Source organism: Oreochromis aureus, linkage group 3 (genome assembly GCF_013358895.1).
Source record: "Oreochromis aureus strain Israel breed Guangdong linkage group 3, ZZ_aureus, whole genome shotgun sequence".
NCBI lineage: Eukaryota > Metazoa > Chordata > Actinopteri > Cichliformes > Cichlidae > Oreochromis > Oreochromis aureus.
This window is the reverse complement of record NC_052944.1, coordinates 26,973,740-27,044,185: the sequence shown is the minus strand read 5'-3', so window position 1 is coordinate 27,044,185 and position 70,446 is coordinate 26,973,740. Positions and strand designations below refer to the sequence as shown.

Sequence of the window (70,446 nt, the reverse complement as noted above, 5' to 3'; positions counted from 1 at the left end):
AACACGCACCTTTCTATATATACTTTTAGTATGACTCCAGTGTGGTGTGCAGGGGATGAGAGGCATCATCCACACTACTAAGTGCTTTCCTCTGTATCCAGGACTGAATCATCATCCCTGATGAGCTCATTGAGTGTGGCTCATTGAGTGTGTTTGCATCAGCTGCTCCACCGCACAGTAGCGTAAAAGCTGACACGGAAATCACCAAGTCTACTGAGGGGTGGAAAAAAAACAGGCTGTTACTGAATGACCTTTCCTGTACAGAGCCCCTTTGTTTTTAGATTACAGTATCTTATTGTAATCTAATTCACTCTGGGTGACTATATCAAACAGAAGGCTTGGTGTTTGGTGGTAGGGCTCTGTTTTGGACATAACCTGTATAAAAGATGGATGTAACTTTTGGCCAGGAAAAATGAAGCTAATGCCTTAAACCTGCATTCTTCCTAATGACCAGCAGGGGGCAACTCCTCTGATTACAGAAGACTTCTGGCCTGACAGTGTTTACAGAGGTCACTTCTGTAAACACCTTATTTCCTGATAATTTTCTTTGGTCTCAGTTACTAGTTTCAGAAAAACAAATAAAACATAAAATCCATTTTTTAGTTTATGGTTATTGTAAGAGTGGTAATGCTAACAGCTTGTCAATCAAAATTGTTAGCCAATAAGTGTGGAGTGTCACTGGCACATCCGCTGCTCACTCATAAAAAAACATGTTGATGTTAAGCGCTCAGCTACAGACTTCAATGACACATCACTGTAGCTTTCCTCCTTTTTTTTTTTTTTAATAGCGTCTGTGATTCTGGTAGAGCAGCACGCACCAGTGACAGGAGACGTAGCAGGAACAACTTGAAAGGAGGAACTGTGGGTTGCAAAGCGGCTTGCAGATGTACAGCAGCTGTAGAGAAGCTGAAGCAGCTTTTATAATCCACTCTAAAGACACAGAAGTCAAAACCTTATTTCCTTTTTTAAAAAAATTTTTTTTCTTAAGGACAAATCAGATTCAAGTTTCACCCTCAGTTTGACTTGTTCTCCTGTTCTGTGACATTCTTTCTGTAATGAACCATAACGTGTCCTTACGTGGTCTAAATGTTGTGTCCCTGCAGGTGTCCAGCGTGGAGGTGGTGCAGGCTTACATTGACAGGATCCAGGAAGTTAACCCTTTCGTAAATGCTGTTGTGAAAGACAGGCAAGAAACGATCATCTCTATTTCCCTGATGCCTAATAGTGTGCTCTTGAGCTGCAGTGATTGATTATTTTATTGACAGGAAGGCAGAAATAAACATTTTCCTGGCCCAGCACAGGGTATGATGATGTGAGGCTTTTTTTTTTTGCTTTAACTCAGAAATGAAACAAAAATGTATCAATATATCGGCCTTGAAGAATGCCATCAGACTATTGGGAGAAAATATGATGTTTACCCTTGGCAGTGTGTATCTGTTGTGTCACATCACGTTAGCTCTGGGTAAATGTGCAAAGGTAGTGTGAGGAAAATATAAAAAAGATTTAAGTGTTGAAGTTTTCTCAGCAAAAGAAAACATGTAATTTATAGTGACAATACAATGCACAGTTTGCACTGCTGTAATTTGATATTTTACAATTTTATTTTGAGCCTTTGAACTGGGCCTCTTGAGTCAATATTTATCAATGGGCCAACATTATCGTCTGATATTAGCTATTTGTCCGTCTATCTGGATCAGTTGTTACATAAGATGATAAATGAAAATTTAAAATTTAAACAAAGACAGGAGAAACACCCTTCATCCATGTGACGAGTGCTGAGGTTGCATGTTTTTTCCACCGGGGGCATTCTGTAACGTCCCTTTTAGCAACATGCGCTTTTGGAAGACCGAAACAATAACCAGCTAATCTGAGGAGAGTTGGGCGGAGCATAACAAGTAATAACAAGTTTGTTTTACATGTCCTAAAGAAAAAAACGGCCAACATATCAGAATATACAAAATAATGGTCTTAAAAATCTCGCATTTGTCAGGCTCTACTCCCGACTGCGGTGATTGTGTTTGTGTATTTTTAATGCAGTTATCTCATAAATAATGAGGATTTCTAAATGGCTAATTGTGCTAACGGACCATTCAAGAAGTTTATGCTCCTGGTTAGGAGATTTACTAATTAATTAGCTGATTAATTAACTAATTAGCAGGTTTCTACAATGCACCCATACGGTTAATGGATGCACCTGTTATCAATGGCTAATAAAAGAACAGTACAGTGCAAATATGGTCAAAAAGCATGGCAAGGCACATGTTCCCTGCATAATGGACTCTACAGGGAGTACAGAATTATTAGGCAAGTTGTATTTTTGAGGAATAATTTTATTATTGAACAACAACCATGTTCTCAATGAACCCAAAAACTCATTAATATCAAAGCTGAATGTTTTTGGAAGTAGTTTTAGTTTGATTTTAGTTTTAGCTATTTTAGGGGATATCTGTGTGTGCAGGTGACTATTACTGTGCATAATTATTAGGCAACTTAACAAAAACAAATATATACCCATTTCAATTATTTATTTTTACCAGTGAAACCAATATAACATCTCCACATTCACAAATATACATTTCTGACATTCAAAAGAAAACAAAAACAAATCAGCGACCAATATAGCCACCTTTCTTTGCAAGGACACTCAAAAGCCTGCCATCCATGGATTCTGTCAGTGTTTTGATCTGTTCACCATCAACATTGCGTGCAGCAGCAACCACAGCCTCCCAGACACTGTTCAGAGAGGTGTACTGTTTTCCCTCCTTGTAAATCTCACATTTGATGATGGACCACAGGTTCTCAATGGGGTTCAGATCAGGTGAACAAGGAGGCCATGTCATTAGTTTTTCTTCTTTTATACCCTTTCTTGCCAGCCACGCTGTGGAGTACTTGGACGCGTGTGATGGAGCATTGTCCTGCATGAAAATCATGTTTTTCTTGAAGGATGCAGACTTCTTCCTGTACCACTGCTTGAAGAAGGTGTCTTCCAGAAACTGGCAGTAGGACTGGGAGTTGAGCTTGACTCCATCCTCAACCCGAAAAGGCCCCACAAGCTCATCTTTGATGATACCAGCCCAAACCAGTACTCCACCTCCACCTTGCTGGCGCCTGAGTGGGACTGGAGCTCTCTGCCCTTTACCAATCCAGCCACGGGCCCATCCATCTGGCCCATCAAGACTCACTCTCATTTCATCAGTCCATAAAACCTTAGAAAAATCAGTCTTGAGATATTTCTTGGCCCAGTCTTGACGTTTCAGCTTGTGTGTCTTGTTCAGTGGTGGTCGTCTTTCAGCCTTTCTTACCTTGGCGATGTCTCTGAGTATTGCACACCTTGTGCTTTTGGGCACTCCAGTGATGTTGCCGCTCTGAAATACAGCCAAACTGGTGGCAAGTGGCATCTTGGCAGCTGCACGCTTGACTTTTCTCAGTTCATGGGCAGTTATTTTGCACCTTGGTTTTTCCACACGCTTCTTGTGACCCTGTTGACTATTTTGAATGAAACGCTTGATTGTTCGATGATCACGCTTCAGAAGCTTTGCAATTTTAAGACTGCTGCATCCCTCTGCAAGATATCTCACTATTTTTGACTTTTCTGAGCCTGTCAAGTCCTTCTTTTGACCCATTTTGCCAAAGGAAAGGAAGTTGCCTAATAATTATGCACACCTGATATAGGGTGTTGATGTCATTAGACCACACCCCTTCTCATTACAGAGATGCACATCACCTAATATGCTTAATTGGTAGTAGGCGTTCGAGCCTATACAGCTTGGAGTAAGACAACATGCATGAAGAGGATGATGTGGACAAAATACTCATTTGCCTAATAATTCTGCACTCCCTGTATAATCAGCTTGGTGAATCTCTCATTTTCATACTATACTAGCATCAGGTCAAAACCTTTTGCCTCTAAATTTGTCAGGACGTCAGTAAAAGTAAACTGCATTTCCTTCTGTCCAGGTTTGCTGCTGCCCTTCAGGAGGCGGCTCAGGTCGATAAGCTGATTGAGGAGGAGACTGGAGGAGAGGAGGTGCTGGAGGACCGGCTGCCTTTATTAGGAGTCCCACTTTCCGTGAAAGAGTCTTATGCCCTCCAGGGTAACTTCCAGAAATTTAATCTCCCGTCAGCCGCGTGAAACCTGACACTTTACTGTGGTTACCTGCGTCAGCTGACCTGAGTTTTACTCAGTATTTGATACTGTTAACATGTCTCAGTCCACACACACTCATTGGGAACATACAGCACTTTGGACTATGTATGCAAGTATGCATTTAAGCGCTGTAAATCCTCTTAGAAGGTTTTACTGTGGTAGTTAGTTTTCAGACTTCAGGTCTGGTTTTTTACTTGCTGTTCACTGAAGGAGAAAACTAGAAGACAGAAACGTTTTCCATCAGATAAAAATGATGCTGAGGGAAAAGCAGAGCTGTTAGTCTTTAGTTTTAGTTAGTCACTGTGAATCCACTCTGCACATGTGACACATCTCCCTTCTGCAGGCATGCCTTTCACTACAGGCCTGGTCTCCAGGCGAGGAATCGTGGCCACGGTCGACGCTCCACCTGTGGCCCTGCTGAAGAGAGCGGGTGCCATCCCGCTGGGTGTCACCAACACAAGCGAGCTCTGCATGTGGTATGAATCGCACAACCACATCTACGGCATCACCAACAACCCGTACGACCTGGAGAGGATACCGGGAGGAAGCTCAGGTTAACAACTGGTGTTGAGACAAAGTTGAAATTATTGTTTTGCTGGCGTCTGTGTTTTTGTTCCCAGGAGTCGTCCTGGTTTTAATCATATTACTGAGGCTCTGGCTGTGGTGCTCTCATTTATTTGTGGGGTTTTTTTCACCTTTCCCTGCTTTCAGGTCTGGTTGAATGCTATTTTATGTGGAAAATGTTCAATGCCGTCTTGTGTGTCTGCAGACAGAGCTGTGCAAAATCTAAAAACCTCGTGATGTCTCTTTCTGTGTCTTTGTGTGCGAAGACTACACTAAACCTCTGTGACCTGCTTTTTTTTAAAGGCAATTTTAACCATAAAATCTCCAACCAAACCATTTTTAGTCGAGTTGCTTTATGCATACACAAGGATGTGTATGTGCCTAACACTGCAACACTAAATCAGTAGAGTTTTAATAGTAACACTGCTTATTTCAAACATTTAATGAACAAATACAGTTTATGTTGCCATTTTTCTCAAAACAAAAATGTTCGTATCTGGAGGTAAACGTACTTTGTTGGCTCTGTGAGGACTTTTATTGACAGTAATGGTGCAGATAAAGTCCACTTCCACTGACTTATCTCTGCTCTCTCACTGTTTATCACCTGTTGCTCTGGGCTCAGGGGGAGAGGGCAGCATACTGGGAGCGGCAGGTTCAGTCATCGGTGTGGGCTCAGACATCGGCGGCAGCATTCGCATGCCCTGTTTCTTCAATGGAATATTTGGCCATAAAACTACTCCAGGTAAAAGACACTGGCTGTGAATCTGATAACCCCAACACATAAGCTAATGTTGTAGCTCTGTTTTTTTTTTGGGGGGGGGGGACAATGTGACAGGGGTCGCTCATAGACATGAACCTCCAGAGGATTATCATGTGTGCCTGCAGCTCCCCTCTGCTTCTTTTTCAGCTTTACAACTTTACAGCTAACTGCTCACATAGCACAGTGACACAGTTAGAGCCCAGCTGAGGACACAGTGGAGCATTTAGCAGCTAAACAGGCAGGTTTGTCTCAGGAGATTTCTGTTCAGCGCTGTTAAAATGTACATTAAAGCTTTCTAGTTTGGGTTTGGGTTTTACATTTATCGGGTGGACAGAAACTGCTACCCACTGCACCAAATCAAATTGAAATCTTCGTGTATGTCAGCGTTTTGCTTACAGATTGTTTGTAATAGCAAAAAAAATATTTTTTCTTTTAGGTGTCGTGTCCTGTGAGAACCAGTACCCTCCTTTCTCTGGCAGGCAGGAGGAGTACCTCAGCTCTGGTCCCATGTGTCGCTACGCTGAGGACCTGCTGCCTATGCTCAAGATCATGGCCGGACCCAGAGTTAACATGTAAGGCCCTGCTGCTGTTGCTGCATCTGAGTGTAATTTGGGGCTAATGTGTTAATTCTTTTATTTATTTGCATGAATTTATCTACACTTTATCTACATGTACAACTGACACAGTGCGCAGTCTGTGGTTGTGCACAAATACAGTTCTTATGGTGCCAAGGTAAGAACTGGGGCTTACTTAGAAGAGGCTGCAGGCAGGGAAATGCTATAACATTTTAGAGTGTGTGTGTGTGTGTGTGTGTGATCAAATTATGGAAATGGAAATATGGCAAACTGGACACACCCACATTGATAAATTTATATCAGATGTTTCATATCCCTAATCTGCACAATAAAATGCACTCTGCTATCTCAGTCCTAATCTTTTTTTAGTGCTTCATTGATGTGATAACGATCCACACACAGTAACATTTTATACTCTCCTAAACTTCTTACATTTTATGTGGCTGACGATTGCTCGCACATAAGAGGATTTTGGATATTGGCTTAAATGTTACATCCTGGCCACGATGATAAACTAACCACATCATGTCTTGTCTTCTTCGTCCCCATCACCCCCAACCATATCCTGTTAAAAGGGAGTTTTTTTTCTTCTCACTGCCTCAGATTGCTTCCTCATATGGGGTTTTGTGATTGTCAGGGTTTCTTTCTAATATAGTCAATTCTTTATTCTTATATCTTTCTAATATTTTAGGCTTAGGGAGTGGCTGCAGGTCATCCACTAAGTGGAACGGTGGTGGTTTGAACCCTGGCTGTTCTAGTTTGCATGCAAAGTATTCTTGGGAAAGATACTGAACCCTAAGTTGCTCACCGATGCATCCATTGGAGTGTGAATGTTAGAAATAGACAGCACTTAAAAAAGTGCTTATATGATTACGTGTGAATGAGTGAATAATGCATCTTGTATAAAGCGCTTTGAGTGCTCTACTAGAAACCCACTACGTAAGAACCAACCCATTTACTTTTTACCCTACAATATAAAGCAACTTAATGTCACTGTTATGATTTTTATTAATTTAATTTAAAGAATATTGAAGTTTTCTTTGTTTTTGTGAAGCCAAAAGCAGGAGATGCCAGACATAATCCAGGCATTTAACTACAGAGAGGTATTTTGGGCAGCCTGTAAACAGGGTTTTACCAGGGCTATAATAACGTTAGCGCTTGATGTTGAGGTTTCATTTACATCAGCATAATGGACACATTTGTTTATCAAATGGTCTAAAATTACAAGGAATTGTATAGATTTCTGTCACAAAAAAGCTAACATATGCGTTTTCTTCACCGTTGTGTTTGAACCACTGAAGGCTCATTGTTAGCCAGGGAAAACCCTGCATTCCTGCCAGTGGTTTCATGTTATTCCACTGATCAATGGTGGCTGCAGTGTGCCAAGGTAAGCAGGGACGTGCCAGCAAAGGCAGAGAAGAAGACTCAGAGCAATGCCAAAATGGATATAATCAATGCACGTTTGAAAATGCACAAAGTCTTGTTTGCTGGAGTTCTGTGATGGGGTAAATGCTTTTATTTTGCCCATCGGGCTGAAAGACGCACAGTACTCAGTCATCCTTTGAAACAAACAAAAGGTTTTCTTCAGGAAGGAGACTTGACTTGGGCTCTGGGTCTCTGGGGGTTACAAGGGTCAGGATTGTTTGCATGGACTTTAACCGATTCTGACTCAACACAGCTACAGTGGTTCAGCAGTGCTCTTGCTTGTTTCCACTTGTGCTCACAGGTTGTCCTTAAACACAAAGGTCGACCTAAAGAAGCTGCGGTTCTTCACCATCCCTCATGACGGCGGCTCTCCTCTCATAACCCCCGTCAGCAAAGAGCTCGTAGACATTCAGAGGAAGGTGCGTTTCTTCTGTCCGTCGCAGAACTCTTACACACTTAGGAGGAATCGTTTCACACTTTAAACCCTCGTGTGGTCTTCCACAGGTAGCCGAGCGCCTGGAGGCAGACCTCGGAGTGAAAGTCCAAGAAGTGCATTTCCCTGAGCTCCACTACAGCTTCCAGATCTGGGACACCTACATGGTCCTTCCTGACAAGGAGGGCAAAGTAGGTCCAGAACATTAACTTTACAGCAGACAGAGTCAGCGGGTGAATGATGAAGACAAGGGAGAGAAACAGGCATTGGTTTCTGGCCGTTGCCAGGACTTTCCAGCTAATAAGGCACGTCTCACTAAAAGAGAAAGCAGGCTGAGTCTTAGTCACAGCACCTATTGTAGTCTGCTGCCCAGAAATGGTCCCCTAATCTGTTTAGCTGCCTGTGCACGCACACACACACACGCGCACACACACAGAGTAATGTTTCTGCCACTTCAGAGGACAATACCCGCATCTAGATTTCCTGCAGACGCCTAGCATTAAACCAGGTCTCCTCATTAAAATGTAAAGCTTTACAATGTGATCAGTTTTTGTTACTAACTCAGAGTTATGTGCTTGGGAAGAGATTTATGTGCCCACACAGTTACATCCATGCAGTTCTTATCAGCTAATCTGAGAAGTTTCTGTTACCAGGCTGTGAGTTAGTCACAATCAGTTTACTGCTACTTTCTACTTTAATGCACCAGTTGTAGAAAGTTTGACTTAAAGAGGACCTACTATACTTTTCCTTATTTTATGTCTTATACTGTCACAGTGCTGGATGCTCATACTGAACATGGCCATGGAGTTTCTTCTTTTCCTACTATTGGCTCTGTGTGATGTAAGAGAGAGGGGATGTCCTTATGTGGTCTTCTCAGGCACCGTATAAGAGCATTCAGTGATTGATCGCATGTAGTTGCAGCGACCATCTGGTCATCCAGAGGTTGAGCCTCGTCTTTAAGTTGTATTCCTATATAAAAGCAAGGTTGCTGTATTGAAGTTAAATCACCGTTCTGTAGCAACTACGTCAAATATCAGTGGAGGTATTTGTTTCAGATCTGAGCTTCTGGACTCTGTAACTAGTTAGTGTGAATTGTATTTAGAGAGCAACAGATTTGCAATTCCTTCCGATTTATCACAGTTAGTTGACATATTGCTACACAGATTGAATTGAAGACAGCAGCTGATGAGTGATCGCAGACCCGGTCCCTGTCTTTGAAGCAACAATTTCAAAGGCAACATTGCAACTTCAGTGGACATGGTGGCAGTAATTTTGGTTTTGCTCTGGTCTCCAAGTACTGTAGCATAAAAGGGTTCTGGTAGAGTCCAAGAACAAAAATATGGGTTGGAAATGGGTAAACTTATCTAGGTATATATGGCAAGGTAAAAGACCAAGGGTTCGCCTCAAAACATTACAGCTGGCTAAGCAAAAGGGAGGATGGGGCTTGCCTTATTTCAGATATTACTATTTTGCAGTGCAGATGAGAGCAGTGATATGCTGGTGTAACCCGTCATACACTGCCCAATGGAAAAACCTTGAGGAAAAAATGTTGTCCATTCCCATTCAGGCAATTTTAGCTGATAATAATTTACAAACTTACTTAAGTAACATTGATAACCCATGGGTGAAACGGACCCTTGAAACATGGAAAACTGTTATAAAGGAACATAAACTAGAGGCCAACATTATAGCTCTTAAATGGTGTGCTTACGACTCAGAGTTCATACCTAATAAATTGGATTCTAGATTCAAGGATTGGATAGCAAAGGGTATAACAGACCTATGTAGTATAATGAAAGATGGAAAATTGCTCAGTTTTGAAACGCTTAAAAGGACATATTTATTAGAAAAACAAGACTTCTATCGATATCTGCAGCTACGGCATTATGTTGATGATACGAAGACGAAAAATGCAACAAAGACAGGCACACGTTTGATTGATTTGTTTATAAAAAGCTATAATTCAGAAACTATTGATAGAATTGTTTCATGTCTGTATAAGGGTCTTTTGGACTTGACATCACATTCAACTTCATATATTAAAATAAAATGGGAGAAGGAAGGAGGGATAAATATATCTGAGGAAGAATGGACGGCGATATGGAGGTATCAATGGATGTGTACAAGCTCCCAAAAATGGAGGGAATTCGGCTGGAAGAGTCTAATTAGGTATTTTATAACACCCTCCCAGAAGTCTCACTATGATAATAACCCCCCTGTCTGCTGGAGAAACTGTGGAAATCAAAGTGCAAACCACTACCATATTTTTGGGACTGCTCTGTTTTGAGGGACTATTGAGAGAAAATACAACGCTCTACAGTATATCTTCAAATGTGAAATACCCTTGAGAGTAAGACTATGTTTTTGGACACGTACCTCAGGAATGGCCGAAAAGTGATAAACATTTAGTAAATATTTTGCTGGTGGCCTGTAAAAAGGGTATTACCAGAAAATGGTTATCACCGGAGAGCCCAACTATAAATATATGGATGGACATTACAATGGACATCTATAAAATGGAAAAGATAACAGCTTTTGTTAATCACAAATTGGATAAATTTACATCCTATTGGGAAAACTGGGTCAAATATGTCACGCCTCATAGGCCAGATTTTATTTTCACAAACCAGTAGTTATGATGTCTGAGAGTATGCAAGAGTCAGATCACCCCCTATCAGTACATAGTTGTTTTTTTTGTTTTTTTTTTTGCCTGTTTGTTTCAACTGTTGCTATGGCTGTAAGTTTTTTTCTTCTTATTACCTGGATATAAACTAAAATACTATTTCGGCAATAAGGGCAGACAACAGATGCAAGAAGTATCCTCATGTGATGTATATGCTGTGAATGTCTGTTTCTGAATGTCAATGGAAAAATAAAAAATTATAAAAAAAAAAAAAAAAAAGGAAATGGGTAAACTAGGTATTCTTTAAACCAAATCAATATCATTCAGGCATCTAAATGTACCAAGTTACAGAGAGCTAAATCAAAATGCCCAGTATAGGAGTTCAGTATTGAACCACTGGTTTCCAGTCTTTGTTGTTTCTGCATTTTTCCAAAAATTAAGTTTCTGCACTTTTTCTCAGATCAGATTTGTATCTTGTCTGTATTTTGAATCACATAAGACCCAGTGAGGTAAACTTCGCAACCAAAAACCAAAATTCATGTGGCTGTACTTTTTTTTTTATTTTTTTTATTTTTATTTTTTTATTTTTTATTTTTTTTTCTTCTTTCCTTGACCCATGAATCATTTCACACCCACCTGTTCGGTTGTTATCGTCTTTACAAAGTGGGCAGTAAAGTGGCATCACTGCAGTGCAGGGAGCCCAAAAAGATGTTAGAGCTGGCACTCAAAGATTAGTGACGCAGCCACTCTGCTCTACTCTCTACTCCTGACATCCATATTTGTTATATTTGACTGAAGTGGTTTCATGACGGGAACATTTCGTGGCCTGTGGGCTTCTGCTGTTTTCAGGTGCTCAGTGACTAATAAATCATTACTAACTTTAAACCTGAGCCTGGTGTAGTGATGCCACACAGGCGCAGGTTACTGGCACGATAATGATGACAACTTGGACAGTCTGTCAGCAGAAAATAGCAAGCATGCTTGAAAGGAAGCAATAAAGAACATGGAGAGATAATACACAGTCTGTGTCCTTTCTATGACCTTTAAAAGAACTGAAATGTTTCTTTTTTTTTTTTTTTTTCTCCCAGCCTCCTCAGACGTTTGCTGAGTTGATGGGAGAACCAGGACGACCAGCTTGGCCTCTGTGGGAGCTGCTGAAGTGGATGATAGGAAAATCAGATCACACCCTCGCTGCTATCGGTAAAGGCTGCAGTAATACAGACTTCCAAAGTGTTCAATAGTAGCTCTAAATTAAAAAAAACAAACACTGTTATAAAAATGATAAAGTAATAAATGAATAAACAGCATTTAAAGTTTCTGTGAACTGACGTCTTCAGTTGTGGGCCTGGTGGAGATGACTCGCATGTCCAAAAAGTCGTCCTCCATCATCCAGATAAAGGAGAAGCTGCAGAAGGAGGTGGACGAGCTGCTGGGTGCTGACGGTGTTTTCCTTTACCCCTCTCACCCCAGAGTGGCCCCCAAACACCACCACCCACTCCTAAGACCCTTCGACTTCTCATACACCGGTCAGTGACGTTCCACTTCTCACCTGATCTTATTTTAACAGCCCACAGCCGCACAGCAGCATCACGATTAATATCACAGCCATTAAAATCCAGAAACAGCTGATCTGCTGGGACTTTCCCACACAGTCATTTACAAAGAAACGTCTGAAAAAGAGAGAATGCCTCGATGTCAAAGGAGAATGCTGCTTCAAATTGATGGGTTGGCAGTAGTTTGAATAACTTTGGGCCCCTTAGTATCAGCTGGTTTTAAACCCCACAGCCTGCCTGAGTATTGTTGCTGATCATGTCCCTTTATGACCACAGTGCACCATCTCACACCATGTCACAAAGCACAAATCACCTCAGACTTGTTTCTTGACCATAACAGTGAGTTCCCTGTACTCACATGGTCTCCACTCACCAGTAGAGCAACTTTGCGTTTTTTTTGGAACGGGAGATTCACGTCATGGATGTGCAGCAGCTGTGTGTTTTCAGTCACATCACTTTGCAAAATAACCTTTAAAGCTCAGTTGAAAAGAACAGTGGGAGCCTTCAAAACCTTTTTACATCCTGGACACTGTCTGTGATTCATCTTATGTCTGACAGTCATTTTCAAAGTTGCTGTTTCTGGATTATGGCTGTTAAAAAGATTAATTCCACTTATTAAGACATTTGGCTGGCTGGGGTCTTTACTAAGATCTTCAACACTTCACTGTCCCAGTCCTGCATCCCACCGTGCCTAAAGTCAGCCACAATTGTCCCACTGCCAAAGCGTACTAACATTAGCAGCCTCAACGACTACCGACCAGTTGCTCTAACACCTGTTATAATGAAGTGCTTTGAGAAACTGGTCCGACGTCACATCATGTCCTGCTTGCCACCCACACTCGACCCGCTCCAGTTTGCATACAGAGCTAACAGATCAACTGAAGACGCCATTATTACAACGCTCCACACCACCATCTCTCACCTGGAAGTGCAGGGCCGTTATGCCAGGCTGCTCTTTGTTGACTTTAGCTCTGCTTTCAATACGATACTCCCGGACAGACTAATAGTTAAACTGCTGGAAATCGGACTTCCTTCTACCACCTGCCGCTGGATCAGAGACTTCCTCTCAGACCGTGTACAGAGAGTTAGAGTGGGGCCTCATCTTTCCTCAGCCCTCAGCCTTAACACCGGCTCCCCACAAGGCTGTGTACTGAGTCCCCTACTGTACACTCTGTACACACATGACTGTGTTAGTACCCACCCAGACAACGCAGTCATCAAGTTTGCAGATGATACCACCGTGGTGGGGCTCATCTCTGGGGAGATGAGACGGGCGTACAGAGCTGAAGTTCAGAGGCTGTCAGATTGGTGTGTAGATAACAACCTGGACCTCAATACCAACAAGACAAAAGAACTTGTTGTTGATTTCAGAAGGAGGAAGTCTGAGCTGCAGCCTGTCAGCATCAACGGGAGTGTGTGGAAAGGGTCTCCAGTTTCAAGTTTCTGGGTGTGCACATAGACACAGACCTCCAATGGAGCTCTAACACCTCTGCGGTTTTAAAGAAGGCCCAACAGCGTCTCCACTTTCTGAGAATCCTCAGAAAAATGGACCTGAAGAAGGAGCTGCTGACCGTCTTCTACCGCTGCTCCATTGAAAGTGTGCTGACATATTGCATCAGTGTGTGGTTCTCCAGCTGCACCGCAGCACACACAAAAAGGCACCCAGAGGGTCATCAACATGGCCCAAAAATCATTGGACATCCTCTTCCCTCCCTGAAGGACCTGTACAGCACTCGCTGTCTCAAGAGGGCACGCAGCATCCTACGGGACTGCACACACCCAGGACACGGGTGTTTAAGCTGCTGCCGTCTGGCAGGAGGTTCAGGCTGCTGAGGTCCCGAACGAATAGACTCAAGGACAGCTTTTACAACAGGGCAATAGCCCTAGTCAATGCAAATAGCTAAACTTGACTGGCTACCTACCTGGACTTACCGTTAACAACGGTAAAAACAGTAATAATAATAATAATATTTATATTTATAGCAAGGTGCAATAATAATTAATGTGCAATAATAACAGTAATACAAATACACTTCTTCTTCTTCTTCTTTTTAACTAAGTTATTATACTGTGTTGTGTTGTTTGTGTTGCGTTGTGATGTGTCGTATCGTGTCATGTTGTGTTGTGTTACATGGTTGGTTGTTGCCGACGTAGGACAGTTTTCCAATTTCATTGTACTAGTGTACTATGTATGACTGTGCAATGACAATAAAGAGTTATCTTATCTTATCTTATCTTATTTGCTCTTTTTTCCCCATACACAGGTATAATTAACATGCTGGGGCTGCCGGTGACTCAGTGTCCTCTGGGTGTGGGTGAAGAGGGTCTGCCTCTGGGCGTGCAGGTCGTTGCGGGGAAGCTGCAGGACCACCTGACCCTCGCTGTGGCCCTCCACCTGGAGAAGACGTTCGGAGGCTGGAAGGACCCCGGAGCAAACTAAAAGCACATGCTCGCACACTAGCAGTCATCACCAAGCCTGCAGAGCAGGTCTGGTTTGGCTGAGGTAGCGGTACTGCCTGATGTAGTACACAGAGAGGGGTAGAGTCGTCGTTTTGGATGTTGTAGTAGGAAAGATTTAACTTTTGCACTAATAAGAATTCAGTCATGATTTTGTCATCTACTCTTTTCACAGACTGCCATGAACCTGAGCTTTAACAAACTGAAAAGCTATCAGCTCTCTATGAGCATTCACTGTATGACATAGGACAGGGTGTTTGTGGAGACAGGCCTCGCACTTCCCTTGTTTTTCCACCTGCTTCACTCATGTATGTGCAGACTCATTGTTACTGTTTTGACTTTCAAAAGGTCACTTACATGACAGGTTTGATTGTTTATGTCCACAATCGCAGCCACCCAGGTTGTTACTGTTGCTCTGACTGATTGGACCTCTGCAAACACTCAGCGTGAACCTGAGCAGAAGTCTCCTGAATACATTAAAGAATGATTTGTGCCGCAATTACAGAGGCAAACAGACAGAGCTGACAATCAGGTACGGGCTAGACATGATCATGCATTAAACACTGGAAATAAAGTGTTAACCAAAGTGCTTTATAGAGATGACATTAGATGGTCCAATAAGCCAGAAGAACAGAATGGCAGGCGCCAGTGGAATAGAGATTAAAAAGGAATACTTATCTGACATCGGTAGAGGAAAACAGCCTTAATTTAATGATAATATGAATGTTGCAGATCAGTGCAGCGACTGAGGCGCATGCTTTATGTTGCAACTCATTTTAATTAATAAAAAAGTATTGTTTCCTACTACAGCTGTTTTTCTTTTAAAAACCCTGCTTGACTTATTCCAATGAAGAATTCAAGGTGATTGTTATGCACACACAGGCCAGAACACCAAATGTGTAAGGACCAATGGGCAACACTTTAGCTGAAATGGATGGTTGTTTTTTTTCTTTAAATAGCTCATCCACCCAGATAACTGTATTCAGAGCACAATGATCAGCAATTGGCTAAACAACATGACTGACATAGACAATCCCATAAAATAGGATTTCAATTTTTCTGAGTGAAATTCTCCTTGGCAACAGGGAGGAAAAACCTCTTTAACAGGAATAAACCTGAAGCCAAATCAGGCTCAGGACAGGACAGCAATCTGCCTTTTAATACAGTATCACTGTTAAGTTCCAGACATGAATCACAATCAGTAAAGAATTAAGTTGGTTAATTAAAAACAATGAAAGTGAACAGATTTTATATTTTCATTTCACTGCAACAAGATTTACAGAAACTTTGTTGAGCTCTTGGTGTATTAGATCACTTATGGGATATTGATCCCTACGTGGTGACCTGTGCTCACATATTAAAAAAAAGTGCATTCACACTATTCTGAAGCAGTTTAGAGTCGCGGTCGGTTCCTCTCTCAGCATGACTTTTAAGCTTGGACTAGTTGGCAGGTGTTTTTAGGTCCAGGTTATGATCGAGTTTTGAGGTGGAAGGACACATGCTGCCTAATTCATGCTGTACTAAGACTTTGAGAAATGCTCATGCCACACACAAAGACGACTATACTTGTTTCAAATGGAGATCTCTGCTATGTGTTGGTAAATTAACTGTATTTTTGACTGAAGCCACATCAAGGTACTCATGAGCAGGGCAGGACGCAGACTAAATGTTGAAACAAAACCACACTGGAGACACACTGGCTCATTGGAGATATCTTAATAAGCATGTGTTTAAAAGTGTAAGATAAGTTAAACACAAAATAAACCCCCACTGGTCAAAGTGAGTAAGAAAGAGAGACACCTGCTGGAGTCTATCACTTTATTTTCTTCCCTTCTTTTGAAAAAAAAAAAAAAAAAGGATAAAATTATTAAACATCTACCAGAAGGCTCCAAAACAGAAGTGGACAGCATTAAGAACTAGTTCTTTTTCTTTATTTCCTCTCATCTTTACAATGACCGTCTTCGTTAATTTCTGTTTCATCACAAAACATGGTTTGGTTCTGAAAGGTAGAAGAATAAGCTGCAAACGTCACATTTGCACAGAAAAATACAGACGGCTCGTCGTCTTTCTAAACACGTGACATGCTTGTACCTCAGTACAAATATTCAAAGGTGCCTGCCGTGAGAATAACTCGTATCTCTCTCCTGTCAACAGCATCATTCAGAAATCGGAAGTGACATAAAAACAATAAAAGGGTAAGGGAGACAACCCCCCAAAAAAACAAGTCTTCAAAGAGTCCCACATTTTGGAGGTGCAGCAAAAGGGAGAACCTTTCTCTCCTTGACAATCTTTCACCCTCCCCGTGCTCGATTTGGCCCAAATGTGTATGCAAATACTTTGTAACTGTGCGTAAACACGTCTGAAGTGGGGTTTCCTGAGCGAGCGCAGCGCCTCAGGAGGTGTTGGTGATGGGTTTGTATTTCTTGAGGCGGGTCCACTGTCCTGTGGAGTAGTTCATTTCGAAGACTGTGTCCACCAGCATGGTGGTGCTGCCGGTGCCGTCTGCTTTGGGCAAAACCTCTGTGTGCTCGCTCAGCTTGATCTGGATGATGTCCCCCTGCTCCGGGCACGGGTTCTCTGCAGGGAATGGGTGGGGTGTAGGCTGGTTAGTTTTTGCCCTGCCAGATGTGCATAAATGCTGAGAAATCATCAGGGACATCTACTGTAGTTAAAACTGCATTTAAACTGAAATATATTCTGTGAAAACCTGCAGCAAATGTAGGGAAACTATGGATGACTACAAGGAATTCAGATTTACACAGGCCTTGAGACCAGTCAGTGACCTTATCGACCTTCATTCGTTGGGAAAAATGTTGCTGGCAGGTGCTGGGTGAATTCAACGCAAACTGGAAATTGAGACTGTTCAAACACATTCATAGTAGAAGTTGTGCCTCACTGCTACAAACATGTTTAACTTTTATTTAGAAGGTGCACAATCTCCGAGTTTTACTGCACTTTGAGAGTTTGCAGACAAGTTTGCATCTTCCATCCAAACATGCATCTGCAGCAATCTGCTAGTGACCAAAGTCACTATGTGTTAAAGCTAATTTGCAAACCCCCCCCCCCCCCAAAAAAAAAAAAAAAAAAAAAAAAGGGGTGAAGCAAACGAAACGGGTCTGACAGGAAATACAACTGGTAAAATGGTAAACTAGATAAATAATCTGTACTTTTGGATACAGGCTCTGTGAGGAAGTAATGGGCATTTATGAAAAAGCTGTTTTTTATATTTGCATCAAGCAGCTAAAAACTCTCATACCTCTGGATCCAGCCATGAAGCCCAGGATGAGGGCCTTCTCTGGCCTCGTGACCTTGTTGGCGGTCTTGAACATCTCCTGGGCGGCGTACATCTGGTCTCTCTGAGGGTCGGAAACAGTGCGGGCAGATAATTTAGCTGGCGTTTTAATATCCTCTGACTTTTAAAGTCTTGAAATGGTGTTTATTTACCGTAAGTGAGAGGTTCTTTTTGGGCTGTGGCTGTGGTGGCGTAGGGGCTGCTGTCGGGGTGGGGGTCTGAGGTGTGCTGGGAGGCTGAGTGGGGGTCTCTGGCTGGCTGGCTGTCGCAGCTGCTGGTGGTCCATTGCTGGCGGGGGTGGATACCGGTGTGCTGGGGGATGTGGGAGTTGCAGGGTTTGCCGTGGTACCCGCGTTGTACATAGGCGGCCTCTGCTTGTACTGGCCCGGTAAGGTGGCGTTGGCACCTGTGGTTGCTGTCGCCGACTCCTCTGGCTGGCGGGCCGCCTGCAGCGTGTCCCGTCCCGAACCACCAGCATTGGCTTTGGAGGAGGAGGACATGGAGGAAACACATGAGCAGGGAATTTTACTTTACTTGTTTGAGTGAGAAAGCGCTGAGCCCTGGGAGCTAGGCGGCTAACCTGGCTGTGCCTCGGAGCTGGGAATGTAAGACGAGGAGGGAACCATGCTGGGTGTGGCTGGTAGGTAGCTGGTTGACGGCAGAGGATTCTCGTTCAGCGACCCCAGTTTCTGAGAAATGACACAAAGGAGTGAACCTACGATGGCAGAGAGGCAAACAGGGGCTGGTGTGACAGAGAACAGTAGATATATATTGGGTTAAATACCTGTGCGGAGACGAGGCCAGCAGCGTAGTCGGGTGTGGTGTTTTCCACCACAGCTTCTTCTTTGGCTGCTTTCTCTCCAGCCTCTGATTCTATATCATAAAAAGAAGCACAGGTTAAGCACCGACACAGTCACACCTTATTGCTCAAGAGAATCTAACTAAGGCTGTAAATTTACTTACCCAAAGTCTTTCGCCTCCTCTTAGCTTCTCTTCCACCTCCAACCATATCCAGCTCTGAAATATCTAACAGCTGAATAATAGGAGGAAAAAAAACCCTCTGTCACTCAAATCCTGCAGGAGCTCAATGAAAGCTAAGAACAAAGATGAAAGAACAAAAGCGGTAAGAAAAACGATACACTGGGTACGATTTACCTTGACCCCCCTCTCCTTACGCAGGGGTGTCCGTGCGGGAGCAATAGGTGTGCGGTTACTGGGAGGGCTGAACATACTGGGGGTGGTGGGGCTGCGGAACGGGGCTTTGGGAATCCCCTTGAGAGGAGCTGTAATGCAAACGTGGATGCAGTGAAATAATTTAAATCTTTTTTTAGTATGACTCTTTTTTTTTTTCTTGTTAACTTACTTGTGGTGTCAATCTTTTTGACCAATCCTCTCCCTTTGGCATGAAAAGGCACTCCGGCTGTCTTCTTCAGCTGCTGGGCTGTCTCTGTAGCTATAAAACAAATGGATTTAAAACATGTTAAGTTGGACAATAAATTCTTGAAGAACACCAGACACTGACAATCTGTCAGGCACAGTAAAATGAACACAAATGCACATCTTTTACCCCACCCCACCGTCTCTCCCCCCATAGCTGTGGGACGTCGTGTGTATTGGCCTTATTAAATGAACTTACATTTCTGCAGCAGCTCTGCTCTCAGGGTTGCACTCTTGGGCTTCCTCTTCAGCTGGAAATGTTTGACGGGAGGTGTGAGGGGTCCCACCAGAGTAGTCAATGCACTTTTATTCAGGTACTGGCACTCCAGAGGAAGCATGGCCGACGCCTCGCACTCGCTCACTGAGAAGGAAGAGAAAGGGGGGGGACGTTAACTACAGCACTGACCACTGTGCTCCTCTGTCTGTGGCTGGTCAGCATTATAAAACACGACTCTGCTCACTGACCTGATGAGTGTTTTTCATTAACGGATACTTTATCCCTTTGTTACTGCTGCCAAAAATTTAATTCAACATATAAGACAGCTCGCATAAGTTAAATAGAGCTCAAGTAGTAAAAACTTAAAGTTAGTATAAAATCAAGGAACTAAATCTAAATGAAATACAAGTAAATATTTAAGTAAAATATCAAAACATGACATAATTTAAATAAAAGCTTAAGTGTGGAGTTATGTTTCTGCAATCAACACTAATCTAAATACAGCAACAGAATTACTTCCACTTTAAACCTTTTGAGTCTGGCTTGTGGTCATCTTGCCTTCCGGTTTACAGATAAAACAACATGAACATGAGGGGAAACCACTGTACTACATGAGATCTGTCTACACCTGAAGCCTCCTGGGTAGTTTCCATGGCTCAGAATGGCTCTGCAAGTGATCTGCATATAGTTAAAGCAAAGACACTGTAGCTATGCATTTACATTTATTTAAATGTTTAAGACATCAGCGCTCACCTGAGGGAAATGATGCAAATTAATATAAAACTACCTTTCTCCCTGAGCTCTCCAAGAATATCCTGCACATTTGGATTCTGCTCCTCCAAGTCCAGATTCAGAGAGCCGGTCTCTGGGAAGGACTTGAGGATGTCTGCAACCATCAGCACCCAGGGCTCTGAGTCCACCGTAGCCAGCTGGATTATCTCCGACAGGGCCTCCTTCATCTGGCAAGAAAGGTGGTGTTAGTGAAACCTACAGTCAGTGCAGTTACTTTAACATTAAAATTGTAGTATGACAGGTTAACAGCACACAACTGAGTCTGTGAATCAATTTTTTGGTCTGCACTCATGGTTCAGAAAACACTGGTTGCTTATATGAAGAAACACATTGCATCATATCCTCCCAGACAGCTTGAATACGAGTGTGTGTAATCACTTTAACTTTTCAGACACACACTTTTCCTTTAAAAAAGGTACAGACCACAAACCAAACTATTAAGTGTGCAGTAATGTTTCCAAACAACCGTCTTAAGCGCGTATGCCACTTACCGCTGTACGCTAAACAATCCAAACTTGTTGTTACATTTATTGAAGTTGCATTCATAAGATCTTTAATGTCAGCATTTCAGCTTTTGAATACACACATTAAAAAGAGACAAGGGGAAATTACAGTTTTTAAGACAATTTCTTTTATAGTTTCCTCAAACCTGATGACTTTAGGCACTTCTAGCTCACACCTGACACACATCACCTCGACATTTTACAAATTGTATGATAAATCATCACTCTTTTACAGACAAAAAAAGTCCAGATTAAACAAACCCTCAGAGCGTGACTGAAATAATATAAAAGTATTCTGAATACTAGTTATTATCCCAGAGTATTTTCCATTTTTCCATCTTTTGAATTCAAACCTCCTCCATCTCTGGAAATCCAGCATGAATCAACATTTACATAACTGCAATTTCAAGACTTTAACTACTGGATACAAAGAAACCTGATTTTGTGCAGTGATGTTTATCAAAGAGAAGCGATTGAACATGTAACACGAGGAGGACGCCAGCTTCAACCAACCATTAAATGCAGTCCGGTTAATAGCCACATGACAGAGTTAAGGCTATAGACTCTGTCCACCTCCCTGCACTTATGGGTTCAGTGTTGCCAAAATAAACCCTGTTCCAAAATACTTTGCAAATGATATTTGTCACTGACTTCCCTCCATAGTCGATGCAAATGACAGTCAGTATAATTCAAGTCATCACCCATTAGAGCAACCTCACAATGATAACTATGTTTTTGCAAAAATAAACTCAAAATGCACTGTTCCAAATGATTATGCCGTTTCAAAACCTTTTATTGGTTGTAAAGAAATGAAAATTGGTCATTTGCTCAATATGCAGCATTCTGAGGTCATATTTACTGAAATCAAAAGCTGTTTCACTCAAAAACATCTTAACAGGCCAAGTTATATGTTAACATGGGACCCCTTCTTTGAAAGAACCTTCGCAGTTCTTGCATCCATTGAACTTGAGTTCATAGATCTTTTCCTTTAGGATGCTCTAAGGTTCTCAATAGGGTCGAGGTCAGGGGGGGATGAGAACCACGCCATGAGTTTCTCCCCTTTTATGACCATAGCAACCAAAGCCACAGAGATATTGTTTCCAGCATGAGACACATTGTCATGTACCCTAGCCCTAACATCCTCTTCTGTCACACCAACCCTGTGCATAACCAAACACCCCACGATGCAATATCATAATTTTTAACATTTTTCAATTTGTTGAGTATTGCATCAAAATATATTGTGATTTAGCACATTTCTTTAACTGCAAATTTTATCCTCAAATTTAAACTTTCATTATCAGTTGTATCCTACAAACAGCTGGCAGCAAGTAGCATTGCGCTCATTGACAAAGAGTCATTCAGACTGATGGCAGCATGTTGGCAATCTGTCTGTGTTTATAAGCTAGGCAGCACTTATTTGCAAACCTTCATCAGTCTCTGTCAGAGTGACTGGAGTCAGTCCAAGCAAGATTGGGACTGTCTGCAGAAAGGTGGCCTCCTATCAGGGGACCTGTGCAATCTCCTTGTGATCAAAAGTGGTCATGAGTGCAAGATCCTCAAGCTGTGAGCAACCACAAGTTATAATCTGTTGCATGCAATCACCAGGAAGACATCAATTATTTTTAAGCTGTAAGGAGGTAGCTCTCCTATTTTTACTCCTGTGACTGAGCCATTAGCTTGCTCTCAAACAGGACGCAGGATGCAGGCTGAATGTATCCAGTGTTGGATGTTTTTTCAGTTGGACCAATTTAATGGAAGTTTGCTCAGCTAACGTTATCTCAGGATGGTGGTTAAAAAGAGCTGAAGGCATTTAACTACAAAATATTAATATTTGGTGGCCCTGTGTCTATGAAGTATCGCCTTTTTCTCCCTCCACACCTACTACATGTCCTCCTTCACTACATCCATGAATCTCGTCTGAGGTGTTTTCTTTTTCCTCTTGTCTGGCAGCTCCATTTTCAACATCCTTTGTCCAATAGATCCACTCTCCCTCCTCTGCACATGTCCAAACCATCTCAGCCTTGAACTCAATCGATTTCTTTACATTTCTGTCTAAATATTAACATTTTCAGCTCGGTCTTGTGTGTTTTTGTCAGAGCCACCTTTCTAAAACATTCATCATAGCAAGACTCGCTACCATCTAGTAAACCTTCCCTTTCACACTTGCTGCTCTTCTTCAAAACCACTTAATTAAAATAAATATTTGCATTAAAACAGCCAAGAGCTTCCGTTGTTTGCATACGGGAAATTACTCCTGAGCTTAGCCGCCAATTTTACTTAAACAACACACTTGAATGCTTGTTTTAAGAAATCCCATTAATAATTAGCTTAAAAATTTTGCATTTGTTAATGAACAGTCTGGCTATATAAGCCGCACAGATGACGGCTGTGTATCGTTTCCTGCGGGAGGAACAGGTGATCAGTGGGTCCGGGAGCTAGTACCGCCCTTCAGCCTAACGCCAGCTCTCAGCCGCCCATCCCACCACAATGTCCGTGCGAGCTCCGCTAGGCTAGTGTTGCCCGCTGTAGCCGGTAAATAACCGCTGGAAAAACAAATATGCGCAGGGGTAAAGTCAGCTCGGGAGCATCCTGTCGTTAGAGGGTAAAAGTGTAAATGTGTTTCGTGCATTGAAGCTTGGGTTTAAAAAAAAGAAAAAAAATGGGGAGCATGTAGAGGAAATAACGAGTTTGCCGCTTCTTCGGTTAGCCTTCGGATAAACATGGTAGCATAATGTTAGCTGGAAAGGTTTATTAACATTGTTAGGCTTTTGAAAATGCCACTAAACCGTCACAGTGACCTCGGTATTTTTTAAAATCTAGCGCAATTATCGGCTCGTTTCTCAGCCGTGAAACCGAGGTAACAACTTATCGTACCCTCCAGGCTAACAGCGAGCTAACCCACCTCGTCAACGGTCCTCCGCGGAAGGTGCAGCATCCCGAGCAGGAGTTTCAGCTTCACCGGCGGCGACAAGCTCGAAAAACACAGCCGTATGTTGTCGATAACCGACACGGTGAGGAGCGAAGCGATGCTCGGAGGCGTCCAGAGCTCGTCCGTGGATCCTAGTTTGTTGTGAAGCCACAGGCCGGTGTCGCTGTCCTTCATCGACGCCATCTTGGAAAAAGAAGTGTTTTGAGTTCGGGCATTTTAACAGGCTACCTAAGAAAACAGCAGTCAGGACCCCGCCCATAACCCGGGGTTGGGGGGGCAATTGTCACCGCAGAGCCGCGAGGAGAGCGGGTGAAATCCACCTTTAAGTGTGGAACTGTTACACACTGTGTGGTTAATAAAGTTTTAAGAAGGAAGGTGTAAACAAGGGCAGATGCGGGAAGTCTTTGTTACCTCATGTAATACAGTGCTACACATCTGCCGAGCAGAGAAACATCTGTATTGTCATAGTAACAGGTTATTTCTACACTACACTGGCAGCCACACTTCTCACGGGTCCCCGATATTTGCTATGCTGTTTTTACTGCATTTAAGCAGTCTGTTATTTTAAATCACAGCACATCCTACCCATTTAATCGATGTCATAAGTTTGTTGTGCTTCACTTTCCCACCTATAGGATGAATAAAGTATATTATTATTATTATTATGTCCTCTTAAAATATGTCTTCTTCGGGCTGCGACCTTTAGGAGTCGCCACAGCAGTTCACCTGCCACCGTATCCCTGATATCTTCCCCTGTCACCCCAGTCCTCCCTCACTACATCCATGAATCTTCTCTGGGGCTTTCCTCTTCAACATCCTTTGTCTAATATATCTACTATGCCTCCTCTGCACATGTATAAACCATCTCAACCTTGTTTCTCTAACTTTGTCTCCAAACTGCTGAACCTGAGCCATCCCTCTGATGGATTCATTTCATCATGAGTCCATCTTTTTGTCAGTGCCACTGTTCAAACCACACATCGTAGCAGGTCTCACAACCATCTTGTAAACTTTCTCATTCACTCTTGCTGCTATCCTTTCACTTGTCTCCACCCACTCCATCACGCCTGCATTCTCTTCTTCACCCCTCTCGTGCACTTGTCTTTAGCTTTAGGTGGTTGACTCCAGGTATTTAAACTCATCCACCTTCAATTTCTATAAATGTTCAGCTCTCCACATATTTCCCTCTCATTCACACACATGTATTCCTCTTCTCCCCTGTGCATACTTCCACCTGCTCCACACTCTCTCCATGGATCACAATGTTATCTGCAAACATCATAGTCCACAGAGACTCCTGCCTGACCTCATCTGTCAGCCCGGTAGTCACCACTGCAAACAAGAGGGGGCTCAGAGTCCATCCCTCATGTAATCCCACTCCCACCTTGAACTCATCCGTCACTCCTACTCCACACCCACCACTCTGTCATCATTCATGTCCTGTACACTTTCTTTAGATCCACAAAGACATCTTAAATGAGCTTGCTTCACTAATTCGTGCTGTGTACAAGAATTATATAGTCAATCATTATTTGCTCTTACTTATTACCTGGGATATTAATTGGATATGTATCTATATCTTTACACTGTATAGTCGCCTCATTTAATGCCAGACTATAAACATGTAAGTGTCAAAAACATGAAGATTCAGTGTGCTGCAGTCTGACTAACTGTTTCAGTTTAGATTTATATTAATGTAAAAATAGGTCAATGGAAATACACAATTTTAAATATTGGAATTATAGCTGAAACTGTGCATGTATGTATATACTGCACTCAATTAACGGGATAAAATGCAGTATTGATCTCTAAAATTTAGGTAATCAAATGAGGTATCTTTAATAATAATAACTATACTGCTTTTTACATTGCGTTTTTAAGTAAATATTGCTCTGGCTCTCTCTCTCTCTCTGTTATCCTGATAATAAATGCATGACCTATCCATCAATAAACTCTACGGGTAAACTGCCCATCAAGGCTTTTATTTCTTTAAGTGCTGTCACCGGAAGTCTCGTTTTCGAGGCCCCTAAAGAAAATTTCAGCCAACCAACACGCATGCGCACTAATTTAATCTACATACAACAGTGCTCGGTGGGCATCTTGCGCTCATCTGGTGATCTGCAAACCATCATCGGCCGATTGACGGTAGGTTACCTTGCAGGTGGTCAGATAAGCGGTAATTACTCTGTGCGGGCTGAGCTTTTAAACACATACAAACATTTACTGGTTGGAAACTGGAGCATTATCTGAACAAAGCCCATCATTTTCCCCCCTCATTTGATTGGCTGACGGCCGTGTAGGACATTTTCTGCCCTTTAATTTATTCATTTTGCCTAATTGTACTCTCCAGATCAGAGGTGAGTAAGTGATCGCACCGTCGCCATGACATCCAGCGGGTATGTGCAGGCAGTGGTGCTGCTGCTGGCGCTGCAGCTCGTCTGTGTCGGGGCAGCTGATGCGGATCATGAGACGGGGACTGTCATCCCTGCCGAAAGTAGGTGGATTTAAAAATTAGATTAATTTTTTTCCTCCGCCTGTTGAGTGCAAGTTTTGAGATGTTTAGCGAGAATGTGTCCGCCACGGTGATCTTTCCACAGTCTAATGACTGCAGGTCTCAAAGGGGTGCTGTTGAGGGAATTGTAGGTCATCTTAATTAATGTATGCTTGGATCATGAAACTGGGCCTCCACTGCTGCTTAAAGGCACACATACCGAGCAGGTTAGAAGGAAAATATCCATAAGTTTATTTATTGTGTGACTTCATGAATGCTCAGGTAGAAAAGCTTGATTATGTTATTTGTAAATTAAAAGCTAGATGAGAAAAACATCTAGATGAACACTTACACAAAGCTAAATTCTGTATATTTGTTTAAAAGAAATCACACATTTTCTTCAAATAAATTATCAATTCAAAGATGACAAATCACAGCACTCAGTGGCTTTCTGCTAGAGACTAATCAGTCTCATTAATATGGTTTATGGTGCCTTTATGTAAATGATGACTCTGGGTCAGATCAAGGATTCTCTACTTCTACTCAATACATTGTATAGTTTATGTCTGCAGCCACAAGAAGACGCCAAATCAGCGTTAAATTGGAGTCTAATTCGATGCTTTTCAGTCATGCACATTTACAAAAAAAATCCAGACTCAAAATGTGAAAATCCGTGAGCGTGTGTGTTCTGTTGTGAAAAAAAGCAAAATTCACAGTCATTTAGAGGTCATTGAATTGCATTCACATTAATCGTATGAGTGATACATTCACCTCATAAATCACGGCATGCTCCTCCCCCCTACATAATCTGCATTTATAAGTATCGGTGATACTGGCTCTGTACTAACTTGGTATCTCACACCGCTGATCTAAACCCATGTCTTTGTTTCTGAACTCATTTCTGCTGTTTCCAGGTCGCCCATGTGTGGACTGTCATGCCTTTGAGTTTATGCAGAGGGCGCTGCAAGATCTAAAGAAGACCGCTTTCAACCTAGATGCCCGGGTAAGTGGAAGCTCTCCTTTCTAGTTTCCTTTTCATTCTAGAGACTACTGCAGAGATTCATGCACCAGCTGTTGTATTTCATAAAATAACTGATCTTCATGAGCCTTTTTGGGGGGGTGGCGACTGCTTCTATCAGTTTCCATATTGTAATATACTAAATGTGACATTATGTGGTATGCTTTAGTATATGTTAATGTCTACGTCTGCATTTTAGCGCAGGGTTAGTCATTTTTCATTTACTTCCTGGTTTTTAGATATGAAAATTGTGGAGCGCAGCTTTTAGAGATCGCTGTGCTTCATTTTCCAAACGACCTCAGACACCCACACACTCCCATCACTGTGCCAAAGAGCAGTCATAATACCTGTGCCTATAAATTCCTGTGCTGCAAAGAATAGGGATTTTTTTTTGTCGCTACAGTTTTGATTGTTGTGAAATATTTTTGGAATTTGTACATTTTACACTTTAACTCCAAGCACCCCGAGCTTACGTATGAATTGTAGTGCTGATTTCAGTTCAGGGCACACATACCTGCTTTTGGATCAGCTGATATGACTTTTATTCTCTGTTTATATAGTTTGACCCAAGAAATGAAGGTTAATGCAACTGAGAACAATCGCTGCACCCCTCGATTACTCTGACAGACAAGGAGATAAGTTAGATCCAGCTACTGTGACCCAAACAGCATGGCCAATTGCCAGGAAGGGGGGGTAAATGGATTGTTCCAAATGGAAATGAAGGGAAAGGTCTAGGAGGAGAGCCTAAAGCTGAGTTGAAGGTGGAGGAAGGTAGAGGCTGGAGACAGAGAGGAGGTGTAAGATGTGCAGAGCTGTGCTCAACTTAGTGAACAGTCTACAATCAGGCAGCGTGCTGGAGCTGGTACGATTTATTTATGGCAGGAAGTGCTGAGCGGCAGCTGGTGACCCGACATCCCACGCACCTCACTCCGCTCCTGTAGTCAAACACAGGCGGACAGAGAGGCTGGAGGAAACGGAGGGAGAGAAAGTGGCATGAGACTTTACACTGTGCACATGTTGCTGTAGGAGAACATATCCTAATATGACTAATATTAATATGACTGTGGATTAAACAGCATCCATTATGATATTTTCAGCTGTGTTCTTAGAACTAGAGTAGCTCTGTATCTGATTGGCTGCCCATCGCAAACAAAAAGTTTAAACAGCAGGTGGGCGGGGCTGCTGTGTGCCTGAGAGGACCACATCAGGAGTAATCCCTTTTTTGATATCATACAGAGCCAAGAGTAAAAATGTGGATGAAGATGAAAGTTTAGAGCAGTCTGAAGCATGAACTGTTAGCTCACAGGGATTATCTGTCTACACGCTGACACATTACTCCTGACCATGAAACTCCCCGTACTGTCAGTATAAAGAAGTTTAACCACACATTTAGAAAAGGATAACAAAGGGCAAGTTCAACAGTATTTCTTAGTTTTCTACATGATAAAGAAATGCTGCTGTAGTAATGAAAGAAATGTGTCAGGATGATTTAAACTGTAAGATATAAATGTAAAATTAAAGAAAAACGTTCGGTTACTAATGTAACCCCAGTTCTCTGAAAACCGAGTGAGGTATCTCAAAAGTTTCTGTTACTTCACTGAAAATGGCATTTTGTTTTTTATTGTAGACACATTGTAGAAAACAGAAATCTGTAGAGTTGATCGCAAAACGAAAAACTTTTCTGTCATTCAGTTTTTTATAGTACTTAATTACTTTGGTGTAGTATCAGGAGAAGCTGCAAAACCTATTAAAATATAATTGAAAGTTCCAAAACTTATGCTCTCCTCCTCGGATTGGAGTCCTTGCCGGGCTGATTATGTTTGACACCCCGTAGATTCTTCTGTGTACCATGATGAGATTGAACAACTTCATCAAAATGGTGTGAAACTAATCATCTGATTCCAAGCATCACTAAATCAGAGAAAATAGTTATTGATCACGAACCAGTGCTCATCAGAATCCACTCAATAACTGTCAGCCATCCTCGTATAAATATTTAGCTGTTGGCAGATACACATCAATAAACTGTGTATAAGCCTGCAGCAGTGATTCAGAGCTTGTTGATGCTAGAGAGCGTCCTTATTAAATATGGAATTGCAATGGTTTGGCAACTTAACAGCAGGCTTGCATAAAACAACCATGAAGGTCATGGGAATAAGAGTACGGGCCCTTACAGAGCCCGTGTGAGCATGCTGTTACAGAACAAGCAACAAAGCACACTGCACATCTTTCCTCTGAAGGCAAACCTCTGCCATCAGGAAGAAGACTCAGGAGGGCCAAAGTGCAAAACAAACTGCCTGAAGCTATTGTTTCTTCCAGCCTCCAATAAGCTACTGAACTGCAGAGTTACAGACTAGCAGAATAAAAAACAATGTGCAAGACATGGACAGTAAGCACTTTGTAAACCTTAGAAATTCTTTGTAATTCGGTTAAACCTCTTTATTCAGTTTTCTTTTATGTCGATTTTTATGTTTTATTTGCATTCGTGATGTTATGGCTTATATTTGTTTAAATCTACGAGGCTTGAATAAGCTGTTATGTAATAAAAATGATGTGACAGCATCTATGGTTAAACTCTTAGAATAGCATCCAGATAAATGGTAAAAATATATTTTTAAAATTGTAATTGTATCAAAATATCAGGGATACTGTGCAATTATTCACAGTAGAACATAGAAACATATCAAATGTTTTAAATCAAACGTTTTAATATTTCACTTTTTAGAACATTTTGCAGGTGATGAGGGCAACTGGTCAGAAAATTGGTATTTAATGTAGTAAAATGTTGTGGTTTTTTTTGTTTGTTTGTTTCCTTCCTGCTGCAGACAGAGACGCTGGTGCTGAGGGCGGAGAGGAGGGCTCTGTGCGACTGTATGCCCACCAACTCACTGCGCTGAGCTCCCGAGGACACGTCCCGCTCTAACGACGCCCCGACACACTTCAAAAACAACTCTGTCCAGAACCTCTGCTCATGTACAGCAGCTCTCATCTTTGCATATTCACACAATAGGCACTTTATTTTGTTTTCTCTCATGTCGCTGTTCAGTGAAGCTCTGATATGAAGTCACGGGGCATGCTTTCATTCTGCCTTATCTGGGATGACTTTTGTACCACTGACGTTTTACATGGTGTGTCACACGCCTGTGAACTTAGATTGTTTTCACTGACAGCCGCTCTCATGTGTCTCCTATAAAGCGTAAACATTTTTGTACTTTTTCGACTGTATAATGTGGATAGGATGTGGTACGTATCTGTAAACTTGTTGAATGTCTTGTACGAGGTTAAGGTTTACACACATCGAACTGTAGCATCACACAGAGTTCATTTAACGGCTCAACATTAGATTTCGGTTAGTTAAATTATTATTAGGAATCTGACAGTAATTGACTGATTCAAAGGAAATGTTTGGGAGGTTTACAAATGAAACATTTGTAAAGAAATGAAGTTTTACCTCTTTACAAAAGGGGACTCGTAGGTCTTGATTTAGCACAGCACTGTAGCATGAATTTTTAGCACTTTTATTTAACCTGTTGTTAATATCGATTGTATGTATAGATTATGTACGTGTAGACGGGTATGTGGAACGGAGGAGTCATTAGCAGGGGAGGGAGGGGTGAACAGACCTGCAGCAGGGAACATGGAAGTAGAAATAATAACTGTCTTACTGTTGCTTGTTAATAAACAGCGTATTTATGTCACAAGGAGCCCCATTCACTGTCTTAATGTTGCACCTTTAAATAAAAACAATGAATGACCTTTACTGCTTGTATTCTAATGAATTACATCCATTCAGTTATTTTCATTGCTACTTGATCATGCAGCTCACCAGTCAGGCATTAACAGTATAACTGCTGACAGCTAATAACATTCATCATCTCGTCATCATACCACCTGTTGGTGACAAGCAGACATTATTTCCTCAAAGTTGAGGTGTTAGAAGGAAAAATGTGCAAGTGTAAGAATTTGACCAAACTGTGCAGTGAATGCAGCTCTTGCGGGGTGTTTGGACAATGTTCTGCTGGGAAACCTTGGGTCCTGTTTCTTTGACATATACCACCTTTTGTTGTCCCTTTTGCTTAACATTGGCCATCCAAAGAGAGAGATGGTTTGAAAATCAACCAACACAGTGGATGTAGAGAATCACCTCTGTGTTCTCCATCAAATGGCCCAATGGGTAGCTAGAATGCTGTTTGGTTGAAATTTTGGTTGGAATGGGAAAGCAAATGACAACAGAGTTCAACACAGAGGAAGAATCCCCCCCCAAAATCACCAAAGATAAAAAAGACACTAAAATGTACCTTTAGGTCCCAAGCCATCAGCCCACATGTCCAGCAGTCATCAGCTACACAGATGTCATAATAAGCTAACCAAAGGAGGAGATATACAGATGTGAAAATTCCTTTCAGTGCATGGAGGCTTTCATCCAAATCCAGGACCCTGCAGCTCTGTGAGCAACAAAAAAGTGGAGTGCCAGAGTCATGATCCAGGATGTAACGACCAGCATGAATACATCGGGAAGAGTGTCCCTGAGACGAGCTGCTGCAAGAGTGCTTCAGGCAGCTGATGGCAGACAGGGATGATGGTAAGGATGAAGAAGTATTGTGCAAGATCAAGCCTTGCCATGTGATGTACAAGTGACAGACTGAAGAAACCCTACCAGTGGCTTGACCCTGACAGTACATAAACAAGCCCCAAGAGGGCTCCAGATCCACAGAGGCCACCACACAGCTATCACAGCCGACCCAAGTTACAGACTGTGCAAAGATGCCATAGAGACAGTCCAGCATATAGTAGCAGCAGTGTTTATTGGATGACATAACCAAGTGGCTACAATAGTGTACCCGAACATCTGTGCCACGTATTTACCTGGCTGAGATCAACACGGCTAAGGTCTTCAGGTACTTCAACTTCCAGACAGACAAGTAGCTGTTGGCCAACCAACCAGACATAGTGGTGGTTGACAAGGAGCAGAAGCAGTTGTGATAGTTGTGGCAAACCCAGGGGACAGCAAGATCTGAACGAAGGTGTGTGAGAAAACAGAGACGTACCAGAGGCAGATAGCTCAAAGCATTCTCAATCATCCAAGTAAAAAAGCCCCAGAAAGGTTATTTTGTTCATCTGGATGAAGTTGAAATGTCGTGTCACTTCAGTCTTTGGGCCCTCACCTCAGTATTTTATTTGGCTGAGTGACAAAACATTTCTATTACTGAAAATGTTTCATCCAGATGAACAGAATCAACTTTCTGAGAACTGGAGCAGACGTGGAAGTTACAGTCCAAAGTGGTTCCAGTGGTCAAAGGAGCATTAAAGGAGCTGTAACTCAAAACTACAAGGGTGGATCCAGCAGACCCAGCACAACATCAGAGGTCTCCGTCAAGAGGAGTGCAGTCTCTACGATACTGTGCAGAACCCTCAAACTCCCAGGCCTCTGCTAGAGGACTTGAGCTTGGGGATCACACATATCCCTGTAAAATGTATTAGATGTTGTCTAGACTTTGTCAAATGATCTTTTCCTCAACAGAAGATCGATAAAAGATTAAATACGGAATGACCTGATATGCAGCTCTCAAAGATGCCAAAGGTCTTGCTTTTTTAGCTGACTTCATCTCCTCCTACATTACTAACATTTTTTTTTAATCTATCAGCAACAGGGATGTTGTAGGTGCCGCATCTCTACCAGCAGGAGGAGCCCTAAGTAAAGAAGGACTGCCAGCTGTGTCGCAGTGATGCAGCACTCTGTAGTTCCCTCATCTATAAATGAGATGGGCTGAAATCTGTAAAAAGATACAAAAAGAGGAAAACCGAGGAGCTACGTTGGCTCACGGAGTGCCCGCAGTCACCTGGCAGGACTCGCAGGCCTGAGGCATCACGGCGCACTGCAGGGCACAATGGAGGCAAATCCCCTCATACTGCACCACAGCACACACAATCACAGGCAACTGAAACGTCCTGCTGAGGCAGCTTCACTCCGTCAGGCTTTTGCTGGTTTGAGTGATTGAGCTTCAGGCATGCAGGGATGCTGAGTATACGCTGAATCACTCTCACTTCTTGTTGTTAAGCAGCCTCCACTTTCTTCCCCTCTCGCTCTCACTCTTACTCACTCGCTGGCTTGTTCTCTCCACAGACCTCTCTTTTATCTGCTCCGGGAAAAGCTGACTGAATCATTGAACCAGCTGTTTGAAATTCTTTGACGGGGGGCAAGCAAGCAAAATCCTCTAGATTTTCTCTGGCTTTTATCCCTCTTTTATACTTGGGCATTGCTTTGACTTTGCCACAAAAGTTTCCTCACCTTGCGTGACTCTGGGACTTATTTAGCATACCAGAATTTAGCATACCAGCAGGCAGGATGAATGTGAAGCATGGAGGTTTATAATTCAGTCATGTACTATGTGTTTTATAAAGTTCAGTGACCACACTGAGGATAGATAGGCAGGCTGACAAAGAAAGAAGCAAAGTGCAGCTCTGCTTAATGATACTACAGGTAATAGACAGACAATGAAGCTCTCCCAGATGATTACTTAGATCATTATTTTTTAAGTCAAATACACAAATACATTATCTCAGGAAAGTTGTACTAATTTGTCATATTTATTCAGACTAGAGCCCAAAAAGATGGCAAATTAAAAACCTGAAAACATGTAGCTCAAAATTCTTGTTTAAATGATTTGACATCTTAGAGTGAAAAGTTTCTACAGAGGGGATATTGTGTTATTTTATGACTCCATAAACCTGAAAATACTGACAGTGAGTGAAAGGCTAAATTTTAGAGTAGAATAGAAGAATAGAACAGCCCTTTATTGTCATTGTACATGTACCACGAAATTGCGGGGAATATAGTAAATCTCTGATTGTAGCTCCTCTGTTTTGTTTGCGAGGGATCCGGGTTTGGTGATGAAGATTTTCACTATATTATTAAACATTAAATGTTTTTAAAAGTCAATATAAACAAAGAAGACTTTAAAAACTTTTAGAAAGTAGTGAAAAGCTAGTACAAATAACTTTTCAGTGCACTAATTTGCACCGATATCCGTGCCTCAATGTGCCCACTGTGGTGTCATAGCTTTGTTAGCTATTGTTTTTTTGTTTTTGTTTTTAATTAATTTATACATTATAATGACTATATTTTCAGGTTAGGTTTGCTGTTTGCCAAATTTGAATTGCTTATGTTGGTTTGCTAGTTATAGCTTCTTGGCTAATGCTAACTGAATAAATGAACATCATTGGATAGTTGGGTCACTGATTCTGGACCAATGTTATTACGATGATGTAGGAACAACACCAACACTGGGACGTTAGATTGTGCAAATGCCACAGTACACATCTTCCAAAACATTTTCTTTGCAAAATCCTCCAAATACTGTTTCCCTTTGTCAGCTTTGTTGGTGAAAGCCACTTTGTCCACCAGTTAGAAGAGATCATGTGACACACAACATTTCCCAACTTCAATCAAACAATCAATCAAAACTAAACAATCAAATTTGTTAAAAACAATGAATTACATAATTTACATTTTGGAAAATATTTCATTCAGTGGCTAATACCCCTTTTCACTAAACCTGAACATATTAACCTGATTAAAAAAAGAAAAGAAAAAAAGAACATATCATTTAAAACAAACCATGTCAGATGGACTTGGAGGCATCTGAAGTCTGTAAATTACATTAAAGCTAAACAGAACAAACTCTAAAAATTAATCTATGCATAAAATGTTTTCCAGTAATTTCTTGCCTTACAATATTTACATTTATTTTACTTCTTAGTCTTATTTAAATACTTTACTTAAATAAAGTCACCCAACAGTTGTTTGCTCACTGTGTGGTTCAGGCGATAGTTACTTGAAAGCTCTAAATGCGGAATGAAGAACATTTTACCTGCATGTTTATGCTGTTATGGAAACGTAAAAAAACTGATTCTGATGATCAAATTCAAGTCATTTATAAATGAAAATGTAGTTAAGCAACAGAAAATACATTGTTTGCAAAATCTCTGCAGGCTTTTGAGATATATTATAATACGATTCATATACACACACAGACACACAAAGAATAAAAAATAAAGAGAATATTAATCTTGAAAGACCAATATTTTTATTTCATTTCAAAACATTTTTACTTTCCCTTATGTTTGAGACGGTGCCTCAGTTAATGCACTTCATTTGCCTTATATGCATCATGACCATGATGAAGCCACGAGCCTGCAGAGCTGCAGAGAAAGAGCAGATAAACATACATGTTAACATATAAGCCACAAAAACATGACAGAATATCACATTCCTCACTTGGTGAACTGTAGATTACGTTCTCTGTTATTTTGCTTTGTGATCTTTTCCCTTTATGATGGAAACAAATAGTTTGAAGAGTGTGAGAAGTATACTGAGACATACAGGCAGTGTGCAGCGAGGGATTCATTTTTCTCAGCTCATTCAGCATCAGGTCTGATTTCACCGTCAGAACCTGCTGCTTTCAGCACATCTTCGAGATTGAGGTTTTCCAAAGCAATCTCCATGAGTTTCTCATCTTCTTCACTGACATTCAAGAGTTCCTCGTTGCCCAGGGCCGCCTCATCTCCAAGGAGTGCACCAACAGACACCTCAACCCCAAGCCCGGCAGCCAGGAGTGTCTCATTTCCAGTCTCGGTGCCCAGGAGCTCTTCATATCCGTAGGTTGCGCCGAGGGGCTCATCTCCAAGAGCTGCTGCCAGAAGTATGTCATCATCTCCAAAATCTTCGCCCAGGGCACCAACAGACATCTCAACCCCAAGTCCTGCAACTAGAAGTGTGTCATTTCCCAACTCTGTGTCTAGGAGTTCTGCATATCCAAAGGTTGTGGCCAGGGACTCCACATCTGCAAAGCCTTCACCCAGGGCCGCCTCATCTCCAAGAAGTGCACCAACAGACACATCAACCCCGAGTCCTACGGCCAGGAATGTTTCGTTCTCCAACTCTGTCCCCAGGAGCTCACCGTAGTCAAAGGATATGCCCAGGAATTCCTCGTCTCCAAAACCTTTCTCCAGAGCTTTCTCATAACTCTGCAGATTCTGTAAGAGTTCCTCATATTGTGTAGGATCTATCTCGAAGTCTTCAGGGTGGTACTCTGCTGAATCAGAAGGTGTGAGGGTGATGACATCCATTAGTAAACGACAGGCACTCAAACAGCTGTAAGTTTAGACCTGCACCTCAGTAAATTTCTCCTTTAAACAATCCCTTACCTTCATCATATACAGCTTTGTCCTCTATCGGTGCTGCACTGATCACAGCAACAAGAGCAAAACCCATGAACAAGTCTTGGACCTTCATTTTCTAAAAACAAAACCAAGAAACTTAAACACTTTACAAAAATGCACCCAAATGCTCTTTAAATATTTAACACCTGATTTAGTGGGAGTAATGACACTCACCTTTACTGTGTGTCAGTCGTTGAGTAGAAGCAGAAGCAGAAGTTAAGGTGTTAGATGTTTTCTGACTGTCTGACTTCAGTTATATACTCTTCTGAGGCGTGCATTTGTTTGTCCTGTTACTTTAGCGAAAAGCTCGTCCAATGAAAAGTTTCTACGCCTCTTTTGGTCACAAGGAGTGCTCCGAGGTATCTGCCGCACCTCGTGCTCACATGCAGTGCAGAGAAACACGGTAACATCATCAATAAACTTCAAACACCGATCGGATGGACAGTCAGAGGTGAACGTGGGCTGAAGCCCTCTGCAGCAGAGCTTTAGCTTCACATTGGTGTTTTTTTTCTCCATTTAATTTAGTTTGAGTTTTTTTGTGGCTGTGATGACCTTTATGATAACTTTGATTCATCGTGTAAAGGAGGGATATTTCTTAAGGCAAGAGTACAGTAATACGTGGACATAAACATCTTACATTAATGTCTCCTCAGACTGGTTGTGTTGATAAATCTGATTAACCTTTCAAGAAAAAAAAAGTCCTGAATAATATTGTTTTATGTTGCTGTTAATGTTGTGAGCACACTGTAGTGTTTCAGTTTTCTTTTTCTTATGTCTAGTTTTTCTTTTATTTCTGTAAAATATCTTATTTTAGCTTTAGTTTCATTGAATCTCGGGCTAAGTAAGCATCAACAATACCAAATGTATGATTCTGGTTTACTTGCTAGTTCAGGATTTTTTAAAGATATCTTCCTTTACTGTCATGTGATCTCACTGTTGCAGGTGTTCCAACTTTCAGCTTACCTTTGCTGAGCCCAGAGGGCCAGGTAAACACACGGAGAGGAAAAATAAACATTTACTTTTCTGTTTTTTGCGAAATATGTTTGAATGTTTTTTTACTGGGTACTAATAGAACATATTTAATTTAAATGTTGTTTAGTTTTAGCCTGTAACAACCTTTACTCCAGCACTCGTTACCTTGACCTTTGACTAATGACATCTATCCAGTTCACCTCTGAGTCCAGGCGAGTCTATCTATGATACGTTTACATTTTCGATAGGACGCAGAGGCGCACAGAGAGAAGCAGATCCAAACCCAGAATCTTCATCAGGCAAGCAGTAAACAATAAAGAAATAGATGCTAAATGTCAAGCTTACTTTGTCTCTATCAGAACAGACAGTGTGGGTTAAAGTGAAAAGATCCCAACACACTAAATGGGACAGAGTGAATGCTTATGTGGGACAAACGTGTCTTACAAATGCTGTATTTTGTATGTATTTGTGTTTACATCATATTCCAGTGAAATTTGCATAACTTGTGACTTTGTGACACGTCATTCATGATGACAGGTTTTCTTTTACATCAAGTGAATAAAAGCTGGACTTTAGTCAAGTCTGTCCTGCAGATAAGAGAGTCAAACAAAATGTGGGACATTTTCTAAATGTGTGTAATGGGGAGGAGGGCTAAAGATGTCCCATGCCTATGTGGGGCCAGGACCTTATCCCAGAAGACACTGGGAGATGGGTGGGGTACAACATGGACAGGCAGCTCATCGATCAAAGAGAAGCAGGTTTAGCAGTCAGCTGAAAGCACATGGAAAACATGCAAACTCCACACAGAAAGGCCCCGCCAACCCACAGGTTTGAACCAAGAAGATCACTGTTATAAACCGATAAACTGACTGAAACCGCTCCAGAGATCTGTGTTTGAAATGTTTCAGATTAAACATGATTAGTTTTGATGACTGCAGTCAGAACCTTGATCACATCTGCAGACTCTTGATAAGATGACAGACTGTTGAAAGCTTTGAATGTTATTTATGCACAGTCACTCTAAGGTAACACACACGTGCAGAATGAAGAGTAGTAACTTTTAATCCACACCTGATCTTTATGTGGCAGGAAATATCTTTTTTCTATGAGAAGTTTCCCGACTCTTCTTTTTCAGCAGCTCTTCTGCTTTCACTGAGACCTGGGGGCGAGACAAATAATCCAAAACAAATATTGTTAACAAATATTTACTCTTGGTTCTGCTAAGTATATTTGGATAATAGATTTCTTCTTACAACAGCGAAATGTCAGATCCAGTGAAATGTTTTCTCATGTTTCGCAAGTTACGTGACAAAATATGCTCCGAGTGCTTTAACACAGCGTGGAGGGTCAAGTGCAGATATGTAGAAGGTTGTAGAAAAACAGCTTTACACTTTCAGTCCACTGTTACTGTCTGTTTGAGCTACACAGAGCACCAGGACTACAGGAGCGCTCAGCATCAGCCCGCATGGAGAATCACTGTTGAATCAGGCTGCCATTCTGATCCCATTATTTCCCAGAATTACTTTCAGTGTTTCCGATCGTATCAGTTATCCAGTTCATGCCACAAAGATGGAAAAATTAAAGCAACTCAGAGTTTGACTTCCACTTTAAACTCCTGAATCTTTTCTTACCACAAAATCTGTAATACAGCTGTCGTAATCTGTACAGTTTTAATGTGCAAGTGTCAACAAAAAACCAAACAGATGCTCAGAGACTGAAGTGAAAACATGCCCAATTCCTTTTACATGGCTCGTCTACATTTAATGAGTTAGAGTAGGTACGCCCTCAGATCTGATGGAAATCCAGCTCAGAGATAAACCGTGTCAGTGTGAAGCATGCACTGCTCACTTTCTGCTGACACGCTCGCCAAGGTGTTAATCCACCTCCAGAGGGAAAACTCAGCGATGCTGTTTCGGTCTGAATTATATTCCTGGAAGGTGTTAGTGATTTTTAGAGCCTCTCGGGTGCACTAAGAATTGCTTTAATAATGATCATAACAACAGCTCTCTGATGAAAACACAGCATTTTTACAGTCTACTGTGTCAGACTAAACCCTACAGTCATGGCAATAAAGCTTTGGCAGCGTCGCATATTTGGTCTTTCATTTTTTATTCAGAGGGTTTTCTACATTTTTCTAAAGCAAAGAACATTTTAAACATTTCACGAGTTTTAAAGACCAAAAAAAATCTTCACCTTTATTCAGCTTGAAGCAGTATTTTGAGTAAAATGCAAGTGAAATATATAAAATTAAAGGTTTATTTATTATAATCATTCATCATAAAGGAAGATGTGCTTGTTATAAACTAAATGCATGCCAATCAAGCAAATTTCTTTTGACCAGATTCCGTTACATGTGACATTTTACACCATACATTTTTGTTACATTTACATGTAATTCAGTTAGTTAAAGTCAGCATGTTGGGCTGATTGTTTTGGGGCGGGGTGACTGATGGTGATCCATTCCTGCCTTATCAGTCCTTAAGGCTCATCACAATTTGAGCCACAGATTTTCAGTCGTATTAGGATCTGGACACTTTTCTGTCTGTGAATCCAAAATATTAATTTGATACTGTCCGGGCCTCTTAGTTACCGTTTGTGCATCGTGACATGGTGCTCCATCATGCTTGAAAATGCCCAGACTGTTGCTAAGTTGCTCCTGAAACATTGGAAGAAACCGGTGTTTGAAGACGTTTTCAGTCCTCATCTCACCCTATCAGCATCCTCCTCTGCCACACCAACCCTCTGCATGTCCTCCTTCACTGCATCCATGAATCTTCTCTGAGGCCTGCGTCTTCTCCTTCTGCCTGGCTGCTCCATCGTTGTTCATAAGTCTTTGAACAACTAAACGTGTGCGACTGCCAAAGCCTTTGCCCTGACTGTACAGTACAACTGAACTTAATACACCCATCCGTCAGTGCCTTTCAATAACTGCTGTTTGTGTTTAGTAATTTAACTCCTTTTCTGCTTGCTAGTGCCAAGTTAACAACGTGGGATGAGATGCAGCCCACAGTCTTCTGCTGACTAATGAAAAGCACAAGTGCTAATGCAGCGTTCACCGTTTCTAAAGCCACTTTTGCCGCTAGTGATGTGTTAAAAACACAAAGCAGTGAGACCAGCTTTTGCATCTGTTCTGAAGACTGAAACTGAAATGTTACAGAAGCGTGAGGCCGGCCTTCACTTTACAGCAAGACATGTAACAAAGAAACATAAAATATAAGTTACTTTTTCCTACATCCAGCTTTTAACAAAGTTTTTTGTAGTTCATGTGTTTTCTTTTACTTGCTTTCACTCGCTTAGTCTCTTTATTTTGTTTTCAGTTCAGTTTTATGTGTTTTATTTAACGTGTTTTGTGTTTCTGGACTGCTGTAATAAAAGAATTCATTTTAACTGACCTGTGTGGTCGAATTAAAAGTGTCATTATTCAGAGCAGCTGTGTGAGATTTTCTCAGGACACCTTGGCAATGAAACGTTGTGTTTCCTACACGATCTGATGCCTTGTTTGTCCCGACAGAACTTCATAGCTCCAGCCTTTGACCCGCGACCACAAGAGGGAGACAGGCCTCTGGTAAGAGCTCAGCACACACACAGACGCCTGAAACACACAGAGTTTTTTACACTCTAAGTTTAGAGCACTGAACTTGTCCTCCATCAATATTGTAAGCACATACTGTACGGCATGGATAGATAATTTGCTTTGCAGGGTGGATAATATCGACACTTGGTCCCGGGAGAATAAATCTGAATTTTTTGCACTCCGGTTATTTCCTCTTAATTTAAGGAGAAATCGTCCTTGACACACGTCTCCCTCCAACATCCTCAAACTCAGTTTAATTGGATGATATTTGATTAAAACTTTCCACCATTTTGCTTGTTAAAAATTCATCTGTCCCCTAAAACCCACGTTACTAAAAGTGCAAGCCAGATCAGGTTAAACTGCATTCACTGGTCATTTTATTAGGTACACCTTGCTAGTACCAGGTGGGATCTTTTTTTTTTTTTTTCCTTCTGAGCTGCTTTAATTCTTCATGGCACAGATTCAACAAGGTGCTGGAAACATTGCTCAGAGATTTTGGTTCATGTTGATGCTCTTCTGCATATGTGTGCTGTAAAATGTGGTCGAGTTACTATTGACTTCCTATCAGCTCAAAACAGTCTGTTTATTCTCCTCTAACAACAACAAGGCAGAAGTGCTGCTCACTGGATATTTTCTCTTTTTCAGAGCGATGTCTGTAAGATGTTTGTCAAAGAGAACGATTAACAGCTTCCACATATAACTCATATTCCCCTCAGCACAGACTTTATGTTGCACTAGCAGCTGTAAAGAAAAGAATCGGTAAAAACGTGGCTCCTCCAGATGACTTTAAACTAAAAGTCTGAACTTAAACTGCTCCCAAGCAGATTATTGGTTCTGCATAAGCGAAGCAGGTAAAAAAAATAAATAAGAAAGCCAAATTCATTCAAGCTCAAGCTGAACAAAGCTCAGTAAGCCCTGCTTCTTGGTACAGCCTCTCCGACAGGACTGTAGGACAAACTCCTCAAGTGACGCTTCAAAGTTCCTTTCTTGGTCTTCCTCCAAACCCACACCAATTACCCTCGCTCCAATAATCAACTCCAAATAGCTGGCAGCCGGACCAAGAGGAGACTCTCCACACCCACGTGGGCGTGGTTAATATCTCACATACACATCAAACAAAAGCATGCATTAATCAAAACAGAACACAAGACTAAACCAGTGTGTGGCAGCGAGGTTCCCTCATTTAGTGCCACGTTGTAAGATAATCAGTGCAGAAAAGTGTCTGCGGCTGGTTTTTTGATGATTTTGTCTGTAGATTATTACCAGTTTGACCAGTAAAGTGCTCCAGGTCACATTTTTAACCTTTTCGTGCAGAAATCTCGTAGTTATTTAAATGGTAAGTAAAACTGTGTGTGGAGCAGGAGTGAAAATGGGTTAGAAGAAGAAAAGAACTCAAATTTGCACTTAAGTAGAGTACTTGAGTAAATGTATTGAGTTTAAAGTACTGTTTGTTTCACTAATAAGAAATTTCCCCTTGTGGGACTAATAAAGGTATATCAAATCAAGAAAATATCCTTGGAATCAGGGCTTTCCTATATCCTGTTAATGTCTCTGACATTTATAGGACCTTACCATAAACACTCCATCTTCATTACTTTCACATTCAGCAGCTTTTTCTGATCGAGGTAATTAAAAAAACGTCTCTTTCACCCCCACGTGTGCCGAGTTTCACAGTGCTTTACCTCTCGTGATGTCTTAATTTCTCTGTCTAATAACTTGAGGCATCCATTCACATCCATTCAAAGCAAATCAGGTTCAAAAACACCATTTTAAAAAGATCTGTGAAAGAGCAGCCTGTGTAAGCACGGCTTTATGAAACTGACAAACTCACATTTCAGAGTTTAACATACAAGTCTATCAGTTTCATGGTCGATGTGGCCTCTGTGGGAAATCAGCCTTAAACTTGTGAGAAGAGTGCCGCCAGTCTGACCCAGTAGCCAAAAGAAAGGGGAGTCAGAGGTCACGGCAGGAGCAGCGGCATGGTGCGACCTTTGGAGGAGGAGGGGGTTTCCTCAGCTGCAAGGAAGCACAAAGACTCAGAGGTCACATGCAAGATTATTAGAACAATATGTGGGGCTCTGTGTGGGGACTTTCAGCCAATGAGAAGTAATTTAGTCTAATAGTTTAAGCTAAAGTTTAATATCCTGATTAAGTGGATGGATTTCCTTAAAAATGGGGTCAGACTTTAGTTTTTCTTTAAGGTAGAAGAATGTTAATTATTATTATTTATAAGAGTGGTTTAAAATATGGGATTGGGAAATGGTTTACAAGTGAACACCGAGCTACGTTTGACGTCTGAGAGTCCGTACGAAGTGTTAAACGTTGACAGCAAAGCCTTTGTTCTGGAGAACACGAGTGTTAAAGTTGAATTCACTTTTCATCTAAGCCGCAGCACTTTGTAGCAGCAGCGTTTGATAGATTTTACCTGCACCACTGAAAGTCCACCCAGACTCACTCGTGGCACAAACAGCGTAAAGAAGAGAGCTCAAAGCCACATCGCTGTGCAGAGACATCGTTCGACACGTTTCGGGCTTTCAGCTCTCTGTGGCGCTCGACCTCAGATGAATTATAATCCATAGGTTGCCTCTGTTCCTGAAGCAAAGCCTTGCTGTTCCTTTGATGAAAACACTGAATTGTGTGATGACATTTGAAGGTCACGGTCAGCATGTTGCTGTTTTGTGTTGCAGAGTGCACAAGCTGCAAAACACAGAAATGTCTTTTAAAAGTGACATTTGTGTTGACCTGAAGGTGAAGCTTTAAATAATGCTGGAAATGCAGAGAAAACTGAAAATTTCTGCAACACAATTCAATACATTTAGAATTTTCTCAGCTTTTGAGGACTTTTGTTGCTGACTTTACTAAGATTTACACGTTTAGACTAAAAGTCTAGCAACGTGAATTTTCTGGATCACCTAATTAGAATAAGTAAGTGAGGTTAACAATAAAAAATGGCTAAAGCTGCATTTTTAACCTCACTGAAGATGGCTTTGTTTTTCTTCCTGGTTGCAAAATTGGTACTTTTAGTGTGCTGGTAGAAGTGGGTGTGGCAGAGTTTTGCAGTGGAAGTGTGCTGCACCCGTAACCTAGAGGTCGATGGCTCAAAAACATGATCTGCTATGAAAACATTCAAAGTCTAAACACCTGGAGTCAACCATGCACAGCAATGGGCAGCAAAGAGAGGAGTGCAGGTAGGGGGTGAAGCTTCAGGGGTGATTTATGACAGAAAGATCGCAGCAAGAGTGAAAGGAAGGCTGGTTTAGTTGAAGATGTTAAACTTTTTGTTGGGAGAGACAGAAATGAGTGTCTCAGAGGGACGGCACAGGCTGAACGGCAAGGCTGAGAGAGGGATGGTGGATGTACTGGACAAAGGATGTTGAAGGTGGGGCTGCCAGCCAGGAGGAAATGAGGAAGACCTCAGAGGAGAGTCATGGATGTAGTGGAGGAGGACGTAAAGGTTTAGTGTGACAGAGGAAGATGATCGGGGACTGAACAGAACAGAGCTATTAACTTAACCTCCAGTATTCAGTATTTGAACCATTCAAATACACTGCTCAGGTGAACCCACAATCTAGTTTTTCAGAGGCAAATGTATTCATATATTTTACATGAACACTAAGCACAAGGAAGGAGACAAAGTATTAAGGATAAGTGCTTCAGACACCTCCACGCATTACAAGGACAGATACATACGTGATGCCTTCATCTGTGAAGCTGACTCCAGGGAAAATACAATCTGCATAGCTGCAACTCAAAAATTGTGCATGACAAATAATGCAGGGCTGAAAAAACTGTATTAGATTGTATGTGAAGTTTGGTGCAAATCGTTAATTCTGAGTGAGATAAGTGTGAAAACTTTACTGAGATGAACAACTGTTAGCTGCTATTTTTATTGTGGGTCTGGATCTGTTATGTTGACAGTTCAACAAACAGCAGTGTGACTGCCTGTAGACACCACCCACACCCCACCCACAGATCACCCACACACTCTAGGGGAATATAAACAGTAACCTAACAGGATAAAATTAGTTCTAAAAATGTTCCGAGAACATCAGCAGAAAGTCACAAATTGTGGTTTATAAATTTAGGATAAATTTCTTCACAAGGATTCTAAAAACAAGTTTAACCAGTACATTTTTAAAATTTTCCCAATTTCCCAACACGTCTGCTTTTGGGTCTCCAGGAAGCTGGAGTACCAGAGAGAACCTAAACAACCTCACGGTGAACACACCGGGCAGAACCAGGAACCTTGCTGCTGTGACGCAGCAGCGCTAATTATCACACAGAAAAATGTCAATTTTAAAACTTCAATTTTGATATGAATTCATACTTTGATTACTGGATTATTGCCTGTGAACATCCATTATGCTGTTAGCACGGTCATCAAATTTGACATTTTGGTTGGACGGCACAGGAGATGTGATGAGGTCACTAAAACTGCCAGGGTTCATCATCTGAGGACCACGAATGCAACCAGCAAGGTTCATGTCACTCTAACTGGCACATTTAAGAATAAAATGAACATTTTATCATGTGCTATTTTTTTTTTAGCACGACCCTGAAAGGATAAGCAGAAGAGAATGGATGGATGATTTCTTTTTGTTTGATGTAGCGTTTTGGAAATGTTTCATAAAAGAACCTGCACCTCATCAATCAAAGCTCGATGTCTCAGTTAAACTTCTGACCTCATGGAAAGACTGTTTGAAATGATAAATATCCTTTAAGTCTTCTTTGGACATTCAATTAAAACTTTGTCTTGAGAGCAATATTAGAGCCCCCTCAGAGCACACACCTGCTGCTCTCATTACAGGTCTGACTGCACAGTGCAGTTATTAATGTGCATGCAAAACACAGCATTTACTGCTGCACTTTTGTGTTTCTTGATTTTTAATGTGAAGATATTTAAACAAAAATAGAAAGCAGGCAGTAAGCCAGACAAACTACATTGCAGCGAGTCTCCAAAGTGAGCGGATGAAATGAAACAGAAGATTTATAAAGATCATAAACACGGATCTTTATTATGTTCTTTAACGGTGACGGTGTCGCATATGTTGTGTTTACAACTTCTACCTTTGCCTACAGTACCTGAAGGCAGCACTGCCGGGGAGTCGAGCAGAAAAAAAAAGAGAGAGAAGCAATGCGCATGCCCAGAGCATCCTCCACCCGGCACAGTGAGAGCCGCTGCAGAGGAGATGCTGGTGCAAAGAAAAATCATCTCTCGCATGTTTGCAGAGCAAACGTCCGGACCGAGCAGACTTTGTGACTCTGCAGGATATCCACCTGTCCTCCTCCTCCTCCTCCTCTGCTGCTCTCTGGGTGGGAGGAGGAGGAGGGACACCTTAAAGAGGAGGGAGTGGGGGTGGATGCAGCTTTATCAATCGCAGGTTGCCGCTGACGATCCAGTTCAAACTAGTTTGCTTTGAGTATGCGACTGTGGCTCCACAAAGAGCTGCGAGCTGCGAACCAAAATAAATCTTCCACGTCCGCTGAGCTTCAACTTTTACTGATGATAGCGCGAGAAAGGCTCGGCAGGAAACCAGGACATAGTTTGGTGATGCTCAGTAATGTTTATACTAATATAAGGAATGGATGTTATAGTTTTAGAGTGTATGACATCATCATATGTTCTCACTGGGTTTTTTTTTTTTTTGCCTCCTCTGATAGGTGGTGACACTTTTTAGTCTCTAATCATTGTTCAGAAACCGCCTAAATAAAACTTTTTGCTGATTCTGCACAATAACCATCGCAGTCACACACAGGGAGTGTTGTGGGGGGACAACAAAGGAGCAGACCAAGCATCACCATCATCATCCTCACCATCACAGCTGCCACGGACGCGCGTAAAGCCGGCGCTGTCGCCGTTGCTTGATGCGCGACGACTTGGCGGCAAATCGGTTAATGGCAGGTTACAAATGCGCAGTAAGCCGAGACACGATGTCCATGTTGGGGGTGATGTATGACAGGAGCTGGGTGACAAAGCGGAGGGAAGCTGTGGAGGAATCACTGCAGTGCAGCAGAGCTGTCAGTCAACCGGCAGAGGAGGCTGCACACAGCCCACTGAGAGCCGCCGCCGGGCGTTAGGCTGACCGGCAGCTGATTTCACACTTTATTGTTGAATCTATGAGGATATTAATGCTTCCGTATCACATCAGGGCATTTCCCCATCCCTTTATTATCATAGCAGCCTCCTATCTGCGCAACAGCAACAGTGGCGCCAGCCGATTGGCTTAAAAGTCTTTCATTTTTTGCCACAGATTTATTACTTGCGACTACAGTCACCCTTTAACTTCATAAATCCCACAGGAGTTTTATTTTCTCCATCTCTCCTTGTGATCTGCACTCTCCCCTCTGCTAGGATTTCCTCCTGTTTGACGCATCGCCCCCGCTTTACCTTGCGCCTTTGTGCTGCATCTCTCGCAGCCACTGTATATCACCAAATCGGGGATCCTCCTCATTGTAAGACAGCACGAAGACAGAACTGCTCAGAAGCAGCCTCTCTACGCAATCTCGCCATCGCACCCCCCCTCCCCTCCTCCTCGCGGGCCCACTTTCTCAAAATACACACTTCTCTGGCACACATACATAAGCCTGCTCAGATGCGGAGGGAATGAGCGAGCCTCCCTCCTCCCTCGTCCATCAGTATCTAACAGCGCACTGCCTCTACCAATCTGTGCAGCCGGAGGACCACCCCAACCCCGTGAACCCGAATCTACCCGCCCTGCTCGCTTATAAATACCGCTCGATTTACACCGGCAAGTCTTGGTCTTCGGAAACGCTCAGGGTTGCAGCAGAACATCCCCCTTTCGTCTTACCCCCCCTCCATCGTTTCGCTGTTTTTTAAGAAAATCTCACGAATCATCCATTTTTCCCCCACTCTCATTACTACCTACTCTTTTTCCCCCTCCCTCTCTCCGAACTGCACTTTTTTTTCTTCTTCTTCTTGCGGCCAGTTGCATGCATTGTTCGTCTCCCAAAATGGTTTGCGAGACTAAAATTGTTGCGGATGAACACGATGCTATACATGGGACCAAAAAAGAGTCGATCCTGTGGAGCTCTCCTCCGTCCAGCGCGCCTCTGAACCCCGCCGAGGCTAAGGATGTGAGGAAAGACGTGGTTTTTATCCGCGAGTTTGAGCGCGGGGATCAAGAGGAGGTACGCCGCATCTTTTACGAGGGTATTATGGAGAGGATACCCAACACAGCTTTTAGGGGGCTCTGGCAGCAGCCCAAGACCCAGTTTTTATACGTTCTTCTGACAAGTAAGTACCCTCACACTCCCGTGTGCCGTGCAGCTTATGTGTGTTTCAGACCAACTTTTTTTTCCTGGTCATACGCATCTCAAAAACTTCAAATGTAACCTCTAACATGGATTCATGTGCGCAGGTAAATGTCGCTGTTGCGCGTTTTTTATTAGGTCTGCGCCCTGAAGCGATTCCTTTGAGGAACTTGCCTTCAAAATCATGCAGAAATCTGATGTTTCTTTGTTGTCGTGGCTCTGTGGGCGATGTGCAGTTAAGTTGAGAAAAAGACTGTTGCAGCAGCAGCAGCAGCAGCCTCACACTGTGCCACACCGGGCACGCTGCTCCTACACGCCAACAAAAGGCATGGCAGGCGGCATGGTGCATGTGTTTAACCGATGTGATGACATGCCGGTGCTTCAATGAATGACTGAATGAATTTGAGGATTGGCCCAAAGGGTGCGCGCACGTACCCAAAAAGCACTCCCCCGCCGCGCCGCCAAATACACACAAACACACATGAACACGCACGCACGCACTCCCCCCCGCTCGCCTCCTCATCACCGCCACCACCACCACCTCCGCCCCTACACAGCAGTCAATGCGCCACATCTCGTTTGGCTTTTTGTTGATGTTGCCGGTTTAGGTAAACGCGCCTTGGGTCACAACCTGTACCGTTACGCACATTAAAGAATAAAAAAAATCGCACGAAATCTGCTTCACATACCCCCCTCCCCCCAATTAATTTTGTTGTTTGGATAATTTGGCTCGTGCTCGATCCTTCCAACCAAATTTGATCCTGTATACTAAAAACCAAGTCTGAGCAGAAGCTCACTGCCCCACGCATTTTAGCGCTTTCTGTTTCGCTCCACCTGGAGTGCAGATGAGCGAACAAAGTAGCAACTAGGTTACTGCATGGCACGCAACATGCTACGCGCAGCATCCATCCTGCTTGCTTCTGTCTCCCTTTGCGCCCCCCAGCGTTACATCTTACAAATAACTCCCAACATGGACTGCACTGGTTGGATGAATCCAGCACTAACACGCTCTCCTCAGGCAGGACAAACACTGTCGTCCTGTTAACTTTTGTCCCCCAGAAAATGCACTAACGTGCCTTACTCCACAGTCTGATGAACGCGGGTTTCTGTGAAAAGTTATCCAAATATTTGATTCAGCTGTTCCTGATATTGATGCTTACAGATGTCTTGTTGTGTATGTGTGTGTACGGGTCGATTTCCGGCAAAAATCAAACATGTGATTTTCTCTTCTGACAGGTTTTGTTTATTTTTCTTCCATTTCTCCATAGTAATGTGCTTTTACATGACCAAATCCCTCACGCTGACCTGCTGTGCACCCCTCATTCTCATGGGTGCGCGCTACTACTACAGCAGGAAAGTTATCCAGAACTATCTGGACTGTGCTCTGCACACGGACATGGCTGACATAGATGCATATTACATGAAACCCACAGGTAAGAGGCAGGGAACACATCACTGTTTTCACAAACAAACACACACAGACACACAAAATGTGTGTGGTTTTGTCAGTTCCCAGTGCTCCACCATCACCAGCATGCAGTTAGTGGGTGAAAAAATGCATTGGCGCACTGAAAAGTTCGGGCCTGTAACTTTTAACAAGACAAAAAAACCAAAAATGCTCTTTTTAAACACAGCTGTGTCTAAGAGTCTTCAGGCGATGCAGAGGCAAATCATCAAATATGCAGGTCGTCTCCCTGCTTTCTCACCCCTCCTCCCGTATCTCTGTCTCCACTCCTTCCCCCACTCCGCTTCCTCTCTGGGCTCCGCTTGGACACTGAGGTAGGGGGCGGGGGGTAAAGGGTGGGGTGGGTGGGGGTGGCATCACAGGGCTATTGATCGTGCAGAGGAGACTGCTGATACACTTTCTGCAGTACACTTGGTGTCGGCAAGGCTCATTTCCTCCACTAAAGCTTCTAATTGGAAAAATCAATCCACCTCTGGTGTCATCTCTGACTATTCATTCTCCTCGGGAGTTTAACTCCGGGCAGCAGCGACGGATAGCCACGTACACCTGTGACACACTTTTTTTCACACATTCCCCTGCCTTGTTAACTTCTTGGACACATTTACTCCCTGTTAACCCAGACCACGTGGCAAATATAAAAAGCAGGTGTTCATCACTTGCCCCCCCCACCATTGTCTGCTTCTCTCTGACATTGTGCCCTTTGGCTTGGTAATCCAGTGCATACACAAATGCAATTTAGCATTCCCATTATTGCTGCAGGGCTGTGATGGTTTAGATGGGGTCAGGCACCACTGCTCTTGGACAATGCTAATGATTATATCCATGCACTCTGAATGGGCCCACGGGGATGAACACCTGGGTACCAGCACGCGGTCCTGATGGAGAGGCACCGCTGACGTCACTGTGGTGCTTTGTTTAAAGTGTGTACAGAATGGCATAGCACGTAGGGGTGCGTGGTTATATAGAGGAGGAAACATTTGGCCAATAACGGGGAACTTGTTGAACTTAAAGGCCTTGAAAACAGATCACATAATTCAGCTTCTTTCTAAGAGGAACGGGCTCTAATGCAAACACACACTTTACTGCTTAATGAAAACTGGATGTGTATTAATTTAAGGAAGTCTGCATAGTTTTCATTATTTGCACTCTTTGGCTTCTTATGACATCATAGAGAGGGGATATTCCTAATATGGTCATCTCAGGGTCACAGTTCTGGCTGTGAGCACAGAAGTCCCACCGACTTGCTGTTCAAACCTGTTTGTGAGGGGCAGCCAATCAAAAGAAAGTTGGCTTAAAGGGGGAGGGTGCACTGAGGGACTGCACCAAGGTTAAGTATAAGATAAATAAGGATTATATTAAACTGTGAATAATGCAAAGCTACTTTAACAGAGTTTAAGAGTAAACATGAGCATGCACACAGCCCACTGTACATATAATAGTAATTAGCCCTCTTTAATGCAACGTTGGCCAAACATGGTGTTGATTTGTTGACAGCTATGACTCTATAAGCACATAATGACATTTTCTGATGGCACTTGGATGATATTTATTTTCATTTGCTGCTGCTTAAATATTTAAAAAACTGTGATGAAGGGATAAAAATATTTTTTTTAAATGCTAATAATTTATTTTTTTCCCTGGTACAAAATGAGAATAATGAAAAAAAAAACAGGTTAGTTATTGTTATTATTACTATATTTCTTATTGAACACCTATATTGCTATCGTCCCTGAATTTCAGAAGGACTTGTACAATAAACTGTCAAATCAACCTACTGGGTCCTACAAAGAAAGTTTCAATAAGATAATCAAAGTGTCTAAAAACAAAAAAGAACATATTTTAGCTTGTTTGCAGTTAAATCACAAGATAAATAACACGAGCTCATCTCTGAGGTTTACTTGACGACCACACAAACACCAACTCTGTGAACTGTAGCTCTCTACATGAGCCAAGTAGCTAACGAGTTAGCTGTGTCTGTGTGGGAGGGTCTGACAGGGAGCGTTTAAGAGTTTACAAGAGATGAAATAAGGACTTTTCTGTTTAATAATGTGTGTGTGTGTCTTCGAGGACTTCAAATAGGAAGTGATACAATGTTGAGTGTGTGTCTGGTGCTCGAGGCTTCTCTGTGTTTCGAGAGACAGTTTACTGAATGTGGGAGGTCAAATAGTTTGAAACTCAACATTGAATTTCACAATGCTTGTTTTCTTTTTCACCTTGAATGATGGGGATGTATGAGATGTGCTCCTTTAGAAGAAAGATAGAGCCAAACACAGGAAGACATGGAGAGAAATGCCGTCTCAGTTCTTTGTGACACTGAAATAAAGTATAAATGGAATAAATAAGCACAAAATCACCACAGAGTAATAAAAGAAAAGTGATTGCTGACTGAAGACACATATCCCTCTCCACATGGCACAACTACACTAATTCATACTCTCACTTCCTGTGATCACTCACTCTGCAGCCTCTTAAGGCCAGCGGTCATTGCTTTTATCAGACCTGTAATACTGTGTGTGTGTGTGTGTGTGTGTGTGTGAGCAGGCAGACAGGTTGTGAAGTAAATTGAGCTAACAATGGTTGAGAGGTTAAATATGTACGGGTGTCTTAAATAAAGATTGGAGGCTTATTTAAATCCATCCAATTCAGGGTTGTGGTGGGCTGGCTAACCCAGCCGAGGCGGGGAACACCCTGGACAGATCTGGTACAAAAATGCCACTTAAATTAAATTGATTCACCGATTATTTGAAAAATTATCTGATTTGCATAGAAACACACAATAATGTTTATAAGCTAAAATAAAAACAGCTGCCCCAAGGTCAGGGGCGTAACTTCCAGGGGGGTTAGGGGGGTTATGACCCCCCCAATAATCAGACCCAGCCAATATAACCCCCCCAATAAAATTATGAATTATCTTGCATAAATAGGCTGTTGATTTTCTTTACTCATTTCAGGAAAATAGTTGCATGTTTAATCATCTGGGAATTTACCCAGATTTATTTATTTATTTAGACAGAGATCTTGGTCCTCCCAGTTTTCAGCTGTAATATTAGAGAGAAAAAAAACAACAATTTGACAGTCCCACATGCGCAAGCTCTTGGCGACAGTGGGGAGCAAAAACTCCCTTTTAACAGGAAGAAACTTCTAGCATGAGCTCAGATACAAAAGACTAACCAGCTGCAGAAACTATTTAACAGATACAGGAGAAATAAAAGCTAATTTTATTTATTTTTTGACAAACTTTTCTTTTTGACCACATCTAGACATTTCATTTTGGAAAGTTTAAAATCTTTTTTGTTTCTTAACAAAAAGTAGCAGCTAAAACTTTTGTAATAACAACCCAGCTGGGCTATAATATAATGAAGTTTAGTGCTGAGACTATTATTTGCTACATGTTGGAGAGCTTAAGTATGAAGCTACCAAGCGATATCAAAACCCAGCTGTGTGACTGATTGCTTATTACAGTTATTATTTGTGCATTTATGTGCAATTTACAGCTGCCATTATTAAGCCTTTCTACTGCTCAAACCCAAAGATCTCCAAAGCAGTCAAAGCATGCTAGAAGATTTTTTTTTTGAGTAATTAAAAAAGTCCCGGCAGCAGTCGGATCATTTATCCCCTCTTTAGTCGTTACTTGATGTATCACTTTAGGTCATCCTAAAGCCGCTTACAGCCTAAAAAACAAGTGTAATGAAATGAGGGTGTGAGCAGACACTGAACCAAACTCCCTGGTGAGGCGAGATACCCACTCATTAATAGCGGCTGTTTAATGAGGCGTCATGATCACTGCAGGGTCTCCATGAGGCAGCGGACATTAAAATACCTGCTCATCTCATTGTAGCCCTGTATGAGTGTGTCTATACATTTATGCATGTGTGTGGAAGAGGGATGGGGGAGGTTTGAGCTCATTCGGTTGCAGGTGAGGGCGCAGCTTCCTCTGCCGGTACCTGTCCTTATTTTAGGACTGAACTACAGAATGAGGGAGACAGAGTATGAGAGAGAATGTGTGAAGGAAAGAGGCGAGAAAACGGGGCATCCGAGGGAGGGGTGTTGTAAAATATAACATTTACTTTATGCGTGTGGGGAGGGAAGATAAATCTAGGGCTTGCTGGCCAGCAGATAGACCAGATGTGTCACAATCATGGCCTCTGGGCCAAACGCAGCTCTTCACAAATTTCAATTTAGCTTCCTTATCACTTTAAAATTCCCAATAAATTTGGGCTGAGCTGGTTGTTACTGTAGTCTGCACAGTCTGCACCCACGACAGGAGTGTTTTTGTTGACTGGTATCACACTTGAGAAGAGTATGAGCGACATGTGTTTTACATTAAACTGAAGCGCATCAGAAAGTCTGTCTGTCCAGTTGTGGCCCATAATGAAACTGCGATACACAAAGGAACCTCTATGGGAAATTTCATGCACATCAGCTGAGATATCTTAGATTAATGAGCTTCTTTGGATGCTTCCCTCGACTATTCCTCAATCTTTCTGGGATTTTTTTTCACCCTCACACCTGTATCACTCCTTTTCCTTTTCTATATACTTCATCTGTGCTGAAGAGGAGCAGGTGTGGTGGAACAGCTGGGTTATCTAGAATTCTGGCAGACACAAAGAAATGTCGCTGGTCATGAAGGGAAATGAAAAACACTCTTTACTGGCTACAGTAAACAGTTTATCATCAGGCTATTACAATTCTTACTATTAATCACAAACTGCTTCCATAGTTCAAGAACAAGTACCAAAACGTGAAGATTTTCACAGTTTTACAATCAAAATGATATCTTATGTTACATTTTTAATCATTATTTGGATATCTGATAAGTTTTGTTTTCAGTATGGTGCACTATTTCCCTGATAACGTATCTACATTATCATTAACTTCAATTAGATTTTATTTATTTAGAAAATCTTCACAACAACACGATGCACACAGGTCTGGAGACTGCCTGGCAACCAGCTGGCAATCACCGGTCACTAGGGAAAAACATATATTCCCAAACTTGTTCAGAAGTGGTTCATGGTTATAAGGCTTTTCTCCACTTAAACAAAGAAAAAATAATACAGTTTCCACAGTAGAAAGAAAGCTAATACAGCCTTGTATTCCATTTTATCTCTGCCACAAGTGAATGCTTTTTCATGTCTCGAGTCAACACCGGGGAAACGTCGCTTAGAAAAGTCCTTATTTGACTTGTTGAAAATACGCAAACACCTCTTTGGCCTTCAGTGGTGCAGGTGGCACGCTGTTTTGTCTAACACTCCCAGTCTGTGCTCCAGAAGAAGCAGCAGACATGAAAAGTCTTTGCCCTCAGAGATGGTGCTGCTCTGATTTCATAATCAGCTGAGTGGGGCTCAGACTGCTTTTATCCACTTATTTGGTCCCAGGTTCAAAATATTCAGCACATCTTAGAAACCACCTCAAAGCCTTGCTGGTACTTTTAATGTTGGAGCTAGATGTCCTTAAACTTACACCTTCCTTTACCAGTTTGAGGGTTTGTGCCCACATAAATAACACATTACTTAAAAAATATAATATATATCTGATTAAGTACTAGGACATGCTTCAGTTTTAAGTACCATCATAAGCACGATTCCTTTAAAGGCTCTGCTGGACGCATGTCACCTGGAGAATACACGCTCGTCTTTTAATTTTTCCTGCTCGCTGAAAACATGTGAGCATCTGCCACTTGTCGGTTCAGTGTTTTGAGGAAGTCGATCCCATCATTAATAATAGATTGCAGTCTCGCTACCTCCGGCCTTTGTTTTACATTCTGCTTAAATCAATGGCGAACAAAGGTGCTCGTCAGAGAGACTAGATGGCGTGTCAGCGGCTTCATTAGTTTTCGCATTGTGTATTTTCTCGCCGTCTTGACTCGCTCATTACAGAGGAGCGTGTTATCAATAGGCGAGAGACTACGTGCATGAAGATTACGACTGAGTCTGCAGTTTAAGGGTCGCGATTTATAAAGGAACAATAAATGTAGATGTAATAGGTTTGAGCTCCAGTAACGTTAAAAAGAGATAAAAATTAATATTGAGCAGAACTGAGTTCAGCTTATTGAGTTCAACAGTCCCAGATTCTCATGTGGCCCCTCGGGAAAATTAATCGCCCACCTCTGGGTTAGATTAACATTTGGCGTTCGGTCGTGAAGCCCACACGGGTGACCTTTGACCCCGAGAATCAAATCAGAGAGAGATCGAGAGAGAGGGCGGTCGGAGCAGCAGCTGTACGCTGATGGATGGCACGTGCGCATTAAAGCGCTGCATAAGTGTGCAAGAAAAGGGACGCGTACTCGCACGCTTGCGTACAAACAACATGGAGACATGCTGGCGGGCGGCAAAACGAACAGTCAGGCGTGCGTAATGAGTTCCTCTGAGAGTGTGCTCATAAAGCGTGACAACACACACGTAGGCGCATCAGTCTGCTTTGCATTGATGAGTGCTTGCGCGCACATCTGGAAAGCGTGTCCTTTGTGTGGCAGTCACCTATTCTCAGCATTCGTTGCCCGTGGCCAAGGAAGATACTGCTGACGTGTGGTTGTGCGTGACAGGTTAATCCATACTCCCAGCATGCACTCTGACCTGAGGAGTACAGTGTATCTGTGTGTGAGCGCATTACAGAGACTCTGCCTCAAGTCTTTTTGCTTTAAAATGAAAATAAAACAGTATTAAGGGATTTTTATGTATACAAAATAACTTGGAAACCCCCCCCAACCACATAAACATAATGCACAGAGACTTGTAAAGTAAGATAACACAGACTTATTGCCTTAATCCCCTGACGCTTATATCATATTTAATGCATGAGGTTTGGGGACTTTTTGAGACTTCTACATCATCAGTGTGATTTTTTCCCCTTGAAAAACTGTAATAAATTGCACAATAAATTTTTAAGCAATACATAAAAAAATGCTACAAATTGAAACTCATATGTGCAAATTAATGTTTAATTAATATTTTTTAATTTGTCATTTTCAAAAAAATGTAGTTTCTGGCATTTATTTCATGATTCAGGCTTTAACGGGTTAACCATATGTGGACCAGTTATGCTCATGTGCAGCCACTGTGTACAGAAACTGTACAAACTTATAGACAGCACACACTAAGAGACCCTTGTTTGCCTTTTTAGCTGCTGCTGTTTGATTGGTGCCAAATAAATAGTAAAATCTTTCACATTTCAAGAGTAAAAGAGGCTGATTTTTTACCCAGTGGAACAAAGCGCAACATATGTGTGTTTTTTTAGCACTAGAAGTGACAAAATGTGACCAGAACTGTAGGGAAGAAAAATAATCGTATAACACAGTCTGATAAAGCGCCTTATGAATACCACAGGGAGATCTCATTCCCCGCAGAAACGCGAAATGTAATGTCTGGCGGGGCCGGATTAATCGCGCGGCGATACGACACTTTCAATCCAAAGCCATAAATCACTGTTGCTTAAATTGACTTTAATGTTCCCTGCAGCAATGAGACGCCTTCTGCAGGGAAATAGAAAGAAATACTTTGGTGACTAGAAGCCTAAACAATTAGCAAGCACGCCCAAATCCAAGCCGCCGCCGATCTTTCGCCCAAAAAGTGTTAATACGCTGTTCGCTTCACAGAGGAGTGAGCTCCAGCAGAGCGAGGCAGCGTCTAGACCGAGCCCTGCCTCCAGGACAATCTTCTTACACACAATAAAGCCCATTCCTGTCTATGTGCTCATGTAGTTTGTAGGTATGTGTGTAATTTTTAAAATTTAATGGAGGGTTCATATCGCAGCATCAGCCAGTATCTAACACTCCCACGCGCATGCATGGAGGATTATTAATATCCTTGTGAGCTACTGAGAGAAATTAGATCTGCCGCATTAAGAATACAGTAATCAGATTCTTACTTGTGAGAGAAAAGATTTCCACAACTCGGAGCTCTTCCTCCCTTTCTCACCCTTCACTCTCTGCTCAATCTATTTCTTATCTTGACATCATCTGTATTCTCCATGCCCCCCCCACTCCCCCTTTAATAATGGCAGACCCCCTCCTTTGCGTTTGTATGCCCTAGCAGCAATAATGGATCCTTTCAGTCTCATCGCTTTTACTGTTAACTCAGATGCTCGCCTTCCTCCTCCTCCTCCTCTGCTGCTGCGTCTTTCACACAGGACAGCTGAATGACTTCTTCTCTTTTTGTTCCTCTTTGCTCTCTTTGACTAACTCCTTTTTCTGACTGAGTAACCTCATTCATACAACCTTCCAGTTACACACACACTCACACACCAAAACATAGGCGGTACACTGTAGTACCGCTCCACTCTTAAACAGCTGCGGGAGCATCAGAGAGCTTTACGCCTTTCTCAAAACGAGTTCCTCCTTCACTCACTCCCTCTTTCTAACTCGGGATACCTTGAAAGACTAAATTAATTGTTATTTATCATATTTAGCAGAAAAGTGGAAGAGTGTAGAAGACAGATATTTACAGCTTTAGTTAACTATTGCCTTCAAATATTTTTATGGTGACCCTTCCAAACTCTAAGACAGGGAAAGTCTTTGACTCAGAGAGCTCGCCATCGTCCGGTCTTGTCAACTAAAAAAAAAGGTCATCAGGCACACATTTCCCAAATTGTCTGTTTAAACTGCTAAGTTTCCAACATGTTCTCATCTTGTACCAGTTTTTCAGATAGGATCGGATCTTCCTTTTACGAACAAGCTGTCCTTTAATACACCAGCCAAGACTGGCTGCGTAGAGATAACGCTCCAGCTTTTGGACCCACAAAGTCCATCTTAGGAGTTATGAGCTGTAAATTTCTCAGGCAGGACCCTGTGGGTTCACCTGCATTTTTCTTGTTTCTTTCTTTTTTACTTTTATTTTTCTTACTGGACCAAAAAAAAAAAGAAAAACTTGGTTAGATTTACAAAAAGATCACAGTTTGAGGTAAACAAAAGTAACACTGCGGGGTAAAATGACCAATTTATAGTAGTGGCCCTCTCAGTTATGCCGTAGCCTGCAGATTCAGGTCACAGATGCCAAACGACACTCGATGAGTTAATGAGCCACACAGAACAGGCTGAAATTTCCCATCTTCCCCTCTGACATGTCAGTGCCCCTGCTGCCCCAGTTCACTGCCTGCTCTTTAAGCTCCTCCATCACCTCCAACATTTCAGTGCCCAGATGCCAAACTTTCAATTTATTCTGCTGCTGTGCTCAATCGTTTCCAACGTGAGTTTAACTCTACTGAAGTACTGTAAAAACTCAAAAACATTTTAAACTTGTGATAGTGTCAGGTGAGGACTCAGCAAAGTTGATAACTTATTAGGAGGACATGAGTAAAAGACAAAGACATGACGAGTAAAGACAAAGCCTCTGATCAGTGGGAGCTCTCTTAAATAACAGCTTAATACAGCAAAGAGTGCTTCACTATGGCTTCCCTCATCAGCATATCATACCAAAACTGCAATGAGGACGAGGTCAAAGGGACGGGTGTACAGTGTGCCCTCTCAGCTGTTTAGTCTTTGAATAACACGTTCTAATTAAACCAGCTGCAAACAAACATATGTCAGACATTTGAGTCATTAAATCAACACATCTGGACTGAATTCCCTCCAAACTTTAATCAACCCTGATTAAATTTCCAGCTGTTGTTCAGTAGTTTGTCACATGCATTTTTTTTTTCACTTAAACTTTACGCCAATCTCTCCGGCTGTTTTTGAGACACTTTACCTCAGATCATATCGACTGGATGGATTTACATTTTTTTTTAGTCTTACTGACCACTCGAAGGACTTCAGACTACTAGCCACACTTAACCACACAGGGCGCTTTTTTCTATCCAGTTGATCTATCTCACATCCACGGCCACTTCAGAATCACAGATTAACCCATAATATAATAAGAAAAACTGTATTTACTCCAGATTTGAGAAATTCATTTGTTAACATCTGCTGCAATGGTGATAAAATGATTAATGATAACAATAATATCTGACAGATCTGGCCTCTCTGCCAGACAGATGTATTGTGTTAGAGGGCGACACCATTGCCAACAGTCTCATCAGTGACCTCCTCTCCGCCACCGCTTCAGAAGTGTCCAGTTTGTAGCCAAAAACTGCTAATTTCACTGGGCTCGTCACAACTAAGTGATAGAAAATCTAAAAATTTCGCAGCATGTTGCAGGATCTCAGTTTCTTTTGGAAGTAGAGCCTGTAACATATATGTCATGAGTATCCAGAAAGAACCAACTACATACAGTCAGGGTGCAAATCAGGAGCTTTCTGATCTCACTAAAGGAAAACTAAGAAGATCTCAAGAGTCATTTTGGTTTATCCTCTGAATGAAATCATTCAAATTACTGTTGATTGTCTGGATTAAAGTAAGAAACAAGCTAATAGACTGGAAGATATTACCAATCATGGCTGTGGTATGGCTGAGAGGAATAACACACACACAACCTTTAGAAAGCAGTGAATGGAGCTGTTATGTGCCCTGCTAATGAGCTATGTTTTCCTTCAATAGCCTAAAACAGGAAGAAATCCACGCACATCCTCACCATGTAGTGTCCAAATGTGACCAACTTACTAAAAAGATTAGTTTCTATAAACAAGTGAACTTAGATGACAAATAGCACAGAGCTAACAGTTTACTAATCAGCTCCAAGCTTCCTTAAAAAGTAGCTGATGAATCCAATACTTTTCCACAACGCTGGCCATGACTTGTGATCTTTATTTTTTTAGACGTTGTCACTGGAGTTGACGCTGCAGCTTTGACTGTAATAAAGCAGCTTTCCACAGTACCACTGAACACCGATATAACCTAAATCACTTAAACTCTGCATGTGAGCTGCACAGACGAGCCCCTTAAACCATCATCCACCAAAACTCTGTTATGCAAATTTATTTCCGGATTCAAGTGGCAGTGAGAAAATAATGCTTTGACTGTTTTTTAGGGTTATAGGACTTTGATTAACCAGAGATTACACTATATTGCCAAAGGTTTTCACTCACCCATCCAAATCATTGAATTCAGGTGTTTCAATCGCTTCCAAGTGCATAAAATCAAGCACCTAGGCATGGAGACTGCTACTACAAACATTTCTTAAAGTATGGCTCACGCTCAGGAGCTCAGTGGTGGTACTGTGATAGGATGCCAGTAGGAACAGTTTGGGAATGCCCCATTCCTGGTAAAACATGGCTGCACACCAGTGCACGAAGCAAGGCCCAGAAACACATGGATGAGCGAGTGGTGTGGAAGAACTTGACTGGCCAGCACAGAGTCCTGAATTCAACCCAACACTATACCTTTGAGATGAATTAGAGCAGAGACTGTGAGCCACGTGTTCTCATCCAAAATCAGTGTTTGACGTCACAAATGTGTTTATAGAAGAATAAATAAACCCTCCTAAACCTTGTGGAAAGACTTCCCAGAAGAGCTGAAACTGTTATAGCTACAAAGGGTGGGCTGACATCATATTAAACCCTATAGATTAAGGATGAGATGTCACGCAAGTTCAGCAAATACTTTTGGCAATATAGTGTGTGATATTCTGTGATATCAGCAAACTGCACAGTCATCTGACCCACATTTCCAGAGAGGCAGACAAAATTTCTGATTTATCGCTTCTAGTCTGCAAAGTGTTCCCATCATTGTTTCTATATCCGATAATTAAATCCAATTTGGCTGCAACATCTCCACACTTGGGGAAACTCGAGGGGCTTCCAGCTTATAATGTCAGCACTAGGAGAGTGGGGATCACTTGGGGGCTGCCCGTTGCCACAGTTGTTTGACTCGCTAACAGAAGCCTCTGGATCAGCTTAACACAGGCCTGCAGGGCCATCAAATCCCTGCGAACACGTGGGACTGATGCATGATGTCAATTTCACCGCCTGTTTAGTGTGCGTGTCTGTGTGAGGGAGCAGCAAACAGAGAAGAGGGAGATGTTGTGTGTAACGGCATAAAAAGTGAGAGTAAGGACAAAGAGAGAGAGTTAGGATTCAGAGCTCATGAACAGATGGAGGCAGATTTTTGCTGTCCGCAGGTCGGCCTCTGCCGATCACAGAACAGTCAGATTTACTTTGTCTGTCACAAACAGATGGCATTTTAGTACAAAACCACAGAAACACTGCCAGCACATGGAATAAGTGCTGCTGATGTTAGTTATCTGACCACAGTTATGCAACACAGCAGAAGGTTTAGAAAGTCTTTTTCTTTGAAAGATTACTGCAAGGGCATGCACATGCATTGTCATGTTGGTTTTAAAAGTCACAAAGCTTCAAGGCTCCTAACAGTGTCATTAAAACATTATGAATAGCACAATTTTCTACCTCTGAACCATTTAAACTAATGTTAAATTACAGTCAGGATGATTCACATCCTTCTGGCCTCTGAACCTGAACTATTATCACTGAAAAGTTTCAACGGAGGGGAAAAGGAACAATCGTGCTGTATCAAAGCGAACCGTTTACAAACTGCAGCAGGAATAAAGATCGATAGTAAAACGGGCTGATATTCAAGCTCTTAGTGGTTCTGTGGTGGAGGAGCATTGTCTGCTGAAATTTTTCTATGTCGGTCAAACCTCATTTGTCTGCCTGAACGTGTGTTGAGTGTTTTTGTCTGTCTGTCATCAGAGTCTGATTAATCCTGAGATGCAGAAAGTCCCTGATAGTATATAAGCATCTGTAACATGTCAGTGTTTTGGCCCCAAAACTCATCTTTAATTGCTATCTGACATCAGAGTCTCTGCTCTAGTATGCTGTCAGCTTTAAGTGACTGCTCTGTCATGCCTGCACTTTTAATCAGCAGTCCTCACTGAGTGGCTAACGTTATTAAGCTCCAGTCAGACCTGCTCATTCAGCTGCTCCCTGCATCCCCTTTTTTCTATTTTCCAGTCCTTGTTTTTTCTACCCAGAGCCCTTAAGCCATTACAACAGCCATGCAACGCGACTTTCATCTTGAGATCAGGTCCTGGTGCTGAACTGCCTCATCCAACTATTTTGCAACCAGTTATAGTTTTCATATCCTGTTTAAGAGTTTAAGACAATTATACTGTTTGTTTTGTGTTCCATGCAGAGATATTTCAGAGGTCTGATATATGATCAAAGCCATGGCAGTGTACTGGAGCAGCTGACTGTGAGACACCTTCATCATTGATCCAAAAACACAAAAAGATCACCATCACAGGCCCTGTTCTTCACCTTCATGTCAAAGTTAATTATTTCCTTTCATACATGGACTGTTACAGTGATGCTAAATAATGAGGTCAGTGTATGTGCAGCTAAATATTCAGTTTCAGACATTCTGTTTTCTGCTCTTAGCAACCTAGAGAGAGGATAACCTAAATATGGTCGCTTGCTATTCAAACCTCCTGTTTGATATGGGTGGCCAATCAGAAGAAAGATGGTCCAAACAGAGACAGATAGCCTATCCACGGTGTAAGAATGGATTATTTTGAACTGTAAAACTATTCTAAAAGAGTAAAGAATACAAATGTGGAGCTATGAGCTTAATAGGATGAGAAGGCTGACAGGCTGAGCCCAAAGACAGTAAAACCCTCAAAATTAAGAAACTTAGACAATAAAGAAAAACCAAACATCTGCTCTCAGCAGGTTCAACTCCACTAACATTGGAGAGATCCCAGTTGGCTGTTTGCAGTGTTTACACTAAGCTTGGCTAACAGGCTGGTAAAGCATGTCCATTATAATTCTTGCTTTCGCAGTAAGACTGGATTTTGTTTTCTGTTTCCTCCTGTTAGGTTCCTGTTTCTGGGTGGCAGTGCTCGATGGTCGTGTGGTGGGCATTGTGGCGGCGCAGGGCCACGAGGACGAGAACACGGTCGAGCTGCGGCGGATGTCGGTGGACTCTCGCTACCGCGGCAAAGGCATCGCAAAGGCGCTGGGTCGTCGCGTCCTGGAGTACGCCGTGCGCAACAACTACGCCGGCGTGGTCCTCGGCACGACGGCCGTGAAGCTGGCCGCCCACAAGCTGTACGAGTCGCTGGGTTTCCGCAGAACGGGCCAGAGCGAAGACTACCGGCTACCCGGGATGAGCCGCTCACCGCTGGAGAGGCTCTTCTTCCAGATCCGCCATACCCGCTATCGCCTGCAGCTTCGTGAGGAGTGAGAGGTGACAGGGAGAGGGAGAGAGAGAGCTGGAGATGGAGAAAGAGAGGGACAGAGAGAGAGAGAGCAACGACCCTCCTTCACCTGAGAGCCCTGACCACGTCCTCTCCTCTGACAGCTTTTATTTATTTTGTGTCATTAGTGATAACTTTGAGTATGACTTAACACTTCTACTATTTCACCCTTAAGTCACTAACGTTTTTACTACTATTATGCTTTTTTTTTGTTGATTTTTGTATTATACTTTGACATTTTAAAGAAAAGTTTGTTTCTTTTATTAATAATCTATTATTTTTTGTATCTTTAATCCTCCCTCTCACCTGCGGGAGAGAAAAATTGGCTTTTTTCAGAAGACATCTAACTGGCACCCCCATCTCAGCACCCTCCCCAGCCCCTTTGGCATCAAGAAAATGTGATTTTGATCAACATTCCCTTTCATTTATATTTCTCTGCTCTCCTCAAACCTTCCCTCCCCACAGCAAAATCATGTTTAGTTGCTCAAGAGTGCAGTTTTCTATGCGGGGTGGGTGGATAGAGCAATGCATGGACCGGGGGGGAGTAGATAGATTCCTCAAAAAAGGGTTAAGGGAGTTTTTAGCACACACTCTCCTTCATAAAAATGATTTGGTGTGTGAACAGACACACAAACTGAGTGATCTGGCTTTTAGCCACTTCTCCAAGACACCATATTGAAGCACAGCGAGAGTGTGTTACTGACCCCGACAGTGAGCGAGAAGGGATGGCAAGGATGGTTACCGGAACATGTGCTGTGTGCATCCTGCATCATGAATAAACACAGCGCATCTTCCTCACACACACCTTCCTCTTTATTCTCCTCACTGATGGTCCGATTGGATAACAACCCCCCCTTTTCTATGTTCTCTCCTGGATCGTTGAATCACCTCCTTTTCTCACTGGAGCTGTGGGGAGGGTCTCTGACTGGTTGCGGTGACAGGAGGGTGGCGCTTTCTCGCTGCCGTGTGTCACACTGACAGATCCCAAGATGAGATATAGCTGCACGTCAGAGCTTGTTATGTGTGTGTTGTGAATATGTGACTGTGTGTATGTGTACGTTTGATGAGGCTCTGGTCTGACAGTAGACCGAGTCTCAGCTGTGTGCGATGAACCTTTCTCACTGAATCAAGTATACAGAGACTAAACATTAGTACTTTCTTTGTGTACTTTTAAAATTGTTTACTGATTGAATCAAGGTAAATTCTAACACTTTGGATACAGTTCAGTGTTTAAATGATGATTAGTAATTTTATAACTTTAAAGAGGAAACAAACTTCATTTAAATATGCAAATTTTACTGTCAAAACTACGACAATTACAAAGTAGCTGCAGTCTACACTCCGCCTGCTTAATCCAGGTTATTGGGGAGCAACTTGAGTAAGACTACAAGCAATACTCACAAACCTACAGTACATGACTGAGCACAAACAGCAGTTGATTATTTTATCTGATCTATTGGCATTAGTGTTTCCCTTTCCTCCATGTACTTATATTGTGTATACAGCTGAAAAACTGAAAAACTCATGTAGCGAACGTCAGAGTTTCTCCCATAACACCTCTCTCCATCTCCATCCTCCGAGCATACGACCAGCAGTAGATTCAGCCATCCATACTCTGAGCCTCAGTTATGTTATTAAACCATTTGTAAAAAGTCCAACCTAAAGCAAAACATAACAAAAAAAGCACATAATATATAAAAAGGGAAAAAAAATACAGATGTAATTGTCACAAACTTAGCACTGGCCCTTCTTGCCTTGCTTTCCTTCCCCTCCTACCTCCCATTCATGAATCTGTCTGCAACCCTGGGCTAGACCATGCACCCTCCATTTGAACCCTGCACACCCTCCGCTGACCTTTGACCCATCCTGCCCAAGTTTCCATCCATTCCCGGCCCCTCTCTGCATGTGCCACAGGAGCCTTGCTGCACTGCTTTTACTACTCCATTTGAAGCTTGTCAAATCAGCCGTAGACCCCCGCCCCCTGATCTGATGTCATCTAGGCAGTGTGGCGCTGCCTGGACTGGCTGGAGCTAAGTTGCACATGATGTATGGTTGTATGGGTGTGACGCAAAGGACTCGGAGAGTGAGGGAGAAAATGCCCGTGTGTGTGTGTGTGTGTGTTCAGAGTTGGTGCAGACACTCACCAAATGCAGCACTGCCTGGATGACATTATGCCTGCCAGCCAACCAACTGTAGAATGCAAAAGCAATGCAAGTGTGGCATGCCTCTGTACCCGGTGTGTGTACGGTGCCTGCCCTAGAAAAGTGTAGAAAAAAGTGAACTGATATATATATACTACATATATATATAAAAAAAGAAAATAAGCTTCTTCTTTGATATAAACATATAGAAAACAAATATGTGTTTCTTTCTTCGGAAAAAAAAAAGAAAAAAAAGTTGTACCATTTGCATGAAATGTGTCTTTGAATGCAAATATAACTTTTAGGGGAGAAACTCCTAACACATGAATTACAATGGAAAAATGGACTTGTATTTGATTTTATCTTGTTTCTTTTAAAGTAATGGTTTACGTTCTTAATTGTCATGACAAGGGCGTGAAATTAATACCAGCCACAAGCCAGTGCTTGTAAACCTTCACCACTGGATCCGAATCTAAAAGCCTTGCAGAATTGGAAAGTAATCAGATTAATCGGTCACCGGCTGGGGGTCGATTAGCAGTAGATCCTTTCATAAATTGGAGCGGGAGTGAAGGAATGTGACTCGAAGTGTCTTCTTCTTTGGTAACATTTGCTAGATTTTCATTGAGCATTTGAAAGTTAATGATGCAAAAGGGGAAAAAAGTCCCTGCTAAGTTGATCCTAAAGGAAACACAAGTTTGATGATTAGATTTTAATTGTGCTCAATGCCTAAAATGAAACATGCACACATGTTTTCTTCTGCATCTAATTCTGAATTACACTCTCCACAATATTATAGATTATATATAAGGATATTTGTATATTATCCCCATAATGAAGGCAAGACCTTGGACGCTGGGTCCGATGACACTAAGGCTTCTTCTCCTTAACTCCTCCTTAAATTTGAGCCACGAGAAACGGCGCACTTGTAAAGGAAGCTGAGCCGGTTTTATCTCTAAAATAGCGCCAATTCAAGAAATCCCGCTGAAACACTATAGAGTAAAAAAACGAGGCACAAAGGCACTGAAAGCATCAAACAGTTCTGTTTTCAGATGTTTTCACTGGGCCGACACGTGGAGGATGCCTCACACCACCTTGATGCATCTGCTTTGAACTTGGTTGTTGCTGGAGAGTCAAAAGGGAGCCACACTTTATTTTTGTGTGATGTTTCTGGAGCAACAGCTGCCGGGGAACTTCACAGAGTACCGAACACGGAAGTTAGAGCCAAACTACAGCATGAACACTAATAACTATGGATCAGACTATACCATTTGTTTCACCTCATGTACAATCAGATATCACAGTCAGTGGGACAGAAAACACAGTGGTTATCCCTGCCAGTGTATTCAGGTCCTCCCTGCATGGCTCAGCCCGGTCTTTATGAGACTTGCTTGAGGTTGAGAGCGGGAAGTGGGCCTTCCTGAGGTGGACTGTTAAAAAGCGAAACAAAACAAATCCTGTCTAGATCTTGTGGAGGAATGTGAAGTCTGTCGATTCTGAGCCATTTCTGCTGCTGCCAATCTCAGTTTTCTGCCTGATGAAATTTTATAAAGCTCCTTCGTGTATTTTGGGAGGAACTATTATCCACATTCATACATATTCTGAACAAAAAGGGGACAGTATTCAAAATGCCTTTGCCAAGGCCTTATGCACTGGAATCAAACACTGGAGTTTAAAAATGTTGTGGACTGCATGACTTGAGGTAGTTGAAGGGTGACTTTGAATTGTAAAAGGCAAAGTGCACTGACTAAAATGCATTTATTTCTAGTCTGAGTAATGTCTGTTTTCTACTTAATGTGAATGCTACGCCCTGTGAAGCCTGACCTCCGTATAAAACTGGTAGAGCATACTTAATGTTAGAATGTAGAGACGGTATGCAGCGTCTATCAGAGTGTATATTTAGTAACGCACCGTTCTTATGATGTATTTTGCTGATGTACAATCCAAAAACCAATCTCACCACTGGTTTCTGTTTGTTTTCCCTGTGATTTGTTCGAGTGTGAGCGTGAGCTTTCCTTCCCGAGAAGGTATGCTGCATGGACGCCTCTCCTGCTGGAGAAGGCTCTTTTAGTTCAGAGGGCTTTAAAATAATAACAAAAAGATCACCTGATGCTCTTCTCTGATGGATAAAACAGAGGCACATCTTCAGCATTTATGTATTTATTTATTTTAACTCAAGTGGCCACTTCAACTTCACGCTAGGTACAAAAACGGTTCCAGTGTCACGATCATGTCATAAGTTTCATTCAGTTTATCTGCTGGTAAAGGAGCATAGACCTGAAAACTGCACAAATGTACAGATCCTGTGGGTGCGTTGCGTTCCTCTGACGCTGTGTGTCCTTGCTCAGCCGCTTTGTGGGCGAACATTTAAAGGCATGAATGTAAACTACCGACATTTTATGTTTTCAATCTTTTTGTTTTTGGTCTGGTTGCTTTTTGAATGAGAAAAAGTGTAAAATAACAAAAAAAAAAAGAAATCTGGATCTTTCATTAGATGACTCAACCTCTCAACATTAGACGTTAGACTTTTTGTGCGATTGTAAATAGCCGCCATCTCTCCCCGCTGCTTATGTATTATTTACTGCAGCCTATCGTCCTTGCTGGTTTTAACCGATCCCGATGGAGTTTTTTTTATTTTAGTCTCGGAAAATGGATGTCGCCTGGACTGTTCCACCTGACGAGGAGGGCGAGGGGCGAGGGAGGAATGTGCCACGTTGGCAATTGACGGTGGTTGGGGTGGGGGAGCTGTGGAGGAGGGTGGAGGAGGCAACAGAGCTCCACAGCATGGACTCCCTCTCTCTCTCTCTACCTCTGGTGAGGACTTTGCTCCACTGTGGAGAGCGCTGAAGGACTCACTGTGGACTGAGGCCACGGGTGCCAAGAACACATGAAGCACTTGTAGCACAACTGTGTCTTGTTTTGCTAATACAGTACAAGGTAGTTTGATTTTTTTTTACCATTTCCTATAAAGAACATGGATAAAGTTTCTCCTGATTCATCAACTGTATGTATCATAAAGATATATATATACAGGATACCACAATGTAATAGTTCATACTACAACCCAAGGCTATTTTAGGAGGTGGAAATTTGCCAAAGGTGACAGAAACTGCTGCATTTTTAAGTCCTCACACGGCTCTATTTTGTTCAACACAGCCCTGTAATTTACTCGCTATTATCTGGAAAACTTCTGCCCACGTGCCATCTAACCAAGCAATAAACACAAGGAGGCAAAAGAACAGAACAATGGCAAGGATTTTATCAAGAAACATGAAATGCTGCATTGATATTTACATGCCCGACACTGTAACAATTAGTATTGTAACATTACTGCTCATTTATGCTGAAGCCTGAGGGGGTGTTTGATTGTAAAATGTTTGGGGTTATTTTTTGTTTTTATGTTTATTTACATAGGGGGTGTCAAAGATCTGCTTTTTAAAAGGGATATCGCTACATATTTGTACAGAAGTCAAAGGGAAATGACACAAAGGGGCTAATGGATGCTAAAAAAAAGAGTTCAAGCAGACAGGACCAAAAAAAAAAAAAAAAGATTGTGTAGTCCCACTCTGTAAATGCTTGCTTCTGTAAATCTCTTAACAGAGCTTTTATTCAACCATAAGGACTATTTGATTAACTCGCACCACTTAAACATGCACTGCGGCTTCACTTCCTGCAATCTGTCAGCACGACCAAAGCAAATCAATTAAAACCGTGCTGCAGCCGCTGAAATCACTGCTCTTAACCGCATATCTTACCAGTGATTTTCAAAGGCTTTTTTTTTTTTTTTTAAATCTACAATTTATTACCTGTAAAGCTGTAAAGTATATTTTACTGTAAATAGCATCTGGGGGTCATTTTTACTCCTTTTTGTAACCACGCTTGTGGATTTAAAAATATATAAAAATATATTTTTAAAATAAGAGAAGAGATTCTGCAGTAGTGCAGGTGTCTTAATCTGTGCTACCTCACAAGAGTCACACAGAAACGGCAGCAGCCACTTTCAGAAGCGCCGCCATTGTGGACTTCCTGTCTGCTTGAACTCTCTGGCGTTGTCGTATTGCGAGCCCGAACACTGCAGCGGGAGCGGCGGTAGCTCTTTTAGCTTGTAGCACGCACACACACCAGCCATGACCATGAACATCAGGGGCTCTGGAGCTATCTAGCTATAGTAAGCTGCTGTAATGCAAAGAGGGCTTTCTCTGCCCTGGAGCCCTGTCATTGCTGTTGTCTGTTGCCAGGAAACTGACCACACAAAGCACAGCAGGAGGACTGATATGCAGCCACACTGTGGGGAGGCAGGCAGGTCAACGAGCCCGCCATGATAAAGAAATGGAAGGAGCGTAGATGGATGAGATGGATGGACTTGAAGTAGGGGGGTGGGGGTTAAACTGCATCTGAGGGAACTTTGTACCCGAGGGACCTGAAGGGGATGGAAAAGAGGCCCCTTTTCAAGTAGAACAGCCAGTACACAGCACCAGGGGCCAGGAAGGTTCACAT

The 70,446-nt window shown here is 42.2% G+C and overlaps 5 protein-coding genes across 6 annotated transcripts in view; 3 read left to right on the top strand and 2 right to left on the bottom strand.

The window, feature by feature from the left end:
• The window catches only part of faah2b (fatty acid amide hydrolase 2b), a 16,935-nt gene extending 1,594 nt beyond the window's left edge, over positions 1 to 15,341 (top strand). The window contains exons 2-11 of the mRNA XM_031756842.2: positions 1,104 to 1,186; positions 3,958 to 4,094; positions 4,491 to 4,700; positions 5,334 to 5,453; positions 5,908 to 6,043; positions 7,773 to 7,890; positions 7,976 to 8,095; positions 11,616 to 11,727; positions 11,865 to 12,053; positions 14,345 to 15,341. Of these exons, the coding sequence (XP_031612702.1) occupies positions 1,104 to 1,186; positions 3,958 to 4,094; positions 4,491 to 4,700; positions 5,334 to 5,453; positions 5,908 to 6,043; positions 7,773 to 7,890; positions 7,976 to 8,095; positions 11,616 to 11,727; positions 11,865 to 12,053; positions 14,345 to 14,520 (1,401 nt within the window). The 3' untranslated portion in view covers positions 14,521 to 15,341. The remainder of the gene's footprint in view (positions 1 to 1,103; positions 1,187 to 3,957; positions 4,095 to 4,490; positions 4,701 to 5,333; positions 5,454 to 5,907; positions 6,044 to 7,772; positions 7,891 to 7,975; positions 8,096 to 11,615; positions 11,728 to 11,864; positions 12,054 to 14,344) is intronic.
• Positions 15,342 to 16,341: 1,000 nt separating this feature from the next.
• Positions 16,342 to 24,008, bottom strand: nelfa (negative elongation factor complex member A). The gene is made up of 11 exons (XM_031756841.2): positions 23,684 to 24,008; positions 20,271 to 20,442; positions 19,466 to 19,627; positions 19,193 to 19,282; positions 18,985 to 19,112; positions 18,793 to 18,862; positions 18,614 to 18,702; positions 18,410 to 18,518; positions 17,982 to 18,310; positions 17,794 to 17,893; positions 16,342 to 17,114 (listed from the first exon to the last, which is right to left on the bottom strand). The coding sequence occupies exons 1-11, from the start codon at positions 23,891 to 23,893 to the stop codon at positions 16,930 to 16,932; spliced, it is 1,644 nt and encodes a 547-aa protein (XP_031612701.1). The 5' UTR covers positions 23,894 to 24,008; the 3' UTR covers positions 16,342 to 16,929.
• A 1,624-nt stretch (positions 24,009 to 25,632) lies between these two features.
• On the top strand, positions 25,633 to 30,962 carry c3h4orf48 (chromosome 3 C4orf48 homolog). The gene is made up of 4 exons (XM_031756843.2): positions 25,633 to 25,855; positions 26,061 to 26,204; positions 27,116 to 27,204; positions 30,045 to 30,962. Exons 2-4 carry the CDS (start codon positions 26,093 to 26,095, stop codon positions 30,114 to 30,116), a joined length of 273 nt encoding a protein of 90 aa, XP_031612703.1. The 5' UTR covers positions 25,633 to 25,855; positions 26,061 to 26,092; the 3' UTR covers positions 30,117 to 30,962.
• Positions 30,963 to 35,325: 4,363 nt separating this feature from the next.
• On the bottom strand, positions 35,326 to 36,693 carry LOC120437375. 2 transcript variants are annotated; one of them, XM_039607910.1, is made up of 4 exons: positions 36,616 to 36,693; positions 36,427 to 36,517; positions 35,603 to 36,311; positions 35,326 to 35,421 (listed from the first exon to the last, which is right to left on the bottom strand). In XM_039607910.1, the coding sequence occupies exons 2-3, from the start codon at positions 36,512 to 36,514 to the stop codon at positions 35,638 to 35,640; spliced, it is 762 nt and encodes a 253-aa protein (XP_039463844.1). In that variant the 5' UTR covers positions 36,515 to 36,517; positions 36,616 to 36,693; the 3' UTR covers positions 35,326 to 35,421; positions 35,603 to 35,637. The 2 variants fall into 2 exon arrangements, with proteins under 2 accessions (XP_039463844.1, XP_039463845.1); XM_039607911.1 differs by lacking the exon at positions 36,616 to 36,693 and having other exon boundaries at positions 36,427 to 36,534.
• An 11,143-nt stretch (positions 36,694 to 47,836) lies between these two features.
• Positions 47,837 to 63,972, top strand: nat8l (N-acetyltransferase 8-like). The gene is made up of 3 exons (XM_031756819.2): positions 47,837 to 48,242; positions 49,528 to 49,692; positions 63,431 to 63,972. Exons 1-3 carry the CDS (start codon positions 47,939 to 47,941, stop codon positions 63,796 to 63,798), a joined length of 837 nt encoding a protein of 278 aa, XP_031612679.1. The 5' UTR covers positions 47,837 to 47,938; the 3' UTR covers positions 63,799 to 63,972.
• The last annotated feature ends 6,474 nt before the right edge of the window (positions 63,973 to 70,446 follow it).

What these genes read in the sequence shown, in the direction of transcription:
- nelfa (XM_031756841.2), bottom strand. Translation starts at nt 23,893, where the DNA reads ATGGCGTCGATGAAGGACAGCGACACCGGCCTGTGGCTTCACAACAAA. An exon ending in CGCGGAGGACCGTTGACGAG is followed by an intron (nt 20,443 to 23,683) that starts GTGGGTTAGCTC and finishes CTTTCTTGCCAG; the next exon opens with ATGAAGGAGGCCCTGTCGGA. An exon ending in GAGGAGGCGAAAGACTTTGG is followed by an intron (nt 18,703 to 18,792) that starts GTAAGTAAATTT and finishes TTTATGATATAG; the next exon opens with AATCAGAGGCTGGAGAGAAA.
- c3h4orf48 (XM_031756843.2), top strand. Translation starts at nt 26,093, where the DNA reads ATGACATCCAGCGGGTATGTGCAGGCAGTGGTGCTGCTGCTGGCGCTG. An exon ending in GACTGTCATCCCTGCCGAAA is followed by an intron (nt 26,205 to 27,115) that starts GTAGGTGGATTT and finishes TGCTGTTTCCAG; the next exon opens with GTCGCCCATGTGTGGACTGT. An exon ending in CTTTCAACCTAGATGCCCGG is followed by an intron (nt 27,205 to 30,044) that starts GTAAGTGGAAGC and finishes TTCCTGCTGCAG; the next exon opens with ACAGAGACGCTGGTGCTGAG.
- LOC120437375 (XM_039607910.1), bottom strand. Translation starts at nt 36,514, where the DNA reads ATGAAGGTCCAAGACTTGTTCATGGGTTTTGCTCTTGTTGCTGTGATC. An exon ending in CAAAGCTGTATATGATGAAG is followed by an intron (nt 36,312 to 36,426) that starts GTAAGGGATTGT and finishes CTGATTCAGCAG; the next exon opens with AGTACCACCCTGAAGACTTC.
- nat8l (XM_031756819.2), top strand. Translation starts at nt 47,939, where the DNA reads ATGCATTGTTCGTCTCCCAAAATGGTTTGCGAGACTAAAATTGTTGCG. An exon ending in TTTATACGTTCTTCTGACAA is followed by an intron (nt 48,243 to 49,527) that starts GTAAGTACCCTC and finishes ATTTCTCCATAG; the next exon opens with TAATGTGCTTTTACATGACC. An exon ending in ATATTACATGAAACCCACAG is followed by an intron (nt 49,693 to 63,430) that starts GTAAGAGGCAGG and finishes TCCTCCTGTTAG; the next exon opens with GTTCCTGTTTCTGGGTGGCA.